Here is a 67,131-nt window from a genome sequence, read left to right on the forward strand (position 1 = left end):
ATGATGCCTAGAATTTTGGTGCGCTACATTGAGAATCAAGTATTCTTATCAAAAGCCCCTCTTCTCAGACGACATAGACAAGTGTAGACAATGCAGTCAGTGGCATAATCTGTAGACACTTGCACAGCTATCTAAATCCTTTTTATATCTTTCATTGTTCACTTCTGTTGGTGACTTAAATGGATGTCAATCAGTTCATGTGCAAGGAAATTTCTAAAAAATAAGATTTCAGTTTTTTTCGAGGATTGTAAGGATTCAACTATGATTTTTGTAGATATATGTGGTTTATAACAGTGTGAGTAGGTTAAAAATACATTGAAGATGTGACGGTAGGATTTTTATTCAAACAACAGTGTGCCCGGCTTTTGTCTCTATGAGTATGTTTTAGTAATTGAATAGCCAAACTATCAACATTTTATTTATCTGCTTTCTGTAATGGAGTAAGATAGAAGATGTAGCAGTATATTAGTCTCATGTGAGCTGGAAACAAACAGTATGATTAAAATGACCTCTGAGAGACAAAAGAACACGTGGGTTTCCTGAACAGAGGAATTGGGGGCTACATGTAATTCTGGGAGCCTGGGCACAAAACTACTAGAAAGAGAAAAGTTCACAAAATGTCCGGGGACCAGCAAGTCCTGAATTCCCATTGTTCAGCGGACTTTGAATGCTGAACCCTCGCTCCTCCCTGTCTGTCTATCTGAGAAATGTATTCATATTTTTCATACTACCTGCACACATGCACTACCTGCTCCAACAGGGCCATCATTTTTCCGATATATTTATGAGGAGGATTAATAAATCCTCTTCCTTTTCTGTCCGCTCATCCAGATTTTCAACTAGGCTCTGTGCCCTGCTGAGCTCTGTGGTTGATGAGTCACTGCATAGTAACATGGCTGTATATTGATCTCAATACGCAGCACTTGCAATCATTCACATCTACACTCACCTAAAGGATTATTAGGAACACCTATTAAATTTCACGTTAATGAAATTATCTAATCAACCAATCACATGGCAACTGCTTCAATGCATTTAGAGGTGTGGTCCAGGACTAGACAATCTCCTGAACTCCAAACTGAATGTCAGAAGGGGAAAGAAAGGTGATCTAAGCAATCTTTGAGCGTGGCATGGTTGTTGGTGCAAGACAGGCTGGTCTGAGTATTTCACAATCTGCTCAGTTACTGGGATTTTCATGCACAACCATTTCTAGGGTTTACAAAGAATGGTCTGAAACAGGAAAAACATCCAGTATGCTGCATTCCTGGGAGCGAAAATGCCTTGTTGATGCTAGAGGTCAGAGGAGAATGGGCCGACTGATTCCAGCTGATAGAAGATCAACTTTGACTCAAATAACCACTCGTTAAATCCGAGGTATGAGGCGGATGGGCTACACCAGAAAAAGACCCCACCGGGTACCACTCATCTCCACTAAAAATAGGAAAATGAGGTTACAATTTGCAGAAGCTCACCAAAATTGGACTGTTGAAAACTGGAAAAAGTTGCCTGTTCTGATGAGTCTCAATTTCTGTTGAGACATTCAAATGGTAGAGTCAGAATTTGGCATAAACAGAAAGAGAACATGAATCCATCATGCTTTGTTACCACTGGGCAAGCTGGTGGTGGTGGTGTAATGGTGTGGGGGATCCGCGGGGATTTCGCCTTCAGAACTGCCTTCATTCTTTGTGGCATTGATTCAACAAGGTGCTGGAAGCATTCTTTAGAAATCTTGGACAATATTGATAGGATAGGGTCAAACACGGTATTAGTATGGTGTTCCTAATAATCAGAGGTGTCAAAAGTATTCACATTCATTACTCAAGTAGAAGTACAGATACTAACTAGGGTTTGAAAAGACTTCTGTAGAAGTATCAAGTCAAGCTTTTTACTCAACTAAAAGTGTAAAAGTACTGGTTTTCAAAACTACTTAAAGTATAAAAGTAAAAGTAATGTAAGGGGAGAAAAATGCCATTAAGGACAAAAGCTTAGCCCGCCCCACAGGGGCCTAATAGTGCAACACCCCACCTCCACAAAAAAAGGAAGCACCTTGTCCAATTGTATTTGTCTGTTCAAAAATATAAAACAATAAAAAGTTGATCTAAAAGAATGGCTTGTGTATTGCTAAGGCCACAGGGTCAAAATTAAATGATTTATTAAAAATGTAATAACAATAACTTATAAAAATAACTTATTTCAGGCTGAGTCTGTGTTTTTCAGACAACGGCAGCTACAGTCTGGTGTTAGAATCCTCTCCAGTGAAATACAGACACACGTTACACCGTTCGGACTGGCAGCATGTAACCGAATGAAAACAAGCCAAACTGAAAGAGGAGTAACGAGGCTATTTTTAAAATGTAAGGAGTAGAAGTAAAAAGTCTGCTGTAAAATAATTACTCCAGTAAAGTATAAATACCCAAAATTTCTACTTAAGTAAGGTAACGAAGTATTTGTACTTCGTTACTTGACACCTCTGCTAATAATCCTTCAAGTGAGTATAATTTACACACACACTCACTTGTCTTGTTAAAGGATTTCAGACGCCCACACATTCCAGGCCAGCGGTTAATTTCAGCTACTGGAGGGACAGACTCCACACAGCAAATAACAATAACACACTATTCATCACAGGGTCAGGGCTGGCCCATGATATGAAAACAAGTAGATAACATGGTGAAGCGATGATGCCTGCTCAGCGTCAGCAGTGGGCTGCGATCATTAAGTCGTATTATGTCACACTGACTATGAGTCTGGACCTCTGTCGGCCTCGGGGCTCACTGCGTGGGACGCGGGGCTCACATGATGTCAGAAATAGAAAGAGCAGGCTAGGCCATCAGTGTTTGCGGGATGAGATATTGCAGGACATTGTGGTGCACATGGATTATACAATGTTTCTTCCATGAATATCAGATGGAATGGGGTAAGCTGTATTGTTTCACAGTCTCAGGGCCTATGGATATTAACTTATTAAAACAATTATCATTTATTTTGTTTATCACCATAGCTTTCACATTTAAAAGATTTGTTTAAACAATGTTTTACAAAGCAAAGTGGTGGAAATATTAACATTAAAAATAATTACACTTTATAACAGCTTGGGTCTTTTTCATTTCATCTATTTGGTCAAAGCAAGAAAAACCATGTTATGTGGAGATCAAACACCCAAAATTGGATGTCGGTTTACATCTGACTGCTCCACCTGATTTATTTTTAGATGTCTTGTAGATTGGTTGATTTTAACCAGACCAAGACAAAATGTATCACTTGTTGCCTTAATCTGTTTGGTGTTCTCTATCGTGTCGAGACTATCTCTCCATCATTACAAACTCCATATGTACGGGGAAGATCCCCCTGAGGTCAGGTACGTGAATACTTCTTTAAGACACACCGGCTTGCCCGGCTACGCCCTATGAAGCACCTGTGCTGGCATGGAATCACTGATTGTTTGATCTCCACCTGAGAGAAGGTTACATGACACCTGACTCGTAAAAGAGGAATTGGGTGCCAAAAGGTTCTGTAAGTTCTGGCATGAAGAATGAATGAAAAATAACACATTTTATGAGGGAGCAAGCAGAGAACCTGCAGCCACTGCTTATGCCGACAGCGGCTTTTCCGTGTTTTGCGCTATAGCGTAATATTAAGGCCGTGCAAGTTTATTTGTATAGCGCCAGTCACACACAATGCAATGGTACTGTAGCATCTCATCCATTCAATGTCGGCTTTTCTAGACTTAGAATGCCTCTGCACACACCCAGGGGGTGACCTGGTTCTGACCTTTACGTTGAAAACACATGAGTGGGTTCAAGTCCCATCCTCGTCGATCAAGGTTGTGTTCTACTGCAGTTATTACTTGTCAACAGCATGACTGGCTGCATTAAAACAACTCCCTTTGGAACAATGTGATTAAAGACAATAGTATAGTATGTTGAAAAAAGTGCTAAAAAAGCCATCGTATAGTATGTCGGAAAAAAAGTCATAGTATAGTATTTTGCAAAAGTCATAGTATTGACATTTTTTTTTTTATTATCGTTAAGTGTTTTCAACGGAGCCATAGCATAGTATGTTAAGACACAGTTGCCGGCAATTTCCACTGGATGCGGAACGTCTGCGGAACGTCTGCGGAACGTCTGCGGAACGTCGACGGAGTCATTAGGTTTCCATTAAAGTCAGTGTGTGTATTTCCACACACTGCGTAACGTCTGCGTCCCTACTCTGTCTGTCCCAGTTCCATCTGTCCGCAGCCCTCCGCAGCAGATACGCAGAGCTTCTATTTTTGACGGACGACGGAGAGCTCCGCAGCAATTCAGCACACGGCAGATAGTGCGGGACAGGAAGTCGAGCACAGAAACAAAATAAATATCCGGTTAATAAAACACACCTAGCTCACGGCGGATCATATTTCCCTGCACTACACCTTGAAAACACAGCAGAGAGTTGTTTCCCCTCTAGTCCTCTGAATGGAAACAAACCGTTGTTGGTTTTGTGGTTCTATTCTACATGAATTCGCGAGATCTCGTGGGTCCTCGTGACTACAGCTGTCAGTCACGGCCGCAGCCGTTCCGCAACAAATCCGGACCCTACAGAAGAAAAAGTGATAAAACGCCATAGTATATTATGTCGACAAAAGTGTTAAAAAAGCCATAGTATAGTATGTCGGAAAAAGTAAAAAAAAAAGCCATAGTATAGTATAAAACGCCATAGTAAAGTATGTCGAAAAAAGTAATTAAGTCATAGCATAGTATGTTAAGACACAGAAGAATCTAAATTGCTCTGGAGAATGCGAGCATCAATCCCGCTACCTCTCGCATGCTAAGCGAGCACTCTACCATTGAGCTGATTCCCCTAAAATTAGAAGAGTGTAGTTCCTCATCCATTCCATGTTGGCTTTTCTAGACTTAGAATGCCTATGCAAACACCCAGGGCAAGACCTGGTTCAGACCATTACTTTGAAAACACTTGCATGTAGAAGAGGTGGCTGAGTTGTTAAGGCGATGGACTGCTAATCCACGCTTGGGTTCGAATCCCATCCTTGTCGAGCCAGGTTAAGTTCTACTGAAGTTATTACTTTAACCATGTAACTGGCTGCATTAAAACAACTCCCTTTGGAGCAATGTTATCAGTTTCTGCCTGAGAAAAGCTCATTTCATAATTTTTTACTGTAGTATGTTGAAAAAAGTGTTGAAAAAGCAATAGTAATTCAAAACAAATTATGAAAAAGCAATAGTATAGTATGTCAAAAAAAGTGCTAAAAAAGCCATAATATAGTATGTTGAAAAAAGTGCTGAAAAAGCCATAGTATAGTATATCGAAAAAAATAATAAAAAAGTCATAGTATAGTATGTTGAAAAAAGTGCTGAAAAAGCCATAGCATAGTATGTTGAAAAAAGTGCTAAAAAAGCCATAGTGTAGTATGTTGAAAAAAGAGATAAAACGCCATAGTATAGTATGTCGGAAAAAGTGAAAAAAAGCCATAGTATAGTATAAAATGCCATAGTATAGTATGTCGAAAAAAGTGCTAAAAAAGCAATAGTATAGTATGTCAAAAAAATAATAAAAATAATAAAAGCAATAGTATAGTATGTCGAAAAAAGTGCTAAAAAAACCATAGTATAGTATGTTGAAAAAAGTGCTGAAAAAGCCATAGTATAGTATGTCGAAAAAAGTGATAAAAAGCCATAGTATAGTATGTTGAAAAAAATAATTAAGTCATAGCATAGTATGTTAAGACACAGAATAATCTAAATTGCTCTGGAGAATGCGGGCACCAATCCCGCTACCTCTCGAATGCTAAACTAGCGCTCTACCATTTGAGCTAATTCCCCTAAAATTAATCCATTCCATGTCGGCTTTTCTAGACTTAGAATGCCTATGCCAACACCTACGGCGAGACTTAGTTCGGACCATTACTTTGAAAACTCTTGCTTGTAGACGAGGTGGCCGAGTGGTTAAGGCGATGGGCTGCTAATCCATTGTACATCCTCGTCGAACCAGGTTGTGTTCTACTGCAGTTATTACTTGTTAGCCATGGAACTGGCTGCATTAAAACAACTCTCTTTGGAGAAGTGTTATCAGCTTCTGCCTGAGAAAAGCTCATTTCACAATTTAGTGTTCTGAAAAAGCCATTGTATGTCCAGAAATATAGTATGTCGAAAAAAATAATAAAAAAGCAATAGTAAAATAAAAACTGTGAGGCTCCACTCTATCCTTGCCTGACTGATCCCTCCGATAACCTTTTTTTTTTACCTCACGACTCTCGCGAGAGTATTCTATGCAATTAAAGGTGTATACGTTAAAAGTAAGAACTCAATATTTCCAAAATATCACCAATGTAATATAAATGCACTCTAAATTATCCACAAACATTTTAAATAATTAAACAATTCCTTGCATTACTGTAAATATTAACTAAAAAATATTACCCCCAATTTCCTCAAAATAAATGAACAATGAAATTACTATTTAACACATAAATTAAAATCATTTATCAGTTACCTGCATTTAGGCTACTACATCACCGGCCCCTAATTGTTATCAATGTCCTTGAAACAATTACTCAAAACTTAAATTAAAGGAGCCTACATGCTAACTAACTAAAGAAATCTTCTTGGTCTTCACCCTGTCCAAAATAGGGTATTTCCTTTGGAACAGTTTATACATTGTCCTCAGATCCTTGAAGAAGACATAGCTTTGTTATAGGGCGACAAAGCTCGTTGCTCTTAGTCTTGACTTTCACTTGACGAACGAAACCTTTCTTGTCAGGAAAAATCTCCACAATTCTTCCAAGTGGGCATGAATTTCTGTGCGATGTATCATCCACGATCAGCACTACATCGCCAACACAGAAATTTCTTCCAGGAGTGGACCATCGTTGACGTTCTTGGAGCTGCATAAGATATTCTTTACACCAGCGTTTCCAGAAGACATCCGCGAGGTACTGGACTTGCCTCCATCTGCGGTTAGCGTACTGGTCATCCTTGCTGAACACTCCAGGGGGTAACTCAGGCTTGACCTTGAGTAGCAACAGGTGGTTGGGCGTTAAGGCCTCCAAATCGTTGAGATCCGAAGATACCTGGGTGATTGGCCTGCTGTTTATGATGGCCTTAGCTTCACACAGCCAAGTATGGAGACCTTCTTCATCCAAAAGTTGTTCCTTCACTGTGTTCAGAATTTTTCTCACTGAACGGATCAGCCGCTCCCAGCTTCCTACATGGTGAGAACCTACTGGCGGATTAAAGTGCTACTGAACTCCCTTCTCTTGCAAGTTCTTTCTTATCTTGCTTGTGTTCCATTCTTTTATTGATTTCTTTAACTCACTGTCAGCCGACCTGAAGTTGGTTCCGTTATCAGAGTACATCTCTTTGACTTTTCCTCTTCTTGTAATAAATCTTCTAATTGCATTGAGGCATGCATCAGTGTCAAGTGAAGATGCGACTTCTAGATGTACGGCTCGTACCACGAGGCAGATACCATATTCGTCCCTCAGTTTGCTGATGTTCACCGCTATCCAGCTTCACTGCGTAGCCTTTCTTGAGGAGGTCATCCATAAATGCAGCGTATTCTGCATGAAACTTGACATCTCTGGAGAATCTTTTCCGTAAGTTCAGCGCACGTTGCTCTGCAACTGATCTGTTGTTTGGCATGTACAATGACTTGTTCTTCACCGGCAAGCAAACACTGTAATGACCATCCACAAGTTTTGAGGATTGAGGCACCATGTCCATAAACTGGTGATCATCTTTGGACATTTCAATGTCTTCGTTCTGTCCAGCATCAGGAAAGTCCTGCTTGAACTGCAGCTGCCAGAGCTCTTCTAGCTTGGCTACTGAGATACGATTGGTGGTGACTCCTGTCAATGTGTTTGTCTCCCTCATATCGCTTCCACCTCTGAGTGGCCCATTTACTGTCCAGCCTAAAATTGTTCTTACGGCATAAGGGCCGTCATCCACGCTCCTTACCACCTGCAGTGGCTCCATCACTTTGGGAACATTTGCTCCTATGAGTAATCCAACCTCTGCTTGGATAGTGGGGAGTTTCACCTCCTTCAGATGAGGCCAACTGTCAACATCCTCTTGGTGGGGAATATTGTCTTTGGTTACAGGTATGTTTTTCTGTGAAAACACCTCTGAAAGCTCAATAAAGTGGTTGCCATCCAAGCTACTGATTTCCATGCCATTCACAATGCAAGTGTTAACAATAGATTCATTCCCCATTGTTTGCAACAAAATGCTTGTATTGTGTCCATTCATGCTCAGTTGGTTTATTAATGACTCCGTAGCGAAAGTAGCTGAGCTACCTGGATCCAAAAATGCGTACGTTGTCACTACCTTGGTTCCCTTTTGTGCTTTGACACACACTGGAATGATCGAAAGAGCACAGTTTTCCTTACCGGCCCCGGTGACAGCAAAAGTTTCTTTCATGTGTACAAGGGCACTTGAAACAGATTGCTGCTCACAACGCTCACTTGCTGTTTCTTCTCGCAAGCCTTTAGTATTCATGTGGAGCAGTGTGGGATGCAATCGAGAGCGTTCTTGACATTGAGCCTTTTCTTTACAGCTGCTGCTCATATGACCATGTTTCAAACATGCAAAACACAGACCCTTGCTTCGCAGGAAGTCAATCTTTTCTTTGTGCGGCTTGCTTTTGAGTTTTTTGCAGACGATGAGACACTGTAAAAAATTATTTCCCCTTTTTGTTGTCTCAACTTCTGTTTTGGGGTCAAGTCAACTTTCAACTCAAAACTTTTCAATACTTTTGTTAAGATAACACACATATCTGTGTTTTGCTCAGAAATTCTAATGCACAGTTGACACAACTGAGTCATGCTTGTCTTCTCAAATGTAAGTTGAAGTTCACCCAGGGTTCACCACGCTACGTCATTTTGCACATGCGCAGAGCGGCAGACCACGTTAGTCAACGTCTCCTCCATTGAAGGACCGAGCGCGAGAAGCGAGCTGACCGTTGGCGTAAGTAAACTTTTAACTTTTTCTATGGTCTAATATTTCAGCATAGTTTGAGTTTTTTTTTTACTAAGCTAAAGTTTTTAACGAAATACTGTGAACTGACCATTCAAACCTACAGTATAACGTGCAAGCCCTTAGTTTCAAAAACTTAGCTAGCTAAGTGATATGTTAGGTGTGTGTGTGTGTGTGTGTGTGAGTGAGAGAGAGAGAGAATTACGGGAAAAGAACAAACATTGCTCATTAATTAGCTAGTAGTAGCTAGCTAGCTATGTAATGATTATGTGGAGAAATTCTGAACTTGCCTTCAACTAAGTTATGCAAGTAACGAACTAATCCTCTGAATGTTAGTTAAGTTAGTTAGCCCTTATGTTGACTAGCTAGCTGGTTTGTTCGATGAAGGCTGTATATCTATGGATGAAGGCATGCATGGGGAAATGTTGTTTTCTTTTGAATTTCTGTCATGGCTAAATATGCCTGAAGTGGTTTAATTTAGGCACGCTTGTCCGAACATGTTCTGATAACGTATCTTTTGCATATGGTCAGATGTGGCAAATGAGCTATGACGTTGAAACACGTTAACTAGTTTAAACAAGCAATATACTATTTTTTTTATCATGAATTGTGCGCACACTTTTGCTCTAGATTTAGCGACTTTTCAAACCCCTGTTTTTCACGAAAGCGACTAGCCACAAATCTGGCGACTTTCTGTTGAAAAGACGCCAGTATTGTCCGGCGAGCAGGCAAGGTATTTCTCTGTTGTGTCCGCCAAAACAGTCTTGTGACTGAGGAGCAGCCCCCCCCCCTCTGCTTTCTCCTCATCTGCAGCAGCACTGATCAGGCAGGTAGCTAGAAGGGGTCGGGGTAGGTAGGAGAGACAGCGGGACGGCAGAGGGAGCTACCTAAGTAATACTTAGAATGTAATATAAATTCACGTAGTGAGTTTGTGATTATTTTGGCTAAAGATTTATAGTCTCTCATATCCTCTTCCCCAACCGTCATTTTAATAACTAAATGAAGTGAAACGTAAACGTGAATATTATCAATAATAATAATATTGAAGAAGTGAACTATTTATAGTTCTCAATCTGAACTGAAATATTCATTACTCACGCTACCGTGTGTGTGTGTGTGTGTGCGCGTGCGTGCGCGCGCAATGAAGTGAGGGTTATCAGACTGACTTGCTTTGTTTTCTTTGGATAGATGTAGGCCTTAGTACACTAGGGAAAGGGCTGACCAATGCATTATTTTTGATTGGTATAAAATAGCCTTCCAACATAGGGCATAGTCCTTAAATTGCATTACATTTCATGAAATAACAAGCTTCTCTGACAACACACCTATGCTATTTGTTTGTATTTTCAGCCACGCTAATGCAGTATTTTTGTTTCTATTTCTTTCTTCAGAATCAACTGACCGAAGATTAATTCAGTGTCATGACTGATGCAGTTTTTCCTCAACAAATCAACGCAAAGTAATAAGGCATTACAAAGTTCAGCATGGATTCAATGGAACTACTTGCCCCTTTCCCTGCATATACAAAGTTGTGTACATTTTTTTTTTATTATTTATGAAGCACTGATGTCCTTTCTGGTCTGTATCCCTCTTCTGTTGTCCAGAACTAAAAGAGAGAGAGAGAGCAGTTGTTCTCCTTGGCCTGGCCCATTTCCAGAAAGAGGATCCCTCCCAATTCTTCAAGATTTGTAAGGTATGTGAGGAATCAATGCCACTCTGGAATCCATATCACTTGCTAATCTCAATCTTTTTGATCCAAATGAAGTCATGATCCTGTAGTTATAGGATATCTAGAAAATATGTCTTGTTATAAAAATCTAGACGTGGAAAGACATCTGCTTAAATGGAGAACAAGTGAATTGTTCAAAGTTGCAGTGACAGGATTCCTTGCTCAATTAATTTGACATTGTAATGTATTTGAATTTCTTCCATTTACATAGGTTTACATTAGTTTGCATCAGACATTTTCATACCCAAGTTTGCTATGCATCTTGAATTTTCATGTGTTGAGGAAATAATGCTGATTTGCAATCTATTCTTATTACTTTGTTGTGTCATTAGCCAAACGAAGAGAGTGAGGCAGTGAAAGGAATGAACGTAGGAATCTTGGTGTTTACAGAGGAGGATCCTCAACGCCCTGTCCCCAAGGAGATGATTGATATTGCACTGATTCTGGAGAAGCATATCGTTCTTCGGGACCTGAAGGATGTGCCCAACGCATTCGCCCTGCTGATGGGTCTGCTCTACGTCTTCAACATCCATTACCCAAAAGGGCTCAATTCAATTCAATTCAATTCAATTTTATTTATAGTATCAAATCATAACAAAAGTTATCTCGAGACACTTTACAGATAGAGTAGGTCTAGACCACACTCTATAAATTCCAAAACCCCAACAATTACAGTAATTCCCTCAAGAGCAAGCATTAGTAGTGGCTATTGCGACAGTGGCAAGAAAAAACTCCCTTTTAGGAAGAAACCTCGGCAGACCCAGACTCTTGGTAGGCAGTGTCTGACGGGCCGGTTGGGGGCGTGATGAACAGTGGTGATAACAGTCACATTAGAAGTCACATTGACTTCGAAGGTTATCGTGGAAGTTCATGTCATAGCAGGGCACATCGTGTCATACTGAGTAGTGCAGTCTCCTATACCGGATCCTGACTACTCTGTGCGTATGAACATCACAGCAGGGCGTTGCGGGATGTAACGTGGCGCTGCAGAGCACGGGTGGAGGCTGCGGATGCAGCAGGACCTAGCAGGATGCAGCCGGGAAATGCAGAGAATCGCAGAGCATAGCTCTGCGAAGAAGAAACATAAGGACTCCGGGGAGTAAACTCCCCAGAGCTAGATTAGTAACAAGCATTTCTGGGACAGGATGCATACAAAAGTAACAAGTAGAGATGAGAGAGCAGCTCAGTGTGTCTTAGGGAGGAACAGCCTCCCCGGCAGTCTAGAATTGTAATAGCATAACTTAAGAGAGGCAGGTTAAAGAGAGGTGCCTGGTCGGGCTAGAACTCCCCCCAACCGGCTCAAGTACATGTTCGAGGTAATACAAAAGGTGATAATGAACATTGGTGGAGACCTTTGCTGTTCAAGAGTTAATGGACTCCGGTCTCTGTGCGGCTGATGGACAGATGGACTAGACAGTCATAGCTGTTTTTTATATTACTCAAAAGTGCCACCCGTTATCTTGGCTACATAGTTGTCATGGTGTTACTGTTGTACTACCTCAAATAGTCTTGTTAAATTATCATGTTGCACACAGTTATGCAAATATTAGCTGTCAATGCTAAGGTGGACTAGAAGTCCTGAGAGTTGTTTTGCTCTGTCTCTCAAAATATGCTGTTTTTATTGCCTCTATAGTTGACATATGTGACTGTATATGTTCTCTTATTTTGCCACCACCTTGCACACTCAGGCTCTCTCACTCACTCATTCACTCATTCACTCACTCTCTGTCTCACACTCACTCACACAAACACTCACTCTCTGTCTCACTCACTCTGTCTCACACACTAACTCACACAAACACTCACTCTCTGTCTCACTTACTCTGTCTCACACACTCACTCACACAAACACTCACTCTCTGTCTCACTCTCTTGTCTCACACACTCACTCTGTCTCACTCACTCTGTCTCTCTCACTCACTCTGTCTCACACACACTCACTCACTGTCTGTCTCACTCACTCTCTGTCTCACACACACACACACACTCACTCTCTGTCTCGCTCACTCTGTTGCACTCACTCACTCTCTGTCGCACTCACTCACACAAACACTCACTCTCTGTCTCACTCACTCACACAAACACTCACTCTGTCTCACACACTCACACAAACACTCACTCTCTGTCTCACTCACACAAACACTCACTCTGTCTCACTCCCACTCACTCACTCTCTGTCTCACACTCACTCACACAAACACTCACTCTCTGTCTCGCTCACTCTGTCTCACTCACTCTCTGTCTCACTCACTCTGTCTCACACACACACTCACTCACACAAACACTCACTCTATGTCTCACTCACTGTCTCACTCACTCACACAAACACTCACTCTCTGTCTCACTCACTCTCTTGTCTCACACACTCACTCACTCACTCTGTTTCACTCACTCTCTGTCTGTCTCACTCACTCTGCCTCACACACTCACTCACTCTCTGTCTCACACACACAATCACTCTGTCACACTCACTCTGTCTCACTCACTCTCTGTCTCACACACTCACTCTGTCTCACACACACTCACTCACTCTCTGTCTCGCTCACTCTGTCTCACTCACTCTCTGTCTCACTCACTCTCTTGTCTCACACACTCACTCACTCACTCTGTTTCACTCACTCTCTGTCTGTCTCACTCACTCTGTCTCACACACTCACTCACTCTCTGTCTCACACACAATCACTCTGTCACACTCACTCTCTGTCTCACTCACTCTCTGTCTTACACACTCACTCTGTCTCACACACACTCACTCACTCTCTGTCTCGCTCACTCTGTCTCACTCACTCTCTGTCTCACTCACTCTCTGTCTCACTCACTCTGTCTCACACACACACTCACTCACACAAACACTCACTCTCTGTCTCACTCACTCTGTCTCACTCACTCACACAAACACTCACTCTCTGTCTCACTCTCTTGTCTCACACACTCACTCTGTCTCACTCACTCTCTGTCTCTCTCACTCACTCTGTCTCACACACACTCACTCACTGTCTGTCTCACACACACAATCACTCTCTGTCACACTCACTCTCTGTCTGTCTCACTCACTCTCTGTCTCACACACTCACTCTGTCTCACACACACACACACACACTCACTCTCTGTCTCGCTCACTCTGTTGCACTCACTCACTCTCTGTCTCACTCACTCTGTCTCACTCACTCTCTGTCTCATTCACTGTCTCACACACACACTCACTCACTCTCTGTCTCATACACTCACTCACTCTCTGTCGCACATTCACTCACTTTGTCTCACACACACACACTCACTGTCTCACACACATTCACTCTCTGTCTTACACACTCACTCTGTCTCACACACTCACTCACACTGTCTCATACACACACATTCTCTGTCTCACACACTCACTCACTCTCATACACATACACTCTCTGTCTTACACACTCACTCACTCTTTCTCACACACTCACTCACTCACTCACTCACTCTCTGTCTCATACACTCACTCACTCTCTGTCGCACATTCACTCACTCTGTCTCACACACAGACACTCTCTGTCTCACACACTCACTCACTCACACTGTCTCATACACACACACTCTCTGTCTCACACACTCACTCACTCTGTCTCACACACTCACACAAACATTCACTCTCTGTCTCAAACTCACTCACACAAACACTCATTCGCTGTCTCACTCTGTCTCACACACTCACTCACACAAACACTCACTCTCTGTCTCACTCACTCACTCTGTCTCACTCATTTTCTGTCTCACACACACTCACTCACACAAACACTCACTCTCTTTCTCACTCACTCTCTTGTCTCACACACTCACCCACTCTGTCTTACTCACTCTCTGTCTCTCTCACTCACTCTGTCTCACACACACTCACTCACTCTCTGTCTCACACACAATCACTCTGTCACACTCATTCTCTGTCTCACTCACTCTCTGTCTCACACACTCACTCTGTCTCACACAAACACACTCACTCTCTGTCTCGCTCACTCTGTCGCACTCACTCACTCTCTGTCTCACTCACTCTCTGTCTCACACACTCACTCACTCACTCACACAAACACTCACTCTGTCTCACTCACACAAACACTCACTCTGTCTCACTCACTCTCTTGTCTCCCACACTCACTCACTATGTCTCACTCACTCTGTCTCTCTCACTCACTCTCTCACACACACTCACTCACTCTCTGTCTCACACACACAATCACTCTATGTCACACTCACTCTGTCTCACACTCACTCACACAAACACTCACTTTCTGTCTCACACACACTCACTCACACAAACACTCACTCTCTGTCTCACTCACTCACTCTGTCTCACACACACTCACTCACTCTCTGTCTCACACACACAATAATTCTGTCTCACTCACTCTGTCTCACACACTCAATCTCTCACACACACTCACTCACTCTCTCGCTCACTCTGTCGCACTCACTCACTCTCTGTCTCACTCACTCTGTTGCACACTCACTCTGTCTCACACACACACTCACTCAGTCTCACTCACTCTGTCGCACTCACTTTCTCTCTGTCTCATACACTCACTCACTCTCTGTCGCACATTCACTCACTCTGTCTCACACACACACACACACTCACTGTCTCACACACATTCACTCTCTGTCTTACACACTCACTCTGTCTCACACACTCACTCACTCACACTGTCTCATACACACATCACTCTCTGTCTTACACACTCACTCACTCTCTGTCTTACACACTCACTCTCTGTCTCACACACTCACTCACTCACTTACACACTCAATCTCTGTCTCACACACTCACTCACTCACTTACACACACACTCTCTCACACACACACACACACACACACACAGTAACAGTAAGGCTTATGATTTGTAATGGCAGAAAAAGGCAGATAGATATTTAACAGAGTGGATAAGGAAAAAAATGTTGATGCTGTGTCTTACCATTGTTTTATATTGTATGAAACACTTGAATGTGTGAAATAAATGTTTTTGTTAATCTTGACTCACATTCTTGTGTTGTGTAAACTTAAAAAAAAAAAGTTGGTAGAACTTAGATTTTCAAGGCAACCGAGTCAACTTACTTGATATGTTAATACAACACACATAATAAAGTCAACACAAATACAAAGCTTAGTCAAGACAACTTGAAAATGCACATTAGCCCCACTACATAAAGTTGTTGAATTGATGTAGATTGGAGTTGACTCCACACAATCATTAGTTCATATAATGCATAATTAGAAGTTGGATCCACTAAATTGAATGTTGTGTTTACAAATAAACCTTAGTTGACTGAACATGTTATTAGTACAGTGAACTTGCAACATTAAGTTGAGAGAACTGAATAGCCTCTTTGTGCCAACTTAATATCTGATTTCCAATCAACTTATAATTTCAAGGCAACCAGGTTACACATATTTTTAAGTTGAGTCAACAATTTTTTTTTTACAGTGATGCTCTCCCTTGCAATAAACACAAGGCTTGCTGTTTGCATCCACAGGTACATTTTGTGTTTTTGGCATTGGTTGTCATTTTCAGTCTTAAATTTGTTTTCAGTTTGGGAAAACTCTCTTTGGTTTGAATGTGTCTGCGTACTGTTGATTTGATTTCTGTTGTACTGGATGTTTTGTCCTGGTGGTGGTTTCTTGTATGTTCCCATAAAGTGGATGTAGTATATATCTATCTTGCTTGTTGACAAATTCGACAAAATCCTTGAACTTAACCCTCTTTCTTGTTTTTTCTTCTAGATCGCATGCAGACTTTCTCCAAGCTTCTTTGAGTTTGTACAGCAGCTTTTTAGCTAGTGCCTTTATGTTAGCTGTGTTGTCCAAGTCTTCCATGTAGCTTATATCAGTCATTGTGTTGCAACAGCCTGTGAGGAACAATGCAAAAGACTGCAGTGCAGCACCATCTTCAGGCTTGATTTTCTGCCAATCCAAAGCCTCCTTCATGTATGCTTCTGCTATCTTGTAATCATTACTGAAAAACTCCTTCAACATTTCTTTCGCTTTAGTATAACCTGCTGAGGGTTCCATGTGAATGCAGCTTTTTACCAACTCATGTGGTTGTCCACTTTTGTACTGCAACAAGAACTGTAGGCGATCACGACTGTCACCAGTTCGACCTTCTACTCCATGTTCAATAGATCTGATAAAGGATTTATACTCAAGCGGATCACCCTTGAATGTTGGAATACTGAGCTCAGGGAGTAATGTGGCTTTGTGATTTTTCACAAGGTACTCAGTGACGTCGACTTGCTGAGAGATAGCCTTGCATACACTATCAAGCACTGGTCCATCATTGAGGTCCATGTTTGATGCAGGCAGGGCTCTTTGTGGTCGTGCTAGCTGAACCTTGGTCTCGAATCCCATCCTCGTCGAACCAGGTTGCGTATTACTGCAGTTATTACTTGTTAACCATGTAACTGGCTGCATTAAAACAACTCCCTCTGGAGCAATGTTATCAGTTTCTGCCTGAGAAGAGCTCATTTCATAATTTTTGACTGTAGTATGTTGAAAAAAGTGCAGAAAAAGCAATAGTAATTCAAAACAAATTATAAAAAAGCCATAGTATTGTAGGTTGAAAAAAGTGCTGAAAAAGCCATGGCATAATATGTCAAAAAAAATAATCAAAAAGCCATAGCATAGTATGAAGAATGTAGCTCCTCATCCATTCCATGTCGGCTTTTCTAGACTTAGAATGCCTATGCAAAAACCCAGGGCGAGACCTGATTTGGACGATTACACATAAAAAAGCAATAGTATAGTATGTCGAAAAAATAATAAAAAGGCCATAGCATAGTATGCTGAAAAAATAATTAAGTCATAGCATAGTATGTTAAGACACAGTTGAAACACAAAAGAATCTAAATTGCTCTGGAGAATGCGGGCATCGATCCCTCTACCTCTTGCATGCTAAGCGAGCGCTCTACCATTTGTGCTAATTCCCCTAAAATTAGAAGAGTATATTATGTCGGAAAAATTGCTAAAAAAGCTATAGTACAGTATGTTGAAAAAGGTGCTGAAAAAGCGATAGCACAGTATGTCGAAAAAAGTGATAAAACGCCATAGTAATTCAAAACAAATTATAAAAAAGCAATAGTATAGTATGTCGAAAAAATAATAAAAGCAATAGTATAGTATGTCGAAAAAATGCTAAAGCCATAGTATGTCGAAAAAAGTGCTGAAAAAGCCATAGCATAGTATAGTATGTCGAAAAAATAATCAAAAAGCCATAGTATAGTATGTCGAAAAAAATAATAAAAAAGCCATAGTATAGTATGTTGAAAAAAGTGCTGAAAAAGCCATAGCATACTATGTCGAAAAAAGTGATAAAATGCCATAGTATAGTATGTCGGAAAAAGTGATAAAACACCATAGTATAGTATGTTGGAAAAAGTGATAAAACGCCATAGTATATTATGTCGGAAAAAGTGAAAAAAAGCCACAGTATGTTGAAAAAAGTGCTGAAAAAGCAATAGCATAGTATGAAGAATGTAGCTCCTCATCCATTCCATGTCGGCTTTTCAAGACTTAGAATGCCTATGCAAAAACCCAGGGCGAGACCTGATTTGGACCATTACACATAAAAAAGCAATAGTATAGTATGTCGAAAAAATAATAAAAAGGCCATAGTATAGTATGCTGAAAAAAATAATTAAGTCATAGCATAGTATGTTAAGACACAGTTGAAACACAAAAGAATCTAAATTTCTCTGGAGAATACGGGCATCGATCCCGCTACCTCTCGCATGCTCTCTACCATTTGAGCTAATTCCCCTAAAATTAGAAGAGTGTAGCTCCTCTTCTATTCCATTTCGGCTTTCCTAGACTTAGAATGCCTATGCCAACACCTAGGGCAACACCTGGTTAAGGCGATGAACTGTTAATCCATTGTGCTTTGCACGCGTGGGTTCGAATCCCATTCTCGTCGAACCAGGTTGCATTATACTGCAGTTATTACTTGTTAACCATGTAACTGGCTGCATTAAAACAACTCCCTTTGGAGCAATGTTATCAGTTTCTGCCTGAGAAGAGCTCATTTCATAATTTTTTACTGTAATATGTTGAAAAAAGTGCTGAAAAAGCAATAGCATACTATGTCGAAAAAAGTGATAAAACGCCATAGTATAGTATGTTGAAAAAAGTGCTAAAAAAGCCATAGTATAGTATGTTGAAAAATATAATTAGGTGATAGCATTGTATGTTAAGACACAGTTGAAACACAAAAGAATCTACATTTCTCTGGAGAATGCGGGCATCGATCCCGCTACCTCTCGCATGCTAAGCGAGCGCTCTACCATTTGAGCTAATTCCCCTAAAATTAGAAGAGTGTAGCTCCTCTTCTATTCCATTTCGGCTTTCCTAGACTTAGAATGCCTATGCCAACACCTAGGGCAACACCTGGTTAAGGCGATGGACTGCTAATCCATTGTGCTTTGCACGAGTGGGTTCGAATCCCATTCTCGTCGAACCAGGTTGCATTATACTGCAGTTATTACTTGTTAACCATGTAACTGGCTGCATTAAAACAACTCCCTTTGGAGCAATGTTATCAGTTTCTGCCTGAGAAGAGCTCATTTCATAGTTTTTTACTGTAATATGTTGAATGTTAAAAAAGTGCTGAAAACGAAAAAAGTGATAAAACGCCATAGTAATTCAAAACAAATTATAAAAAAGCAATAGTATAGTATGTCGAAAAATTTATAAAAACAATAGTATAGTATGTCGAAAAAAGTGCTAAAAAAGCCACAGTATGTCGAAAAAAGTACTGAAAAAGCCATAGCATAGTATGTCGAAAAAAATAATCAAAAAGCCATTGTATAGTATGTCGAAAAAAATAAAAAAGCCACAGTATATTATGTCGGAAAAAGTGATAAAACGCCATAGTATATTATGTCGAAAAAATTGCTAAAAAAGCTATAGTACAGTATGTTGAAAAAGGTGCTGAAAAAGCCATAGCACAGTATGTCGAAAAAAGTGATAAAACGCCATAGTAATTCAAAACAAATTATAAAAAAGCAATAGTATAGTATGTCGAAAAAATAATAAAAGCCATAGCATAGTATGTCGAAAAAAATAATCAAAAAGCCATAGTATAGTATGTCGAAAAAAATAATAAAAAAGCCATAGTATAGTATGTTGAAAAAAGTGCTGAAAAAGCCATAGCATACTATGTCGAAAAAAAAGTGATAAAAAAGCCATAGTATAGTATGTCGAAAAAAATGATAAAAAGCCATAGTATAGTATGTTGGAAAAAGTGATAAAACGCCATAGTATATTATGTCGGAAAAAGTGAAAAAAAGCCACAGTATGTTGAAAAAAGTGCTGAAAAAGCAATAGCATAGTATGAAGAATGTAGCTACTCATCCATTCCATGTCGGCTTTTCTACACTTAGAATGCCTATGCAAAAACCCAGGGCGAGACCTGATTTGGACCATTACACATAAAAAAGCAATAGTATAGTATGTTGAAAAAAATAATTAAGTCATAGCATAGTATGTTAAGACACAGTTGAAACACAAAAGAATCTAAATTGCTCTGGAGAATGCGGGCATCGATCCCGCTACCTCGCGCATGCTAAGCGAGCGCTCTACCATTTGAGCTAATTCCCCTAAAATTAGAAGAGTGTAGCTCCTCTTTTATTCCATTTCGGCTTTCCTAGACTTAGAATGCCTATGCCAACACCTAGGGCAACACCTGGTTAAGGCGATGGACTGCTAATCCATTGTGCTTTGCACGCGTGGGTTCGAATCCCATTCTCGTCGAACCAGGTTGCATTATACTGCAGTTATTACTTGTTAACCATGTAACTGGCTGCATTAAAACAACTCCCTTTGGAGCAATGTTATCAGTTTCTGCCTGAGAAGAGCTCATTTCATAATTTTTTACTGTAATATGTTGAAAAAAGTGCTGAAAAAGCAATAGCATACTATGTCGAAAAAAGTGATAAAACGCCATAGTATAGTATGTTGAAAAAAGTGCTAAAAAAGCCATAGTATAGTATGTTGAAAAAAACTAATTAGGTCATAGCATTGTATGTTAAGACACAGTTGAAACACAGAAGAATCTAAATTGCTCTGGAGAATGCGGGCATCGATCTTGCATGCTAAGCGAGTGCTCTACCATTTGAGATAATTTCCCTAAAACTAGAAGAGTGTAGCTCCTCATCTATTCCATTTCGGCTTTTCTAGACTTAGAATGCCTATGCCAACACCTAGGGCGACACCTGGTCCGGACCATTACTTTGAGTACACTTGCATGTAGACGAGGTGGCCGAGTGGTTAAGGCGATGGACTGCTAATCCATTGTGCTTTGCACGCGTGGGTTCGAATCCCATCCTCGTCGAACCAGGTTGTGTATTACTGCAGTTATTACTTGTTAACCATGTAACTGGCTGCATTAAAACAACTCCCTCTGGAGCAATGTTATCAGTTTCTGCCTGAGAAAAGCTCATTTCATAATTTTTGACTGTAGTATGTTGAAAAAAGTGCTGAAAAAGCCATAGCATAGTATGACGAAAAAAGTGATAAAACGCCATAGTAAATCAAAACAAATTATAAAAAAGCAATAGTATAGTATGTCGAAAAATGTTATAAAAACAATAGTATAGTATGTCGAAAAAAGTGCTAAAAAAGCCACAGTATGTCGAAAAAAGTACTGAAAAAGCCATAGCATAGTATGTCGAAAAAAATAATCAAAAAGCCATTGTATAGTATGTCGAAAAAAATAAAAAAGCCACAGTATATTATGTCGGAAAAAGTGATAAAACGCCATAGTATATTATGTCGAAAAAATTGCTAAAAAAGCTATAGTACAGTATGTTGAAAAAGGTGCTGAAAAAGCCATAGCACAGTATGTCGAAAAAAGTGATAAAACGCCATAGTAATTCAAAACAAATTATAAAAAAGCAATAGTATAGTATGTCGAAAAAAAATAATAAAAGCAATAGTATAGTATGTCGAAAAAAAAATGCTAAAGCCATAGTATGTCGAAAAAAGTGCTGAAAAAGCCATAGCATAGTATGTTGAAAAAAATAATCAAAAAGCCATAGTATAGTATGTCGAAAAAAATAATAAAAAAGTCATAGTATAGTATGTTGAAAAAAGTGCTGAAAAAGCCATAGCATACTATGTCGAAAAAAGTGATAAAACGCCATAGTATAGTATGTCGGAAAAAGTGATAAAACGCCATAGTATAGTATGTTGGAAAAAGTGATAAAACGCCATAGTATATTATGTCGGAAAAAGTGAAAAAAAGCCACAGTATGTTGAAAAAAGTGCTGAAAAAGCAATAGCATAGTATGAAGAATGTAGCTACTCATCCATTCCATGTCGGCTTTTCTAGACTTAGAATGCCTATGCAAAAACCCAGGGCGAGACCTGATTTGGACCATTACACATAAAAAAGCAATAGTATAGTATGTTGAAAAAAATAATTAAGTCATAGCATAGTATGTTAAGACACAGTTGAAACACAAAATAATCTAAATTGCTCTGGAGAATGCGGGCATCGATCCTGCTACCTCTCGCATGCTAAGCGAGCGCTCTACCATTTGAGCTAATTCCCCTAAAATTAGAAGAGTGTAGCTCCTCTTTTATTCCATTTCGGCTTTCCTAGACTTAGAATGCCTATGCCAACACCTAGGGCAACACCTGGTTAAGGCGATGGACTGCTAATCCATTGTGCTTTGCACGCGTGGGTTCGAATCCCATTCTCGTCGAACCAGGTTGCATTATACTGCAGTTCTTACTTGTTAACCATGTAACTGGCTGCATTAAAACAACTCCCTTTGGAGCAATGTTATCAGTTTCTGCCTGAGAAGAGCTCATTTCATAGTTTTTTACTGTAATATGTTGAATGTTAAAAAAGTGCTGAAAACGAAAAAAGTGATAAAACGCCAGAAGTAATTCAAAACAAATTATAAAAAAGCAATAGTATAGTATGTCGAAGAATTTATAAAAACAATAGTATAGTATGTCGAAAAAAGTGCTAAAAAGCCACAGTATGTCGAAAAAAAGTACTGAAAAAGCCATAGCATAGTATGTCGAAAAAAAATAATCAAAAAGCCATTGTATAGTATGTCGAAAAAATAAAAAGCCACAGTATATTATGTCGGAAAAAAGTGATAAAACGCCATAGTATATTATTATGTCGAAAAAATTGCTAAAAAGCTATAGTACAGTATGTTGAAAAGGTGCTGAAAAAGCCATAGCACAGTATGTCGAAAAAAAAGTGATAAAACGCCATAATAATTCAAAACAAATTATAAAAAGCAATAGTATAGTATGTCGAAAAAATAATAAAAAAGCCATAGTATAGTATGTCGAAAAAAATAATCAAAAAGCCATAGCATAGTATGTCGAAAAAAATAATAAAAAAAGCCATAGTATAGTATGTTGAAAAAAAATAATCAAAAAGCCATAGTATAGTATGTCGAAAAAAAAAATAAAAAGCCAAAAGTATAGTATAGTATGTCGAAAAAAGTGATAAAACCATAGCCATAGTATAGTATGTTGGAAAAATAGTGATAAAAAAAGTGATAAAACGTATAGTATTATTATCGGGAAAAAGTGAAAAAAAACCACAGTATGTTGAAAAAAGTGCTGAAAAAGCAATAGCATAGTATGAAGAATGTAGCTACTCATCCATTCCATGTCGGCTTTTCTACTTAGAATGCCTATGCAAAAACCCAGGGCGAGACCTGATTTGGACCATTACACATAAAAAAGCAATAGTATAGTATGTTGAAAAAAAATAATTATGTCATAGCATAGTATGTTAAGACACAGTTGAAACACAAAAAATAATCTAAATTCCTCTGGAGAATGCGGGCATCGATCCCGCTACCTCTCGCATGCTAAGCGAAAAAAGTGCTAATTCCCCTAAAATTAGAAGAGTGTAGCTCCTCTTTTATTCCATTTCGGCTTTCCTAGACTTAGAATGCCTATGCCAACACCTAGGGCAACACCTGGTTAAGGCGATGGACTGCTAATCCATTGTGCTTTGCACGCGTGGGTTCGAATCCCATTCTCGTCGAACCAGGTTGCATTATACTGCAGTTATTACTTGTTAACCATGTAACTGGCTGCATTAAAACAACTCCCTTTGGAGCAATGTTATCAGTTTCTGCCTGAGAAGAGCTCATTTCATAATTTTTTACTGTAATATGTTGAAAAAAGTGCTGAAAAAGCAATAGCATACTATGTCGAAAAAAGTGATAAAACGCCATAGTATAGTATGTTGAAAAAATGCTAAAAAGCCATAGTATAGTATGTTGAAAAAAAAAAATTAGGTCATAGCATTGTATGTTAAGACACAGTTGAAACACAGAAGAATCTAAATTGCTCTGGAGAATGCGGGCATCGATCTTGCATGCTAAGCGAGTGCTCTACCATTTGAGATAATTTCCCTAAAACTAGAAGAGTGTAGCTCCTCATCTATTCCATTTCGGCTTTTCTAGACTTAGAATGCCTATGCCAACACCTAGGGCGACACCTGGTCAACCATTACCTTTGTTACACTTGCATGTAGACGAAAAGGTGGCCGACTGGTTAAGGCGATGGACTGCTAATCCATTGTGCTTTGCACGCGTGGGTTCGAATCCCATTCTCGTCGAACCAGGTTGCATTATACTGCAGTTATTACTTGTTAACCATGTAACTGGCTGCATTAAAACAACTCCCTCTGGAGCAATGTTATCAGTTTCTGCCTGAGAAAAGCTCATTTCATAATTTTTGACTGTAGTATGTTGAAAAAAGTGCTGAAAAAGCCATAGTAATTCAAAGTGATAAAACGCCATAGTAATTCAAAACAAATTATAAAAAAGCAATAGTATAGTATGTCGAAAAATTTATAAAAGCAATAGTATAGTATGTCGAAAAAAGTGCTAAAAAAGCCACAGTATGTCGAAAAAAGTACTGAAAAAGCCATAGCATAGTATGTCGAAAAAAATAATCAAAAAGCCATTGTATAGTATGTCGAAAAAAATAAAAAAGCCACAGTATATTATGTCGGAAAAAGTGATAAAACGCCATAGTATATTATGTCGAAAAAATTGCTAAAAAGCTATAGTACAGTATGTTGAAAAAGGTGCTGAAAAAGCCATAGCACAGTATGTCGAAAAAAGTGATAAAACGCCATAGTAATTCAAAACAAATTATAAAAAAGCAATAGTATAGTATGTCGAAAAAATAATAAAAGCAATAGTATAGTATGTCGAAAAAATGCTAAAGCCATAGTATGTCGAAAAAAGTGCTGAAAAAGCCATAGCATAGTATGTTGAAAAAAAAATAATCAAAAAGCCATAGTATAGTATGTCGAAAAAAATAATAAAAAAGCCATAGTATAGTATGTTGAAAAAAGTGCTGAAAAAAACCATAGCATACTATGTCGAAAAAAAAAGTGATAAAACGCCATAGTATAGTATGTCGGAAAAAGTGATAAAACGCCATAGTATAGTATGTTGGAAAAAGTGATAAAACGCCATAGTATATTATGTCGGAAAAAGTGAAAAAAAAACAGTATGTTGAAAAAAGTGCTGAAAAAGCAATAGCATAGTATGAAGAATGTAGCTACTCATCCATTCCATGTCGGCTTTTCTAGACTTAGAATGCCTATGCAAAACCCAGGGCGAGACCTGATTTGGACCATTACACATAAAAAGCAATAGTATAGTATGTTGAAAAAAATAATTAAGTCATAGCATAGTATGTTAAGACACAGTTGAAACACAAAAAGAATCTAAATTGCTCTTGGAGAATGCGGGCATCGATCCTGCTACCTCTCGCATGCTAAGCGAGCGCTCTACCATTTGAGCTAATTCCCCTAAAATTAGAAGAGTGTAGCTCCTCTTTTATTCCATTTCGGCTTTCCTAGACTTAGAATGCCTATGCCAACACCTAGGGCAACACCTGGTTAAGGCGATGGACTGCTAATCCATTGTGCTTTGCACGCGTGGGTTCGAATCCCATTCTCGTCGAACCAGGTTGCATTATACTGCAGTTATTACTTGTTAACCATGTAACTGGCTGCATTAAAACAACTCCCTTTGGAGCAATGTTATCAGTTTCTGCCTGAGAAAAGCTCATTTCATAATTTTTTACTGTAATATGTTGAAAAAAGTGCTGAAAAAGTGCATAGTAAACGAAAAAAGTGATAAAACGCCATAGTAATTCAAAACAAATTATAAAAAGCAATAGTATAGTATGTCGAAAATTTATAAAAAAAACAATAGTATAGTATGTCGAAAAAGTGCTAAAAAAGCCACAGTATGTCGAAAAAAGTACTGAAAAAGCCATAGCATAGTATGTCGAAAAAAATAATCAAAAAGCCATTGTATAGTATGTCGAAAAAAATAAAAAAGCCACAGTATATTATGTCGGAAAAAGTGATAAAACGCCATAGTATATTATGTCGAAAAAATTGCTAAAAAAGCTATAGTACAGTATGTTGAAAAAGATGCTGAAAAAGCCATAGCACAGTATGTCGAAAAAAAAAATAAAAAGCCATAGTAATTCAAAACAAATTATAAAAAAGCAATAGTAGTATGTCGAAAAAAAATAATAAAAGCAATAAAAAGTATGTCGTAGTATAGTATGTGTCGAAAAAAATAATAAAAAACCATAGTATAGTATGTCGAAAAAAAATAATCTGGAAAAGCCATAGTATAGTATGTCGAAAAAAATAATAAAAAAGCCATAGTATAGTATGTTGAAAAAAGTGCTGAAAAAGCCATAGCATACTATGTCGAAAAAAAGTGATAAAAAATAGTATAGTATAGTATGTCGGAAAAAAGTGATAAAAAGCCATAGTATAGTATGTTGGAAAAAGTGATAAAACGCCATAGTATATTATGTCGGAAAAAGTGAAAAAAAGCCACAGTATGTTGAAAAAAGTGCTGAAAAAGCAATAGCATAGTATGAAGAATGTAGCTACTCATCCATTCCATGTCGGCTTTTCTAGACTTAGAATGCCTATGCAAAAAAACCCAGGGCGAGACCTGATTTGGACCATTACACATAAAAAAAGCAATAGTATAGTATGTTGAAAAAAAAAAAGCTATTAAGTCATAGCATAGTATGTTAAGACACAGTTGAAACACAAAAGAATCTAAATTTTCTGGAGAATGCGGGCATCGATCCCGCTACCTCTCGCATGCTAAGCGAAAAAAACCTACCATTTGAGCTAATTCCCCTAAAATTAGAAGAGTGTAGCTCCTCTTTATTCCATTTCGGTTCCCTAGACTTAGAATGCCTATGCCAACACCTAGGGCAACACCTGGTTAAGGCGATGGACTGCTAATCCATTGTGCTTTGCACGCGTGGGTTCGAATCCCATTCTCGCCGAACCAGGTTGCATTATACTGCAGTTATTACTTGTTAACCATGTAACTGGCTGCATTAAAACAACTCCCTTGGAGCAATGTTATCAGTTTCTGCCTGAGAAAAGCTCATTTCATAATTTTTGACTGTAGTATGTTGAAAAAAAGTGCTGAAAAAGCCATAGCATACTATGTCGAAAAAAGTGATAAAACGCCATAGTAATTATGTCGAAAAAAATTATAAAAAGCAATAGTATAGTATGTTGAAAAAAAACTAAAAAGCAATAGTATAGTATGTCGAAAAAAAGCTGAAAAAGCCACAGTGTCGAAAAAGTAAAAAGTGATAAAAAGTAGTATAGTTTTCTAAAAAGTAAAAAAAGCTCCTGTTTATTCCATTTCGAAAAAAATTGTATAGTATGCCTAAAAAAATAAAAAGCGGTGTTATGTCGGAAAAAAAAAAGCCATTGTATAAAAATAAAAAAAGCTAAAAAAAAAGCTGAAAAATCCATTGTATAGTATGTCGAAAAATTCTAATAAAACAGCATTATAGTATAGTATAGTATGTTAACCATGAAAAAATTGCATTAAAACAACTGAAAAAGCCCTAGAAAAGCATTTCATAATTTTTTACTGTATATGTTGAAAAAAAAGTGAAAAGCCATAGCATAGTAAAACGAAAAAAGTGATAAAACGCCATAGTAATTCAAAACAAATTATAAAAAAAAAGCAATAGTATAGTATGTCGAAAAAAATTATAAAAAGCAATAGTATAGTATGTCGAAAAAAAAAAGTGCTAAAAAAGCCATAGTATGTCGAAAAAAAGTGCTGAAAAAGCCATAGCATAGTATGTCGAAAAAAATAATCAAAAAGCCATTGTATAGTATGTCGAAAAAATAAAAAAAGCCATAGTATATTATGTTGAAAAAAGTGATAAAAAAGCCATAGTATATTATGTCGAAAAAATTGCTAAAAAAAAGCTATAGTACAGTATGTTGAAAAAGGTGATAAAAAGCCATAGCATAGTATGTTGAAAAAAGTGATAAAACGCCATAGTAATTCAAAACAAATTATAAAAAGCAATAGTAAAGTATGCCACAAAATGTTAAAAAATAGTATAGTATGAAAAAAAATGCAAAGCCATAGTATGAAAAATGTAAAAACTCATCCATTCCATGTCGGCTTTTCAAAACTTAGAATGCCTGTCGAAAAAAAATAAAAAAAAAGGCATAGTATAGTTTGGAAAATTACACAAAAAAGCAATAGTATAGTATGTTGAAAAAAATAATAAAACGTCATAGCATAGTATGTTAAAAAAGTGATAAAACATAGTATAGTATGTTGAAAAAAATAAAAATAGCATTGGAGTATGTTATGCGGAAAAAGTGAAAAAAAATTACCTGTTGAAAAAGTGCTGAAAAAGCAATAGCATAGCTATACCATTTGAGCTAATTTCCCTAAAATTAGAAGAGTGTAGCTCCTCATCTATTCCATTTCGGCTTTTCTAGACTTAGAATGCCTATGCCAACACCTAGGGCAACACCTGGTTAAGGCGATGGACTGCTAATCCATTGTGCTTTGCAATCCATTGCTTTGTGGGTTCGATCCCATCCTCGTCGAACCAGGTTGCATTATACTGCAGTTATTACTTGTTAACCATGTAACTGGCTGCATTAAAACAACTCCCTCTGGAGCAATGTTATCAGTTTCTGCCTGAGAAAAGCTCATTTCATAATTTTTGACTGTAGTATGTTGAAAAAAGTGCTGAAAACGAAAAAAGTGATAAAACGCCATAGTAATTCAAAACAAATTATAAAAAAGCAATAGTATAGTATGTCGAAAAAATATAAAAAGCAATAGTATAGTATGTCGAAAAAAAAAAAGCTAAAAAGCCACAGTATGTCGAAAAAAAGTACTGAAAAAAAAGCAATAGCATAGTATGTCGAAAAAAAATAATCAAAAAGCCATTGTATAGTATGTCGAAAAAAATAAAAAAGCCACAGTATATTATGTCGGAAAAAGTGATAAAACGCCATAGTATATTATGTCGAAAAAATTGCTAAAAAAGCTATAGTACAGTATGTTGAAAAAGGTGCTGAAAAAGCCATAGCACAGTATGTCGAAAAAAGTGATAAAACGCCATAGTAATTCAAAACAAATTATAAAAAAGCAATAGTATAGTATGTCGAAAAAATAATAAAAGCAATAGTATAGTATGTCGAAAAAAAATGCTAAAGCCATAGTATGTCGAAAAAAGTGCTGAAAAAGCCATAGCATAGTATGTCGAAAAAAATAATCAAAAAGCCATAGTATAGTATGTCGAAAAAAATAATAAAAAAGCCATAGTATAGTATGTTGAAAAAAGTGCTGAAAAAGCCATAGCATACTATGTCGAAAAAAGTGATAAAACGCCATAGTATAGTATGTCGGAAAAAGTGATAAAACGCCATAGTATAGTATGTTGGAAAAAGTGATAAAACGCCATAGTATATTATGTCGGAAAAAGTGAAAAAAAGCCACAGTATGTTGAAAAAAGTGCTGAAAAAGCAATAGCATAGTATGAAGAATGTAGCTACTCATCCATTCCATGTCGGCTTTTCTAGACTTAGAATGCCTATGCAAAAACCCAGGGCGAGACCTGATTTGGACCATTACACATAAAAAAGCAATAGTATAGTATGTTGAAAAAAATAATTAAGTCATAGCATAGTATGTTAAGACACAGTTGAAACACAAAAGAATCTAAATTTCTCTGGAGAATGCGGGCATCGATCCCACTACCTCTCGCATGCTAAGCGAGCGCTCTACCATTTGAGCTAATTCCCCTAAAATTAGAAGAGTGTAGCTCCTCTTTATTCCATTTCGGCTTTCCTAGACTTAGAATGCCTATGCCAACACCTAGGGCAACACCTGGTTAAGGCGATGGACTGCTAATCCATTGTGCTTTGCACGCGTGGGTTCGAATCCCATTCTCGTCGAACCAGGTTGCATTATACTGCAGTTATTACTTGTTAACCATGTAACTGGCTGCATTAAAACAACTCCCTCTGGAGCAATGTTATCAGTTTCTGCCTGAGAAAAGCTCATTTCATAATTTTTGACTGTAGTATGTTGAAAAAAGTGCTGAAAAAACGAAAAAGTGATAAAACGCCATAGTAATTCAAAACAAATTATAAAAAAGCAATAGTATGTCGAAAAATTTATAAAAGCAATAGTATAGTATGTCGAAAAAAGTGCTAAAAAAGCCACAGTATGTCGAAAAAAGTACTGAAAAAGCCATAGCATAGTATGTCGAAAAAAATAATCAAAAAGCCATTGTATAGTATGTCGAAAAAAATAAAAAAGCCACAGTATATTATGTCGGAAAAAGTGATAAAACGCCATAGTATATTATGTCGAAAAAATTGCTAAAAAAGCTATAGTACAGTATGTTGAAAAAGGTGCTGAAAAAGCCATAGCACAGTATGTCGAAAAAAGTGATAAAACGCCATAGTAATTCAAAACAAATTATAAAAAAAAGCAATAGTATAGTATGTCGAAAAAATAATAAAAGCAATAGTATAGTATGTCGAAAAAATGCTAAAGCCATAGTATGTCGAAAAAAGTGCTGAAAAAGCCATAGCATAGTATGTCGAAAAAAATAATCAAAAAGCCATAGTATAGTATGTCGAAAAAAATAATAAAAAAGCCATAGTATAGTATGTTGAAAAAAGTGCTGAAAAAGCCATAGCATACTATGTCGAAAAAAGTGATAAAACGCCATAGTATAGTATGTCGGAAAAAGTGATAAAACGCCATAGTATAGTATGTTGGAAAAAGTGATAAAACGCCATAGTATATTATGTCGGAAAAAGTGAAAAAAAGCCACAGTATGTTGAAAAAAGTGCTGAAAAAGCAATAGCATAGTATGAAGAATGTAGCTACTCATCCATTCCATGTCGGCTTTTCTAGACTTAGAATGCCTATGCAAAAACCCAGGGCGAGACCTGATTTGGACCATTACACATAAAAAAGCAATAGTATAGTATGTTGAAAAAAATAATTAAGTCATAGCATAGTATGTTAAGACACAGTTGAAACACAAAAGAATCTAAATTGCTCTGGAGAATGCGGGCATCGATCCTGCTACCTCTCGCATGCTAAGCGAGCGCTCTACCATTTGAGCTAATTCCCCTAAAGTTAGAAGAGTGTAGCTCCTCTTCTATTCCATTTCGGCTTTCCTAGACTTAGAATGCCTATGCCAACACCTAGGGCAACACCTGGTTAAGGCGATGGACTGCTAATCCATTGTGCTTTGCACGCGTGGGTTCGAATCCCATTCTCGTCGAACCAGGTTGCATTATACTGCAGTTATTACTTGTTAACCATGTAACTGGCTGCATTAAAACAACTCCCTCTGGAGCAATGTTATCAGTTTCTGCCTGAGAAAAGCTCATTTCATAATTTTTGACTGTAGTATGTTGAAAAAAGTGCTGAAAACGAAAAAAGTGATAAAACGCCATAGTAATTCAAAACAAATTATAAAAAATAGTATAGTATTGAAAAAAATAGTGCTGAAAAAAAAAGCAATAGCATAGTATGTCGTCGAAAAAAATAATCAAAAAGCCATTGTATAAAAAAAAATAAAAAAAGCCACAGTATATTATGTCGGAAAAAGTGATAAAAAGCCATAGTATATTATGTCGAAAAAATTGCTAAAAAGCTATAGTACAGTATGTTGAAAAAGGTGCTGAAAAAGCCATAGCACAGTATGTCGAAAAAGTGATAAAAAAATAGTAATAGTAATTCAAAACAAATTATAAAAAAAGCAATAGTATAGTATGTCGAAAAAATAATAAAAAAAGCAATAGTATAGTATGTCGAAAAAATGCTAAAGCCATAGTATGTCGAAAAAAAGCTGAAAAAAGCCATAGCATAGTATGTCGAAAAAAAAATCAAAAAGCCATAGTATAGTATGTCGAAAAAAAATAAAAAAAGCCATAGTATAGTATGTTGAAAAAAAGTGCTGAAAAAAGCCATAGCATACTATGTCGAAAAAAAAAGTGATAAAACGCCATAGTATAGTATGTCGGAAAAAAGTGATAAAACGCCATAGTATAGTATGTTGGAAAAAAATGATAAAAAAGCCATAGTATATTATGTCGGAAAAAAGTGAAAAAAGTATGTATGTTGAAAAAAGTGCTGAAAAAGCAATAGCATAGTATGAAGAATGTAGCTACTCATCCATTCCATGTCGGCTTTTCTAGACTTAGAATGCCTATGCAAAAACCAGGGCGAGACCTGATTTGGACCATTACACATAAAAAATAGCAATAGTATAGTATGTTGAAAAAATGGTTAAGGCGATATACTGCTAATCCATTTGAAACACAAAAGAATTCTAAATTGTTCTGAAAAAGAATGTCGAACCAGGTTGCGTTATACTGCAGTTATTACTTGTTAACCATGTAACTGGCTGCATTAAAACAACTCCCTCTGGAGCAATGTTAACAGTTTCTGCCTGAGAAAAGCTTTTCATAATTTTTTGTACTATATGTTGAAAAAGTGGTTAAAAAGCCATAGCATAGTATGATAAAACCATAGTAATTAAAACAAATTAAAAAAAATAAAAAGCAATAGTATAGTATGTTAAAAATGTATAAAAGCAATAGTATAGTATGTCGAAAAAAAGTGCTAAAAAGCCACAGTATGTCGAAAAAACCTGAAAAAGCCATAGCATAAGTGATAAAAAAATATAGTATAGTAAAAAAAAAGTGATAATCCAGCTACCATGCATGCTAATTCACCATTTGAGCTAATTCCCCTAAAATTAGAAGAGTGTAGCTCCTCTTTTATTCCATTTCGTTTCCTAGACTTAGATGCCTATGCCAACACCTAGGGCAACACCTGGTTAAGGCGATGGACTGCTAATCCATTGTGCTTTGCATAGCGTGTTCGAAAAAATTCTCGTCGAACCAGGTTGCATTATACTGCATGTTAAAATTGTTAACCATGTAACTGGCTGCATTAAAACAACTCCCTCTGGAAAAAGCAATGTTATCAGTTTCTGCCTGAGAAAAGCTCATTTCATAAAGCTTACTGTACAGTATGTTGAAAAAGTGCTGAAAAAGCCATAGCAAGTATGTCGAAAAAGTGATAAAACGCCATAGTAATTCAAAACAAATTATAAAAAAGCAATAGTATAGTATGTCGAAAAAAATAATAAAAGCAATAGTATAGTATGTCGAAAAAAATGCTAAAAAAGCCATAGTATGTCGAAAAAAAAACTGAAAAAAAAGCCATAGCATAGTATGTCGAAAAAAAATAATCAAAAAGCCATAGTATAGTATGTCGAAAAAAAATAAAAAAAAAGCCATAGTATATAGTATGTTGAAAAAAAAGTGCTGAAAAAGCCATAGCATACTATGTCGAAAAAAAAGTGATAAAACCATAGTATAGTATGTCGGAAAAAAGTGATAAAACGCCATAGTATAGTATGTTGGAAAAGTGATAAAACGCCATAGTATATTATGTCGGAAAAAGTGAAAAAAAGCCACAGTATGTTGAAAAAAAAAAGCTGAAAAAGCAATAGCATAGTATGAAGAATGTAGCTACTCATCCATTCCATGTCGGCTTTTCTAGACTTAGAATGCCTATGCAAAAACCCAGGGCGAGACCTGATTTGGACCATTACACATAAAAAAGCAATAGTATAGTATGTTGAAAAAAAAAATAATTAAGTCATAGCATAGTATGTTAAGACACAGTTGAAACACAAAAAATCTAAATTGCTCTGGAGAATGCGGGCATCGATCCCGCTACCTCATGCTAAGCGAGCGCTCTACCATTTGAGCTAATTCCCTAAAATTAGAAGAGTGTAGCTCCTCTTCTATTCCATTTCGGCTTTCCTAGACTTAGAATGCCTATGCCAACACCTAGGGCAACACCTGGTTAAGGCGATGGACTGCTAATCCATTGTGCTTTGCACGCGTGGTTCGAATCCCATCCTCGTCGAACCAGGTTGCATTATACTGCAGTTATTACTTGTTAACCATGTAACTGGCTGCATTAAAACAACTCCCTCTGAGCAATGTTATCAGTTTCTGCCTGAGAAAAGCTCATTTCATAATTTTTGACTGTAGTATGTTGAAAAAAAAAAGCGAAAAAAAATGATAAAAGCAATAGTATAGTAATTCAAAACAAATTATAAAAAAGCAATAGTATAGTATGTCGAAAAAATTTATAAAAAAAGCCATTGTATAGTATGTCGAAAAAAATAAAAAAGCCCAGTGTATTATGTCGGAAAAAGTGATAAAACGCCATAGTATATTATGTCGAAAAAATTGCTAAAAAAGCTATAGTACAGTATGTTGAAAAAATGCTGAAAAAGCCATAGCACAGTATGTCGAAAAAGTGATAAAACGCCATAGTAATTCAAAACAAATTATAAAAAGCAATAGTATAGTATGTCGAAAAAAAATAATAAAAGCAATAGTATAGTATGTCGAAAAAAATGCTAAAGCCATAGTATGTCGAAAAAAAAAATGCTGAAAAAGCCATAGCATAGTATGTCGAAAAAATAATAAAAAGCCATAGTATAGTATGTCGAAAAAAAATAAAAAAAGCCATAGTATAGTATGTTTTAAAAAAGTGCTGAAAAAGCCATAGCATACTATGTCGAAAAAAAGTGATAAAAAAGCCATAGTATAGTATGTCGGAAAAAGTGATAAAACGCCATAGTATAGTATGTTGGAAAAAATGATAAAAAAAAGCCATAGTATATTATGTCGGAAAAAGTGAAAAAAAAAGCCACAGTATGTTGAAAAAAGTGCTGAAAAAGCAATAGCATAGTATGAAGAATGTAGCCACTCATCCATTCCATCGGCTTTTCTAGACTTAGTCGGCTTTTCTAGACTTAGAATGCCTAAAAAAAAAAATCTAAATTTCATAGTATAGGGGCGAGACCTGGTCCGAACCATTAGCTTTGAAAACGCTTGCATGTAGACCTGAAAAAAAAGGCGATGGACTGCTAAAAGCATGGATGTCCATTGTGCTTTGCACGCTGGGGTTCAATCCCATCCTCGAACCAGGTTGCGACATACTGCAGTTATTACTTGTTAACCATGTAACTGGTTGCATTAAAACAACTCCCTCTGGAAATGTTAACAGTTTCTGCCTGAGAAAAGCTCATTTCATAATTTTTGACTGTAGTATGTTGAAAAAAGTGCTGAAAAAGCCATAGCATAGTATGAGTGATAAAACGTTAGTAAAAAAACAAATTATAAAAAGCAATAGTATAGTATGTCGAAAATGATAAAAAGCAATAGTATAGTATGTCGAAAAAGTGCTAAAAAGCCACAGTATGTCGAAAAAGTACTGAAAAAGCCAATAGCAAATATAAAACGCCATAGTATAGTATGTCGGAAAAAATGATAATCCAGCTACCTCATGCATGCTAAGCGAGCTGAACCATTTGAGCTAATTCCCCTAAAATTAGAAGAGTGTAGCTCCTCTTTATTCCATTTCGGCTTTCCTAGACTTAGAATGCCTATGCCAACACCTAAACACCTGGTTAAGGCGATGGACTGCTAATCCATTGTGCTTTGCACGCGGGGTTCGAATCCCATTCTCGTCGAACCAGGTTGCATATACTGCAGTTATTACTTGTTAACCATGTAACTGGCTGCATTAAAACAACTCCCTTTGGAGCAATGTTATCAGTTTCTGCCTGAGAAAAGCTCATTTCATAATTTTTTACTGTAGTATGTTGAAAAAAAAAGTGCTGAAAAAAGCCATAGCATAAATGAGTGTAAAAGTGAAAAAAAAATTCCATAAAGCAATTATGTCGAAAAAATTATAAAATGCCTATAGTAACACCTAAAAGGCATGGTCCGGAAAGTTATGTCTGAAAAAGCCCACAGTATATACGAAAAAAGCTGAAAAAAAAATACTGCTCCCAGTATGTTTGCAAAAAATAATCAAAAAGCCATTGTATAGTATGTTGAAAAAAAATAAAAAGCCACAACCATGTAACTAAAAACAAATGATAAAAAGCTGGAGTAATATTATGTTTCTGCCTGAGAAAAAAGCTATTTCATAGTTTTTTGTAAAATGTTGAATGTTAAAAAGTGCACAGTAAACGTCGAAAAAGTGATAAAACGCCATAGTAATTCAAAACAAATTATAAAAAAAAAGCAATAGTATAGTAGTATGTCGAAAAAAAATAATAAAAAGCCATAGTATAGTATGTCGAAAAAATGCTAAAATAGTATGTCGAAAAAAGTGCTGAAAAAAGCCATAGCATAGTATGTCGAAAAAATAAAAAAAAGCCATAGTATAGTATGTCGAAAAAAAAAAAAAAAAAAAAGCCATAGTATAGTATGTTGAAAAAAAAAATTGCCAAAAAGCCATAGTATAAAACGCCATATATAGTCGTGAAAAAAAGTGAAAAAAGCCATAGTATATTATGTTGAAAAAAGTGCTGAAAAAGCCATAGTATGTTGAAAAAAGTGCTGAAAAAGCAATATATAGTATGTCGGCTAAAAATCCATAAAACGCCATAGACTTATTGCCTATGCAAAAACCCAATTATAAAAAAGCTAGTATTTGGACCATTAAAAATAAAAAAGCAATAGTATAGTATGTTGAAAAAAATAAAAAGCCAAGTCATGTCGAAAAAGTATGTTAAGACACAGTTGAAACACAAAAGAATCTAATATTGTCTGAGAAAGTGATAATCCCGCTACCTCTCGCATGCTAAGCGAAGCGCTCTACCATTTGAGCTAATTCCCCTAAAATTAGAAGAGTGTAGCTCCTCTTTATTCCATTTCGGCTTTCCTAGACTTAGAATGCCTATGCCAACACCTAGGGCAACACCTGGTTAAGGCGATGGACTGCTAATCCATTGTGCTTTGCACGCGGGGTTCGAATCCCATTCTCGTCCGAACCAGGTTGCATTATACTGCAGTTATTACTTGTTAACCATGTAACTGGCTGCATTAAAACAACTCCTCTGGAGCAATGTTATCAGTTTCTGCCTGAGAAAAGCTCATTTCATAATTTTTGACTGTAGTATGTTGAAAAAAAAGTGCTGAAAAAACGAAAAAGTGATAAAACGCCATAGTAATTCAAAACAAATTATAAAAAAAATAGCATAGTATGTCGAAAAATTTATAAAAGCAATAGTATAGTATGTCGAAAAAAGTGCTAAAAAAGCCACAGTATGTCGAAAAAAGTACTGAAAAAGCCATAGCATAGTATGTCGAAAAAAATAATCAAAAAGCCATTGTATAGTATGTCGAAAAAAATAAAAAAGCCACAGTATATTATGTCGGAAAAAGTGATAAAACGCCATAGTATATTATGTCGAAAAAATTGCTAAAAAAGCTATAGTACAGTATGTTGAAAAAGGTGCTGAAAAAGCCATAGCACAGTATGTCGAAAAAAGTGATAAAACGCCATAGTAATTCAAAACAAATTATAAAAAAGCAATAGTATAGTATGTCGAAAAAATAATAAAAGCAATAGTATAGTATGTCGAAAAAATGCTAAAGCCATAGTATGTCGAAAAAAGTGCTGAAAAAGCCATAGCATAGTATGTCGAAAAAAATAATCAAAAAGCCATAGTATAGTATGTCGAAAAAAATAATAAAAAAGCCATAGTATAGTATGTTGAAAAAAGTGCTGAAAAAGCCATAGCATACTATGTCGAAAAAAGTGATAAAACGCCATAGTATAGTATGTCGGAAAAAGTGATAAAACGCCATAGTATAGTATGTTGGAAAAAGTGATAAAACGCCATAGTATATTATGTCGGAAAAAGTGAAAAAAAGCCACAGTATGTTGAAAAAAGTGCTGAAAAAGCAATAGCATAGTATGAAGAATGTAGCTACTCATCCATTCCATGTCGGCTTTTCTAGACTTAGAATGCCTATGCAAAAACCCAGGGCGAGACCTGATTTGGACCATTACACATAAAAAAGCAATAGTATAGTATGTTGAAAAAAATAATTAAGTCATAGCATAGTATGTTAAGACACAGTTGAAACACAAAAGAATCTAAATTGCTCTGGAGAATGCGGGCATCGATCCCGCTACCTCTCGCATGCTAAGCGAGAGCTCTACCATTTGAGCTAATTCCCCTAAAATTAGAAGAGTGTAGCTCCTCTTTTATTCCATTTCGGCTTTCCTAGACTTAGAATGCCTATGCCAACACCTAGGGCAACACCTGGTTAAGGCGATGGACTGCTAATCCATTGTGCTTTGCACGCGTGGGTTCGAATCCCATTCTCGTCGAACCAGGTTGCATTATACTGCAGTTATTACTTGTTAACCATGTAACTGGCTGCATTAAAACAACTCCCTTTGGAGCAATGTTATCAGTTTCTGCCTGAGAAGAGCTCATTTCATAATTTTTTACTGTAATATGTTGAAAAAAGTGCTGAAAAAGCAATAGCATACTATGTCGAAAAAAGTGATAAAACGCCATAGTATATTATGTCGAAAAAATTGCTAAAAAAGCTATAGTACAGTATGTTGAAAAAGGTGCTGAAAAAGCCATAGCACAGTATGTCGAAAAAAGTGATAAAACGCCATAGTAATTCAAAACAAATTATAAAAAAAAATAATAGTATAGTATGTCGAAAAAATAATAAAAAAGCAATAGTATAGTATGTCGAAAAAAATGCTAAAAAGCCATAGTATGTCGAAAAAATAAAACGTGCTGAAAAAGCCATAGCATAGTATGTATGTCGAAAAAAAATAATCAAAAAGCCATAGTATAGTATGTCGAAAAAAAAAATAAAAAAAGCCATAGTATAGTATGTTGAAAAAAATGCTGAAAAAACCATAGCATACTATGTCGAAAAAAATAATGAAAAACGCCATAGTATAGTATGTCGGAAAAAAACGCCATAGCATAGTATAGTATGTCGGAAAAAGTGATAAAAAACCATAGTATAGTATGTTGGAAAAAGTGATAAAACGCCATAGTATTATGTCGAAAAAAAAAAAAAAGCCACAGTATGTTGAAAAAAGTGCTGAAAAAGCAATAGCATAGTATGAAGAATGTAGCTACTCATCCATTCCATGTCGGCTTTTCTAGACTTAGAATGCCTATGCAAAAACCCAGGGCGAGACCTGATTTGGACCATTACACATAAAAAAGCAATAGTATAGTATGTTGAAAAAAATAATTAAGTCATAGCATAGTATGTTAAGACACAGTTGAAACACAAAAGAATCTAAATTGCTCTGGAGAATGCGGGCATCGATCCCGCTACCTCTCGCATGCTGAGCGCCTACCATTTGAGCTAATTCCCCTAAAATTAGAAGAGTGTAGCTCCTCTTTTATTCCATTTCGGCTTTCCTAGACTTAGAATGCCTATGCCAACACCTAGGGCAACACCTGGTTAAGGCGATGGACTGCTAATCCATTGTGCTTTGCACGCGTGGGTTCGAATCCCATTCTCGTCGAACCAGGTTGCATTATACTGCAGTTATTACTTGTTAACCATGTAACTGGCTGCATTAAAACAACTCCCTTTGGAGCAATGTTATCAGTTTCTGCCTGAGAAGAGCTCATTTCATAATTTTTTACTGTAATATGTTGAAAAAAAAAAAAAAAAAAGCAATAGCATACTATGTCGAAAAAAGTGATAAAACGCCATAGTATATTATGTCGAAAAAATTGCTAAAAAAGCTATAGTACAGTATGTTGAAAAAGGTGCTGAAAAAGCCATAGCACAGTATGTCGAAAAAAGTGATAAAAAGCCATAGTAATTCAAAACAAATTATAAAAAAGCAATAGTATAGTATGTCGAAAAAATAATAAAAGCAATAGTATAGTATGTCGAAAAAATGCTAAAGCCATAGTATGTCGAAAAAAGTGCTGAAAAAGCCATAGCATAGTATGTCGAAAAAAATAATCAAAAAGCCATAGTATAGTATAGTATGTCGAAAAAAAATAAAAAAAAGCCATAGTATAGTATGTGTGTTGAAAAGTGCTGAAAAAGCCATAGCATACTATGTCGAAAATAGTGATAAAACGCCATAGTATAGTATGTCGGAAAAAGTGATAAAACGCCATAGTATAGTATGTCGGAAAAAGTGATAAAACGCCATAGTATAGTATGTTGGAAAAAGTGATAAAACGCCATAGTATATTATGTCGGAAAAAGTGAAAAAAAGCCACAGTATGTTGAAAAAAGTGCTGAAAAAGCAATAGCATAGTATGAAGAATGTAGCTACTCATCCATTCCATGTCGGCTTTTCTAGACTTAGAATGCCTATGCAAAAACCCAGGGCGAGACCTGATTTGGACCATTACACATAAAAAATGCAATAGTATAGTATGTTGAAAAAAATAATTAAGTCATAGCATAGTATGTTAAGACACAGTTGAAACACAAAAGAATCTAAATTTTTCTGGAGAATGCGGGCATCGATCCCGCTACCTCTCGCATGCTAAGCGAGCGCTCTACCATTTGAGCTAATTCCCTAAAATTAAAAGAGTGTAGCTCCTCTTTTATTCCATTTCGGCTTTCCTAGACTTAGAATGCCTATGCCAACACCTAGGGCAACACCTGGTTAAGGCGATGGACTGCTAATCCATTGTGCTTTGCACGTGTGGGTTCGAATCCCATTCTCGTCGAACCAGGTTGCATTATACTGCAGTTATTACTTGTTAACCATGTAACTGGCTGCATTAAAACAACTCCCTTTGGAGCAATGTTATCAGTTTCTGCCTGAGAAGAGCTCATTTCATAATTTTTTACTGTAATATGTTGAAAAAAGTGCTGAAAAAGCAATAGCATACTATGTCGAAAAAAGTGATAAAACGCCATAGTATATTATGTCGAAAAAATTGCTAAAAAAGCTATAGTACAGTATGTTGAAAAAGGTGCTGAAAAAGCCATAGCACAGTATGTCGAAAAAAGTGATAAAAAGCCATAGTAATTCAAAAACAAAATTATAAAAAAGCAATAGTATAGTATGTCGAAAAAAATAATAAAAGCAATAGTATAGTATGTCGAAAAAAAAAAAGCTAAAGCCATAGTATGTCGAAAAAAGTGCTGAAAAAGCCATAGCATAGTATGTCGAAAAAAATAATCAAAAAGCCATAGTATAGTATGTCGAAAAAAATAATAAAAAAGCCATAGTATAGTATGTTGAAAAAGTGTCGAAAAAAAACCATAGCATACTATGTCGAAAAAATTATAAAAAAAGCGCCATAGTATAGTATGTCGGAAAAATAATAAAACGCCATAGTATATTATGTCGGAAAAAGTGAAAAAAAAGCCACAGTATGTTGAAAAAAAGTGCTGAAAAAGCAATAGCATAGTATGAAGAAAAAGCTAATCATCCATTCCATGTCGGCTTTTCTAGACTTAGAATGCCTATGCAAAAACCCAGGGTAGACCTGGTTGACCATTAGTTTGAAAACACTTGCATGTAGATACTATGTGGCCGAAAGTGGTTAAGGCGATGGACTATAATCCATTGTGCTTTGCACGTTCGAAATCCCATCCTTGTATAACCAGGTTGCGAAAGCAGTTATTAAACGTTAACCATGTAACTGGCTGCATTAAAAAACTCCACAGCAATGTTAAAAAAGTCTGCCTGAGAAAAGCAATTTCATAATTTTTGACTGTAGTATGTTGAAAAAAGTGCTGAAAATCCATTCCATAGTATGACGAAAAAAGTGATAAAATGCCTAGTAATTCAAAACCCATTATAAAAACCAATAGTATTTGGACCAAAACACATAAAAAGCAATAGTATAGTATGTTGAAAAAAAAAAAATAAAAAAGTCATAGCATAGTATGTTAAAACACAGTTGAAAAACAAAAAGAATCTAAATTTCTCTAGAGAATGTCGGGCAAAGTGATCCCAGCTACCTCTCGCATGCTAAGCGAGCGCCTACCATTTGAGCTAATTCCCCAAAATTAGAAGAGTGTAGCTCCTCTTTATTCCATTTCGGCTTTCCTAGACTTAGAATGCCTATGCCAACACCTAGGGCAACACCTGGTTAAGGCGATGGACTGCTAATCCATTGTGCTTTGCACGCGTGGGTTCGAATCCCATTCTCGTCGAACCAGGTTGCATTATACTGATGTTATTACTTGTTAACCATGTAACTGGCTGCATTAAAACAACTCCCTTTGAGCAATGTTATCAGTTTCTGCCTGAGAAAGCCTCATTTCATAATTTTTTACTGTAATATGTTGAAAAAAAAAGTGCTGAAAAGTGCTGAAAAAAAAAAAGTGATAAAACGCCATAGTAATTCAAAACAAATTATAAAAAAGCAATAGTATGTCGAAAAATTTATAAAAGCCATAGTATAGTATGTCGAAAAAAGTGCTAAAAAAGCCACAGTATGTCGAAAAAAGTACTGAAAAAGCCATAGCATAGTATGTCGAAAAAAATAATCAAAAAGCCATTGTATAGTATGTCGAAAAAAATAAAAAAGCCACAGTATATTATGTCGAAAAAAATAATAAAAAAGCCATAGTATATTATGTCGAAAAAATTGCTAAAAAAGCTATAGTACAGTATGTTGAAAAAGGTGCTGAAAAAGCCATAGCACAGTATGTCGAAAAAAGTGATAAAACGCCATAGTAATTCAAAACAAATTATAAAAAAGCAATAGTATAGTATGTCGAAAAAATAATAAAAGCAATAGTATAGTATGTCGAAAAAAATGCTAAAAGCCATAGTATGTCGAAAAAAAGCTGAAAAAGCCATAGCATAGTATGTCGAAAAAATAATAATCAAAAAGCCATAGTATAGTATGTCGAAAAAATAATAAAAAGCCATAGTATAGTATGTTGAAAAAGTGCTGAAAAAACGCCATAGCATACTATGTCGAAAAAAAGTGATAAAAAGCCATAGTATAGTATGTCGGAAAAAAAGTGATAAAACGCCATAGTATAGTATGTTGAAAAAGTGATAAAACGCCATAGTATATTATGTCGGAAAAAAAAGAAAAAAAAGCCACAGTATGTTGAAAAAAAGTGCTGAAAAAGCAATAGCATAGTATGAAGAATGTAGCTACTCATCCATTCCATGTCGGCTTTTCTAGACTTAGAATGCCTATGCAAAACCCAGGGCGAGACCTGATTTGGACCATTACACATAAAAAGCAATAGTATAGTATGTTGAAAAAAAAAACAATTAAGTCATAGCATAGTATGTTAAGACACAGTTGAAACACAAAAAAAGAATCTAAATTTCTCTGGAGAATGCGGGCATCGATCCCGCTACCTCTCCATGCTAAGCGAAAGCCTACCATTTGAGCTAATTCCCCTAAAATTAGAAGAGTGTAGCCCTCTTTATTCCATTTCGCTTTTCCTAGACTTAGAATGCCTATGCCAACACCTAGGGCAACACCTGGTTAAGGCGATGGACTGCTAATCCATTGTGCTTTGCACGCGTGGGTTCGAATCCCATTCTCGTCGAACCAGGTTGCATTATACTGCAGTTATTACTTGTTAACCATGTAACTGGCTGCATTAAAACAACTCCCTTTGGAGCAATGTTATCAGTTTCTGCCTGAGAAAAGCTCATTTCATAATTTTTGACTGTAGTATGTTGATAAAAGTGCTGAAAAAAGTGATAAAACGCCATAGTAATTCAAAACAAATTATAAAAAAGCAATAGTATAGTATGTCGAAAAATTTATAAAAGCAATAGTATAGTATGTCGAAAAAAGTGCTAAAAAAGCCACAGTATGTCGAAAAAAGTACTGAAAAAGCCATAGCATAGTATGTCGAAAAAAATAATCAAAAAGCCATTGTATAGTATGTCGAAAAAAAAAAAAAAAACCACAGTATATTATGTCGGAAAAGTGATAAAACGCCATAGTATATTATGTCGAAAAAATTGCTAAAAAAGCTATAGTACAGTATGTTGAAAAAAATGCTGAAAAAGCCATAGCACAGTATGTCGAAAAAAGTGATAAAAAGCCATAGTAATTCAAAACAAATTATAAAAAAGCAATAGTATAGTATGTCGAAAAAAATAATAAAAGCAATAGTATAGTATGTCGAAAAAAATGCTAAAGCCATAGTATGTCGAAAAAAGTGCTGAAAAAGCCATAGCATAGTATGTCGAAAAAAATAATCAAAAAGCCATAGTATAGTATGTCGAAAAAAATAATAAAAAGCCATAGTATAGTATGTTGAAAAAAGTGCTGAAAAAGCCATAGCATACTATGTCGAAAAAAGTGATAAAACGCCATAGTATAGTATGTCGGAAAAAGTGATAAAACGCCATAGTATAGTATGTTGGAAAAAGTGATAAAACGCCATAGTATATTATGTCGGAAAAAGTGAAAAAAAAGCCACAGTATGTTGAAAAAAGTGCTGAAAAAGCAATAGCATAGTATGAAGAATGTAGCTACTCATCCATTCCATGTCGGCTTTTCTAGACTTAGAATGCCTATGCAAAAACCCAGGGCGAGACCTGATTTGGACCATTACACATAAAAAAGCAATAGTATAGTATGTTGAAAAAAATAATTAAGTCATAGCATAGTATGTTAAGACACAGTTGAAACACAAAAGAATCTAAATTTCTCTGGAGAATGCGGGCATCGATCCCGCTGAAAACCTCTCACATGCTAAGCGAAAGCCTACCATTTGAGCTAATTCCCCTAAAATTAGAAGAGTGTAGCTCCTCTTTTATTCCATTTCGGCTTTCCTAGACTTAGAATGCCTATGCCAACACCTAGGGCAACACCTGGTTAAGGCGATGGACTGCTAATCCATTGTGCTTTTGCACGCTGTTCGAATCCCATTCTCGTCGAACCAGGTTGCATTATACTGCAGTTATTACTTGTTAACCATGTAACTGGCTGCATTAAAACAACTCCCTTTGGAGCAATGTTATCAGTTTCTGCCTGAGAAAAGCTCATTTCATAATTTTTGACTGTAGTATGTTGATAAAAGTGCTGAAAAAAGTGATAAAACGCCATAGTAATTCAAAACAAATTATAAAAAAGCAATAGTATAGTATGTCGAAAAATTTATAAAAGCAATAGTATAGTATGTCGAAAAAAGTGCTAAAAAAGCCACAGTATGTCGAAAAAAGTACTGAAAAAGCCATAGCATAGTATGTCGAAAAAAATAATCAAAAAGCCATTGTATAGTATGTCGAAAAAAATAAAAAAGCCACAGTATATTATGTCGGAAAAAGTGATAAAACGCCATAGTATATTATGTCGAAAAAATTGCTAAAAAAGCTATAGTACAGTATGTTGAAAAAGGTGCTGAAAAAGCCATAGCACAGTATGTCGAAAAAAGTGATAAAACGCCATAGTAATTCAAAACAAATTATAAAAAAGCAATAGTATAGTATGTCGAAAAAAAATAAAAAAGCAATAGTATAGTATGTCGAAAAAATGCTAAAGCCATAGTATGTCGAAAAAAGTGCTGAAAAAGCCATAGCATAGTATGTCGAAAAAAATAATCAAAAAGCCATAGTATAGTATGTCGAAAAAAATAATAAAAAAGCCATAGTATAGTATGTTGAAAAAAGTGCTGAAAAAGCCATAGCATACTATGTCGAAAAAAGTGATAAAACGCCATAGTATAGTATGTCGGAAAAAGTGATAAAACGCCATAGTATAGTATGTTGGAAAAAGTGATAAAACGCCATAGTATATTATGTCGGAAAAAGTGAAAAAAAGCCACAGTATGTTGAAAAAAGTGCTGAAAAAGCAATAGCATAGTATGAAGAATGTAGCTACTCATCCATTCCATGTCGGCTTTTCTAGACTTAGAATGCCTATGCAAAAACCCAGGGCGAGACCTGGTCCGGACCATTACTTTGAGAACACTTGCGTGTAGACGAGGTGGCCGAGTGGTTAAGGCGATGGACTGCTAATCCATTGTGCTTTGCACGCGTGGGTTCGAATCCCATCCTTGTCGAACCAGGTTGCGTATTACTGCAGTTATTACTTGTTAACCATGTAACTGGCTGCATTAAAACAACTCCCTCTGGAGCAATGTTATCAGTTTCTGCCTGAGAAAAGATCAGTTCATAATTTTTGACTGTAGTATGTTGATAAAAGTGCTGAAAAAAGTGATAAAACGCCATAGTAATTCAAAACAAATTATAAAAAAGCAATAGTATAGTATGTCGAAAAATTTATAAAAGCAATAGTATAGTATGTCGAAAAAAGTGCTAAAAAAGCCACAGTATGTCGAAAAAAGTACTGAAAAAGCCATAGCAAAGTGATAAAACGCCATAGTATAGTATGTCGGAAAAAGTGATAATCCCGCTACCTCTCGCATGCTAAGCGAGCGCTCTACCATTTGAGCTAATTCCCCTAAAATTAGAAGAGTGTAGCTCCTCTTTTATTCCATTTCGGCTTTCCTAGACTTAGAATGCCTATGCCAACACCTAGGGCAACACCTGGTTAAGGCGATGGACTGCTAATCCATTGTGCTTTGCACGCGTGGGTTCGAATCCCATTCTCGTCGAACCAGGTTGCATTATACTGCAGTTATTACTTGTTAACCATGTAACTGGCTGCATTAAAACAACTCCCTTTGGAGCAATGTTATCAGTTTCTGCCTGAGAAGAGCTCATTTCATAGTTTTTTACTGTAATATGTTGAATGTTAAAAAAGTGCTGAAAACGAAAAAAGTGATAAAACGCCATAGTAATTCAAAACAAATTATAAAAAAGCAATAGTATGTCGAAAAATTTATAAAAGCCATAGTATAGTATGTCGAAAAAAGTGCTAAAAAAGCCACAGTATGTCGAAAAAAGTACTGAAAAAGCCATAGCATAGTATGTCGAAAAAAAATCAAAAAAAGCCATTGTATAGTATGTCAAAAAAAAAATAAAAAGCCACAGTATATTATGTCGGAAAAAGTGATAAAACGCCATAGTATATTATGTCGAAAAAATTGCTAAAAAAGCTATAGTACAGTATGTTGAAAAAGGTGCTGAAAAAGCCATAGCACAGTATGTCGAAAAAAGTGATAAAACGCCATAGTAATTCAAAACAAATTATAAAAAAGCAATAGTATAGTATGTCGAAAAAAATAATAAAAGCAATAGTATAGTATGTCGAAAAAATGCTAAAGCCATAGTATGTCGAAAAAAGTGCTGAAAAAGCCATAGCATAGTATGTCGAAAAAAATAATCAAAAAGCCATAGTATAGTATGTCGAAAAAAAATAATAAAAAAGCCATAGTATAGTATGTTGAAAAAAGTGCTGAAAACGCCATAGCATACTATGTCGAAAAAAGTGATAAAACGCCATAGTATAGTATGTCGGAAAAAGTGATAAAACGCCATAGTATAGTATGTTGGAAAAAGTGATAAAACGCCATAGTATATTATGTCGGAAAAAGTGAAAAAAAGCCACAGTATGTTGAAAAAAGTGCTGAAAAAGCAATAGCATAGTATGAAGAATGTAGCTACTCATCCATTCCATGTCGGCTTTTCTAGACTTAGAATGCCTATGCAAAAACCCAGGGCGAGACCTGATTTGGACCATTACACATAAAAAAGCAATAGTATAGTATGTTGAAAAAAATAATTAAGTCATAGCATAGTATGTTAAGACACAGTTGAAACACAAAAGAATCTAAATTGCTCTGGAGAACGCGGGTATCGATCCCGCTACCTCTCGCATGCTAAGCGAGCGCTCTACCATTTGAGCTAATTCCCCTAAAATTAGAAGAGTGTAGCTCCTCTTTTATTCCATTTCGGCTTTCCTAGACTTAGAATGCCTATGCCAACACCTAGGGCAACACCTGGTTAAGGCGATGGACTGCTAATCCATTGTGCTTTGCACGCGTGGGTTCGAATCCCATTCTCGTCGAACCAGGTTGCATTATACTGCAGTTATTACTTGTTAACCATGTAACTGGCTGCATTAAAACAACTCCCTTTGGAGCAATGTTATCAGTTTCTGCCTGAGAAGAGCTCATTTCATAATTTTTTACTGTAATATGTTGAAAAAAGTGCTGAAAAAGCAATAGCATACTATGTCGAAAAAAATAATTAGGTCATAGCATTGTATGTTAAGACACAGTTGAAACACAGAAGAATCTAAATTGCTCTGGAGAATGCGGGCATCGATCTTGCATGCTAAGCGAGTGCTCTACCATTTGAGATAATTTCCCTAAAACTAGAAGAGTGTAGCTCCTCATCTATTCCATTTCGGCTTTTCTAGACTTAGAATGCCTATGCCAACACCTAGGGCGAGACCTGGTCCGGACCATTACTTTGAAAACACTTGCGTGTAGACGAGGTGGCCGAGTGGTTAAGGTGATGGACTGCTAATCTATTGTGCTTTGCACGCGTGGGTTCGAATCCCATCCTCGTCGAACCAGGTTGCATATTACTGCAGTTATTACTTGTTAACCATGTAACTGGCTGCATTAAAACAACCCCCTCTGGAGCAATGTTATCAGTTTCTGCCTGAGAAAAGCTCATTTCATAATTATTGACTGTAGTATGTTGAAAAAAGTGCTGAAAAAGCAATAGTAATTCAAAACAGATTATAAAAAAGCAATAGTATGTCAAAAAAATAATTGAAATAGTGTGTCGAAAAAAGTGCCAAAAAAGCCATAGTATGTTGAAAAATGTGCTGAAAAAGCCATAGCATAGTATGACGAAAAAAGTGATAAAACGCCATAGTAATTCAAAAAAAATTATAAAAAAGCAATAGTATGTCGAAAAAAATAATAAAACCAATAGTATAGTATGTCGAAAAAAGTGCTGAAAAAGCCATAGCATACTATGTCGAAAAAAGTGATAAAACGCCATAGTATATTATGTCGGAAAAAGTGAAAAAAAGCCACAGTATGTTGAAAAAAGTGCTGAAAAAGCAATAGCATAGTATGAAGAATGTAGCTCCTCATCCATTCCATGTCAGCTTTCCTAGACTTAGAATGCCTATGCCAACACCTAGGGCAACACCTGGTTAAGGCGATGGACTGCTAATCCATTGTGCTTTGCACGCGTGGGTTCGAATCCCATTCTTGTCGAACCCGGTTGCATTATACTGCAGTTATTACTTGTTAACCATGTAACTGGCTGCATTAAAACAACTCCCTTTGGAGCAATGTTATCAGTTTCTGCCTGAGAAGAGCTCATTTCATAATTTTTTACTGTAGTATGTTGAAAAAAGTGCTGAAAAAGCAATAGCATACTATGTCGAAAAAAGTGATAAAACGCCATAGTATATTATGTCGGAAAAAGTGAAAAAAAGCCACAGTATGTTGAAAAAAGTGCTGAAAAAGCAATAGCATAGTATGAAGAATGTAGCTCCTCATCCATTCCATGTCGGCTTTTCTAGACTTAGAATGCCTATGCCAACACCTAGGGCGAGACCTGGTTCGGACCATTACTTTGAAAACACTTGCGTGTAGACGAGGTGGCCGAGTGGTCAAGGCGATGGACTGCTAATCCATTGTGCTTTGCATGCGTGGGTTCACGTCCCATCCTCGTCGAACCAGGCTGCGTATTACTGCAGATATTACTTGTTAACCATATAACTGGCTGCATTAAAGCAACTCCCTATGGAGGAATGTTATCAGTTTCTGCCTGAGAAAAGCTCATTTCATAATTTTTGACTGTAGTATGTTGAAAAAAGTGCTAAAAAAGCAATAGTATGTCGAAAAAATAATAAAAATAATAAAAGCAATAGTATAGTATGTCGAAAAAAGTGCTAAAAAAGCCATAGTATGTTGAAAAAAGTGCTGAAAAAGCCATAGCATAGTATGACGAAAAAAGTGATAAAACGCCATAGTAATTCAAAACAAATTATAAAAAAGCAATAGTATAGTATGTCGAAAAATTAATAAAAGCAATAGTATAGTATGTCGAAAAAAGTGCTAAAAAAACCATAGTATGTCGAAAAAAGTGCAGAAAAAGCCATAGCATAATATGTCGAAAAAAATAATCAAAAAACCATAGTATAGTATGTCGAAAAAAATAATAAAAAAGCCATAGTATAGTATGTTTAAAAAAGTGCTAAAAAAGCCATAGTATAGTATGTTGAAAAAATAACAAAAAAGCCATAGTATAATATGTCAAAAGAAATAATAAAAAAGCCATAGTATAGTATGTCTGAAAAAGTGATAAAACGCCATAGTATAGTATGTCGACAAAAGTGCTAAAAAAGCCATAGTATAGTATAAAACTCCATAGATAAAACGCCATAGTATATGTTGAAAAAAGTGCTAAAAAAGCCATAGTATAGTATGTCAAAAAAAATAATAAAAAAGCCATAGTATAGTATATCTGAAAAAGTGATAAAACGCCATAGTATAGTATGTCGAAAAAAATAATAAAAAAGCCGTAGTATAGTATGTCGAACAAAATAATACAAAAGCCATAGTATAGTATGTTGAAAAAAGTGCTAAAAAAAGCCGTAGTATAGAATGTCGAAAAAAATACTAAAAAAGACATAGTATAGTATGTTGTATAAATTGCTAAAAAGACATAGTATTGTTAGTCAAAAATAGCTATTAAAAGGCCATATTATATTCTGTTGAAAAAAGTGATAAAAAGCCATAGTATATTATGTTGGAAAAAGTGCTATAAATGCCATAGTATAGTATGTTGAAAAAAGTAATAAAAAGCCATAGTATAGTATCTCGGAAAAAGTTTTATAAAAGCCATAGTATAGTATGTTGAAAAGAATTCATAGTATAGTATTTCGCAAAAGTCATAGTATTGAATTTTTTTGAAAAAGTATTGTATAGTGTTTTCGAAGAAGTCACAGCATAGTATGTTAAGACACAGTTGCAGATTTCTGTCTAATTGCTGGTACTGGAATAAGGAAACATAGAAGAATCTAAATTGCTCTTGAGAATGCGGGCATCGGTCCCGCTACCTATCGGAGCGCTCTACCATTTGAGTTAAGAGTTAGCATGTCATAAAAGTGATAAAACGCCATAGTATAGTATGTCGGAAAAAGTAATAAAAATGACATAGTATAGTATGTCAGAAAAAGTGATAAAAAAGTCATAGTATTGTATTTTGAAAAAAGTGATAAAAAAACCACAGTATAGTATATCGAAATAAAACATGTACAGTATGTCTTTTTTTGCTGACTCCCTGGGGCCTTGGGCTACAGTTTTGAATTTAATAAACCGTTAATTGTAGTAATAATAGTTATTTTGTGCAGTAGAGTGGTTGAAATATTGAAACACTACAAAGCTATTCATTTTGTATGTAACAGTTTTGGTCAACTAACTATTAATACTCTCATTTGACTTCACATGGCCCAGTTTGTGGTACAGAGGAGTCATCGGAACATCAATGTAAACCTCCACTGTACATTTTCAAACACGTTCTCTCCTTCCCCCTCTCCATCTTCTATTCCCCACTGCATTAGGAACATGTGCTTGTTGAGGGCCTAATTTTCAAGGCACTGCTTTATTTAAAGAACCTTCCTTAATATTTAATGTGATTAAGTGTGTCCGATAAACTACTTAGTAGTAGCATGTAAAGCCGCACAGTCCTCACCATGTAGGGAGACATCAAAAGACTAGTGTTGTGTCAGTTTTTGCTGAATACTAAAAGCTAAGCTGTTCTTTCCACTTGCACACAGTCATTGTACTGTATGCATAAGCTACTGGTCTTGTATTGGCAGGAATTCTTGCCAAAGATTTTGAGTTAGTAATTCTAATTACTGTTTAACAATATGGGCTTTTTTTGCCTCTGCAAAATAGCCTCAGGAGGAACTTGTTTTGGTGGAACGTATACGTTCAAAAGTTGTTTTAGTCGTGCAACAGAAAACTCAGATTGGACAGATAGTCAAGCTTGTTGTCTGGATTTACCCTGCAGAGATCTGAGGAGCAGTTAACCATAGTCCTCATAAATCCACCCATGGGCGATTTTAGACCCTTTTTAGGGGGGCTCAAGCAATACATTTTTGGTTTTAATTGTTGTTTTCATAAATAAATGCTTTTTGTCACCCTTTACAGCTGTCACGAGGAAATTTCATCTGACTGTCGAAGGTAAATATCTCAATATAATGTTGTCAAATTAGCCTTTTTTCCATTTCCTGAAAAGCAACGGTTTTGGACATAAGGTTTTTGCCCGACAGTGACCCGACGATATGTACTTTGACCAAAATGTGAATGTATGTATTTGAAAAAATAAATAACACTACCAGGAAGCTATAAATGATATTAAAACCTCAAATAAATAAAAAAACAAAACAATATACAGTACAGGCCAAAAGTTTGGACACACCTTCTCATTCAATGTGTTTCTTTATTTTCATGACTATTTACATTGTAGATTCTCACTGAAGGCATCAAAACTATGAATGAACACATATGGAATTATGTACTTAACAAAAAAGTGTGAAATAACTGAAAACATGTCTTATATTTTAGATTCCTCAAAGTAGCCACCCTTTGCTTTTTTTGATAACTCTGCAAACCCTTGGTGTTCTCTCAATGAGCTTCATGAGGTAGTCACCTGAAATGGTTTTCACTTCACAGGTGTGCCTTGTCAGGGTTAATTAGTGCAATTGTTTCCCTTATTTATAAAAAAAGCAACGGGTAGCTACTTTGAAGAATCTAAAATATAAGACATGTTTTTTTTATAAAACCGTTTATATGACGTTTTTTTTAAACGCCGCCACCCTAGCCATCTCCCGAGCCCACTCCTGGATTGACGGCAGCCCTTCATTTTTCCGTCCTCTTAAAATAATCTGTCTGGCTTTCATTAAACTAGTCTGGACCCAGCTTCTTATGTCTATACTCATCCCACTCTGCACTCTCACATAGGTTATCATGTACCCCCTCCCCCCACATCGCATGACATAGTTTTAATATTAATGTTCCTTATTTGAAGAAACACGTTTGATACTATTTTATTTGACTGCAGCCAAAAGCACAAGACTACAATCTGTAGTGAATGATCATTAGTTATTTCAAGGCATGTCCATTACATTCAAGGGCGGGTCCATTATTTATTTATGTATTTATATACAGTACAGGCCAAAAGTTTGGACACACCTTCTCATTCAATGTGTTTCCTTTTTATTTTCATGACTATTTACATTGTAGATTCTCACTGAAGGCATCAAAACTATGAATGAACACATATGGAATTATGTACTTAACAAAAAAGTGTGAAATAACTGAAAACATGTCTTATATTTTAGATTCTTCAAAGTAGCCACCCGTTGCTTTTTTTATAAATAAGGGAAACAATTGCACTAATTAACCCTGACAAAGCACACCTGTGAAGTGAAAACCATTTCAGGTGACTACCTCATGAAGCTCATTGAGAGAACACCAAGGGTTTGCAGAGTTATCAAAAAAAGCAAAGGGTGGCTACTTTGAGGAATCTAAAATATAAGACATGTTTTCAGTTATTTCACACTTTTTTGTTAAGTACATAATTCCATATGTGTTCATTCATAGTTTTGATGCCTTCAGTGAGAATCTACAATGTAAATAGTCATGAAAATAAAAAGGAAACACATTGAATGAGAAGGTGTGTCCAAACTTTTGGCCTGTACTGTATATAAATACATAAATAAATAATGGACCCGCCCTTGAATGTAATGGACATGCCTTGAAATAACTAATGATCATTCACTACAGATTGTAGTCTTGTGCTTTTGGCTGCAGTCAAATAAAATAGTATCAAACGTGTTTCTTCAAATAAGGAACATTAATATTAAAACTATGTCATGCGATGTGGGGGGAGGGGGTACATGATAACCTATGTGAGAGTGCAGAGTGGGATGAGTATAGACATAAGAAGCTGGGTCCAGACTAGTTTAATGAAAGCCAGACAGATTATTTTAAGAGGACGGAAAAATGAAGGGCTGCCGTCAATCCAGGAGTGGGCTCGGGAGATGGCTAGGGTGGCGGCGTTTAAAAAAAACGTCATATAAACGGTTTGCCAGATTGGATGTCTAGAAAATGGGGAAAGGACTTTAGCTTTCTGGAGGGGATCCTATGAAGTCTTGCGCTGGGGAGAGACGTGTATGATGGGCTTATGGTGTTGTCATTTATTAAGATGTTTATTTGGTCTATAATTTATTCTCTATTTTGTTATTATTTTGTTGTATGGTCTTGAATATTGTAGTTACTGTGTGACCTTTTGTTATATGTTATATGTTCATGTTGCAAATTGTTTAGTGTGTTGTTTCAAAATAAATATAAATTGTTAATCAGAAAAAAGAAAATGAGGAACATTTGCTTTTGCCCAATATGCATTTAATTTGACTTACATGCAAATAATTGTTGCCTCTGACAAATTTCCATGATGTCAACTGATACTGAGCTCCTGTAAGCCGTTTGTTGGAAATGAACCATATCAGCAGCTGTCAGTCTGAAGTCAAAGATTAAGAAGAACTGAGAGCAAACAAGATGGACAAAGTTCTGCTTCTCATCATGGCTGCATCAGGCAAGTGTTTATTATAGTTTTATAAATGTTTATATTGTCCTATTACAGTACATTGATACATCATTGTGGCTATCAGAACACTATTGGGATGCAAATCACTTTTATTATAGTTGATTTACAGACGAATGCAAACTGAATACAGTTTTTATTTTATGTTGATGACATCCATATATGGCTGGATAAAGACCTCCAGGACCGGGGCCTCAGGTTCTGAGGGCCACGACACCTTCACCATGTTGAAATATTTTTTGCTAATTTCTATTTTTCCAGTCCAGCTTGATGGAAGTCATTTACAAACCCTCACAGAGTCCCCCAATCTTTGTTGCCAAACTGACTTTAAAAAAAAATAAAAATAAGCAGGAACTAATCACAGCTCTCACTTTTTCTTACAAATTCAATTAAGGATAAATCAAGCAGAATCTGTGTTTTGCACAGTATAATAATATTATTAATAATAATAATAATGATTATAGACCTGATTGTGATAGTGGATCTTGGCTTTCATATACATTTGAAGGAATTGGACTTATTGGTGGAAGAGGTACTCAGATAAATTACTTAAGAAAGAATAAATTAATGTACAAATACTTTACATTACAAGTAAACGTCCTGACTTTAAAATGTTACTTAAAGGAAAATTTCACAGTTTTAAAGTCTGTCTTAAACAATAGTCAGGTTGTTTTAACATTAGAAGTTAATCTGTTAATGTCCAGTCTGAACAGGAGTAATAATTACAGCAAGAAAAACATATGTATATGTACATATGGGCATGTGAGCATTTTTTTAAGACATAGTTGATGTACTTAAATGTACTTCAAGTACCAGCAGTAAAAGTACTTATTGTGCAATTGTGTAAATCTAATCAATCTGCATGTCTGTCACCACAGGGCTGAGTGCTGTCTCATCACAAGCTGGACAGCAGTACTATTTTTTCTATGAGCCGAAGAACATGACTGAAGCAAAAATGTACTGCAGAGAGAAATACACAGACCTGGCCACTATAGACAGCATGGAGGATGTGAAGACCCTGAACAACATGGCAAATTCAAGCAAAACAGTCTACTCAGGATACCCAACATACTACTACAACTATGTAAGTTCACTTGTCTCTCTCTACTACTCAGAATACTACAGCTATGTGAGTTCCTGTTTCTCTCTCTTTCATTTCAAAGTCTTTTTTGACAATGATGTCAGTGACAGGTGGTATGAAACAAACAACTAAATGTGGTGCAGTAAAAAGTACAATATTCCCTTTTAAATTGTGGTAGAGTAGAAGTCTAAAGTTTTTTAGTGTAAACTTCCCTCGTGTTTCAGCAGACAGTGTTTCCTGTTGAGGTGCAACAGAGGTAACAAATGGAGGGCATTTTGTAGTAGAACGACTGTAACTTTGGAAGATATCCACAGACAGCTGAAGTCTCATATTAACTTCAAATAAATGTTTCAGTATATTTTTTACACAGAACAAGGGCTATGAATTTTGTTTCCCATAACTTAGATTTAAGTGCATCACAAAGGGATCTCTTAATGTCCAGTATGAACAGCAGAAATGATTACAGAGAGCAAAACCTGTTTCAATGCTTGTTTTGTCCTTTAAGAGTTTTACAAAATGAAACTGTTGTGAAAGTTGAGCCAAATCAATTGTAAAACCATCTAATAACATAGCAGATCAACTGATAGTATCAACATTTTAACTGGAAAGTTTGTGTAAAAATATGGCGTTACAAAAGCTAGAGTCTAATTCTTTATATGACAATCAAATGTTGCTTTCAGCGAGCCTGGATAGGATTGTACGATGACGTGAACAGCTGGAGGTGGTCACTGACAAACACAAGTTTCTACGAACCCGGGGAGACGGAGTTCAGACGATGGCGGAATGGGGAACCGAATAATATGTTCAGTAAAGAACACTGCACACAGATGGGTGTTGATGGGAAATGGAATGACGCCAATTGTGAAAGCTCCATGAAGGCAGTTTGCGTACAGGTCACAGGTGAGAATATTATCTAGTGACCTTTTCCTTCTCTGCTCCTCATTGCCTTTGATTTTATTATTTGGGTCTAGGTAGTTAGGTTAGAGCCGTTCAAAGTGCTTTAACGGTGCCTGACAGGTAGGAATGAGTGTATGTTCATATGCACACAGCTTAAAATATAAATAGAACATGTGTGTGTTCAACACAGACTATAGCAATAGTGGACTTACCATCCATGACGTCACCCTTTGGTTTGTGGACTGCCCTTTTGAAGCCTGGAGTGTGGCGATATGGGCGTCGGCATCTTGGATTTTTGCATCTGGATGTGACGATTTTTGATTAAAGGGTGGGGAGCTGGAAAGAACTGGGGCGGATGACACAGCCAAGCCAGTGGTGTTTATGTTTGCCTTTTATCACAATGAACAGCAGAACAGAAAATCTGCAAACCTTCCCTTAAGTTACCAGCTAACTTGATTGGCAGAACACTGAACAAGACATTTTTAGGCTAATAAAATGTATCAATTCACTTTGCTAAAGTGAAAACACAGTGAGAAAGTCAAAGTTCAAGATGAAAGCACGCACACCACACAAAAACAAATTCCGGTCTATTTTAATGTCCACAGTGTTAGCATGGTTAGCATTGCTAAGCCTCCGTCCTGATTGACAGGTCCTAAAGCATCCCCTGCTTTATCCTCAAATTTAACATAACCATCATTTACTAGATGAACATCATGCTGTATTGAAGGCCATGAAATCATTCATAAATAACCTCATTATGAAAATGTTTACTGAGGTATATTGAAGCGAGAAGTAGGGTCATTTTCTCACAGACTTCTATAGACCTTTTTAATGGAATTGTTAGGCAACAGCCTGGACCCTTGTTAACTTTCTGTTATATGATGTCATTCACATACACTGCCATAGATTAATACGTAGATACCACATTGGCTGCTGCTGTTCATTGGAGCGATACCTCAATGCGGCCGCAATTTTGGGACGGTTTAAAAATTCAAATCATAATTTCTCGCTAAATTTCCAACTGATTTCCAAGAGGTTTGCTTTGCTACAAATGCCAGACATGTATTTATGATACAGGGTACTTGGTTAAATAAAAGAATGTGTTTTCATCCAAAAATACCTTATCTTGTGTAGATAGGAACAGTACGTGGCTTTAAGCCTTAATATAATTTAAACAGGTGAGTTATATAAAAATTCACCCACTGTACAGTTGTCATGAAGGGTCAAATTAGCTATAGAGACCAACACTTTTGTACCAGGCTGTAAACATGCTATGAAGTTTGGATTTTTTAACATGGCGATCTATGGGGATTGAATCAAGAAACTGTAGTTCAGGCCGGAGCTGCCACTTCAATAACACACAATTGACAAACATCATTTTCATAATAATACTTACTAATTAAATTAAAAAAACACTTTAGCTGATGCAAGCTAGCATATTCAGTATCAGGACAGTCACTTAACTTTATGTTAGCGTAAAAGAAGGAGTAGTATCGTTACCTCTTGTGACATTACATTCAACCATGATGACAAAAAAACACGTCATTATCATCATTGCCATATACTTGTTAAATATGATCTACTTAGTTTTGATAATTTAATAAAACACTCAAATATGTCTTTGTTACATAGAATCATATACAATGCTACTGCTCCCCCTCGGAAAAAGTTTGTAACACTCTGCTCCGAAATAACAAGCGTTACAAGTGTGTAGCATCCCACAACGTAAAACCCAATTTGGGAGTTCCTCTTTCTCATGTGTTGCCATGAGGCAGTGGAATGCCCTTCCCACGGAATATATTTTATGTACAAATTCTCACACCTTCTCATGCCTAACAAAGAGTTGGTTGTTGAGTAAACAAGTTTGCTCACATCTATAAGATACTGTATTTATGTGTGTGTGTGTGTGTGTGTGTGTGTGTGTGTGTGTGTGTGTGTGTGTGTGTGAGAGAGAGGGAATGTGTGAGTCTGTGTGTGTATTGGGCTGATGGCGCCCCTGTTTTTACTAAACTTTGTTCTTAAAGGTGCAATATGTAATATTGTGTGTAATACTGGCAGCTAGCGGTTAAAATAGTTACTGCACTACCAATTCAAAATACTGGAGAGTCGTTTCCCCCGCCCCCTCCTGCCCAGACTCGAAGTTCACGGGGGTGGCCAGGCTGAGACCGCAGCATTCACAACAATGTTGCTAGACGCTTTTCTCACATAGCCAGACGTTACTCCACAGCACAGCGGAGTAGCTAACGGTAGATGCTAGTCTCACATAGCCAGACATTACTCCACAGCACAGTGGAGTAGCTAACGGTAGATGCTAGTCTCACATAGCCAGACATTACTCCACAGCACAGTGGAGTAGCTAACGGTAGATGCTAGTCTCACATAGCCAGACATTACTCCACAGCACAGCGGAGTAGCTAACGGTAGATGCTGGCTATATTGACAGTCATAAAAGCCCGTGCTTACGCGGAGCTCTGTAACCAACTGACAGACACACTTTTTCGGCTTAAAATTACAGTATGAACCGCTAAAAACACAACAACCTCACTGTCCTCTCCACACGCCAGTCAGGCACACTTCCTCGGCTTAGAATTACAATACGAAACGCTAAAAATACGGCAACAATTGCTAAACACACTGCAAACTCACAGTCCTCTCTTTCCGATTTACAGCCCCCCTCTCGTGGTTTAAAATAACTCACCGTTGTCAGCTCCAGCCGCTGAAGAGGCTACACGCTGTAAACAGCCATGGGCTGCTTGCCTGGTCCTCCCGGTAACGTTAACAGTTAGCAGGGTTAGCATGGCGGCGTTAGCCAGGACCAGCCGGGATCACTTTACTGGCTATGTCTCAATTGTTTTTGCGAGTAACCAACTTGGTTACTCTAGCTATATAATTCAATGTGAGTACACAAATGTTGAAATGACAAAAAATGCCCATCCCTAGTAGCTGTGATAAATTAGCCTGAAGCTAATGCTTACCTGTTCAGGAGAAAATAAGCCAACTCTGCGTTCTTTTGGGATCTAAGCTGTCTCCATCTTTCAAATACATCTCCAATATTTACCAGGGGGTTGTTACGTCTCTGGTCACGCAACTGTTAGAAACATGCTGTTTTCTTTTTTTATGTCATGTAGAATCTATCTCCGTTGATCCTGTTCGTTTGTTTGCTGCTTTCATGGCTGTACTACCGTTACAGCTGTAGCGCGCTGGGTTTATGTTTTTACAGGTATATCTGGCAACCCGGCCTGCCTGTCAAACTGGGCCTTTGATAACAACACACAGATCAAAACATAAACATAAATTCCGTCACGGAATGTAAATTTCAATAAGAAAAAATACTGAAATTAGCATTGTTGTCAGAAAAGATAGTATTTCAGTTTAACATGTTTCCTTAATATCTGATGAGGCATTGGTGTCATTTTTGGATTCATTACAGTACAAATATTACATATTGGACCTTTAATTACTATGCACATCATGTCGTTAATATATAGTTTTGTGATATTGCTATTTAAAATTGTAATTTGTTTTGTTTTTTAAATTTGTTGTACCTGCCCAGGGACTACAAGTGGAAATTAGCAATTGTTGCTATAACCTGGCCCAAGACATATTGTTTTGTTTAACAAGTTTAATGTTTATTTGTGCATTGTCCCTGTTTCAAATAAATCAATTTCCAATTCCAACCGTCCGTCCCAAAATGGTATTGGCAGAGATGCATCTCAGAAGCCTGGACGCGGAATCTCCGCATATTTATGCTTACACTGCAACAGGAAACCAACTTGGGCACATTTAGAAGGTCTGTGTTTACCACTGTGAAATGGCATATAGTGAAAGTGGAGGGAGCGGTGTCGAAATGTAGTTCTAACACAAAAACAACTACCAAAATGGCTACTCCTGTGAGCTGCACAAAACTATTTTGCCTCAAGAGGGCTGTAGTGGTCCTGGGTGCACGAGGAGGGGTTAAAAGGCGGAGGGGGTTGGTAGGCAACGCGCACGCTTAGCCCGTGTGGTAGTTCCTGTGTTAGCTCTGTACAAACGTAAGTCGATTCCACGTGGTTAAGCTAGCAGCGCTAGCTCAGGAGCTACGTGGCTAGCTTGTGTCCGTGTGTGTGTGTGTGTGTGTGTGTGTGTGTGTGTGTATAATTAGTAAAAGAACAGTAGAGAAGAAGTGTAAAGAAAAGAGGCACTCTGATCTTAGTTATCGATAATGACCAGCCCCCCTCAGCCCCTCAGGTCTGGACCACACGTGTAGTTGGGACAGACTCTGAGACTTTTGTATTACTGAGGGAAAACGGTCACTAACCACTCCAGTGGCTAACAGCTGATTTCTGCGATTATCTCGCAGACAGTAACTAAACTCCGTGAAAGGAGTGATTTAGCAGGTAGCGATTACAGTTTACCAAACTACTTAACACAACATAATCAACAGTATCGTGATCAATGATACATTCACAGAAACAGATTAATAACCATATATAGACCAGTACATGATTACAATCAGATCACATTAATGGCAACAATGGCAGCGATAACCTTTGCTCATTAATGAAACAAACCAAACACACCAATTCTATAATCTGCCCAGAACTGTGTAAAAGCCTCCTTACTGTGGTTGTTTGTCAGTTAATCTCTCCCCAGAGTTTAACGATCCATTTTGTCCAGAGCAGTGGACGACATGCAATCCCGGTCGACAACGCAAGAAACGGAACGTAGTCCTTTCTTGAATCCGGGCTGATTAAACCCGCTGCAGATAGAGGAAATACTGGGCCAGTAGGCTATTCCTCGGGTCCCCTTTGTATATCAGAAAGATATAAAATGTCCCAGCTCAATCTTGACCAGCGAGGTGACCTGGCTAAGCTAGTCCGGACTGCCTGCACCTCCTGTCGGTAAAATGAATTACCGTGGAAAGCAAGGAAAGCTTTTATTCTTCCTCCGCCTCCTAGTGGCGGGGTGTGTGCATTCAAAGACCCGACAGCCAATGTGAAAAACACAACTTTGTCACAAGTGTGAAGCAGTTCTTTGTCTCACCACCAGTCTGCCTTGTTCCCCTCGTGTTGAATGTAGATTCTCCATTTTGCGAAGAGGCGGCCTGTAGGAGTTTGGTTAAACCGGCTTTGGGATTCACATGTAGGCCAAAATCCTTTGTCTTTCCTGTGTCCTTTGTCTCTGCAGTCAGCTCAATCTGAGCCATTTTTGGTTAAAATCAGTGTTTAACCCCCTGCTTGGTCCCAACAACACCCTGTGACATAACAACAAAAACACGTTGCTCGTGTGCACCGAAATCATGGCCGACGTTCATCTTCCATGACAGCAGAAACTGGCATATTAGGAAAGTTTTGTCTCTAAAGTTTATAACAATTGAATAGTGGAAAATGGATACTACAGTTGCGCTTTCTGTTTTCAGTGAAAGCATACAACCGTTAGTTTGTTAGTTAGTACTATAGACAGTATATAAGAATGGACCAACAGATCCCGTTGCTCTGGACGGAGACCAGTGAAGGACATTAGAAGCACTTTTCTGGTGAGTGCTGAGCAGCCTCCAACTGAGAGAGACAAAGTAAATGTGAGGTGAGCAACCTGTCTGAAAGTGTGAAGTCTTCTGGTAGCTGTGCCGAGAGAAATCTCAATCATTCCCAATCTTGCAGAGACGGAGAGCGTAGGTATATGTAAGGAGATAACATAGACACAGGCTAATTATTGCTAACTAAAATGCTAGTTAACATGAGTAATTAAACTTATTTTTATTTTAATTAAACAGCTCATGTAAGTCGAAACTGCCTGCGAGCTTCTCCTGTACTATACGGTAATTGCTCTACTGTGTGACAGTAAGTCTCGTGGTTATGACACAATTGTTAGCCTATTTTTACAAAAACGTCATAACGTGAGGTACAAGGTAATGGAGCCTTGTATACATTGTCGTGTTTCTTTAGAAATAAACAACGGACAAATAGAGTCTTTAAACGCTTCAGATGGAAAGTTATTCGCTGTCAAAGTGACGTCAAAATGAATGCTAGTCAGCGGAATGCTAACGGGAGGTGATCGCTTTGTAGCATCAAAATGGCGCCATAGGAGGTTCGAGTTCTGAAGCGAAGCTTACCCCCTTGGTTAGTACCTATTTTTTGTATACAGTATGGTTACCTAGCAACCGAGACTTGGAGACACCAAGTGGTAAACAGTTTTACAACATTCTGTAAGAACTGCCAGGTGAGTGGTAAGAACACTGAGCTTTGGTCTGGGAGTCTGGAGTTTTATTCCCTGGTGAGGTGATGTTGTGTTTTTCATTTTGGATTGGATAATTTGCATGCCATTGCACAAGTCAGGGCCCGCAATCACACTTTTTTTTTTGCAGGGTGGTAGGGGAAGACTCCCTGAATGGCTAGTACTTGTTGCCTGCTCTGGTTGGGTTGGTTAGGTTTAGGCAAGAGGAGTGGGATTGGTTGTGGTTAGGGTAAGAATGTCAGGGCGAGCCAATCAGTGATGAGTTCCCTAATGAATATTCATGAATCTTCCCCTACCACCCTGTAAAAAACAATATCGCAGCCCACGTAAGTATACTGAAGTAAAAATACTGGACACCACAACGATAATATTCCAAAAAGGTGTAATACATGAGTAGTATGGATAACTGTCTGTAAATATATGCCAAGGTACTGTAAATGCACAGGGGTGCAAATAGCATACATTGATATTTGTACCAGACGGGGTATTAATAGAACACATTGCTGTGTGCACCAGCGGGGTACGAATAGCATTCATTTCTAATTGCACCAGGGTACGAATAGCATACACTGCTAATTGTACCAGGGGTGCAAATAGCCTCACCTTTCTTATTATTGTGGAGAAATTTACATTTTGGATTTATGGATGTGGTTCCTTTTGCAGTATCTTAGGGAATTAATAATCATATATTATAAAGGCATGAATCCTGCCACAGATGTGGCATGGATGGGAGGCCTCTACTCTTCTCTGTGCTTTGTTTTCAGGGCCAGATGTGACTTTTATCTTCATTAACATCTCCATGACGTGGCCTGTGGCCCAGAACTACTGCAGAACACAGTACACAGACCTGGCCAGTGTGAGAAACAGCACAGAGAACCAGAAGGTGCAGGAGCTGATACCTACTGGAGGATCAGTCTGGATCGGCCTTTTCAGAGACTCCTGGAAGTGGTCGGATGGAAGTACTTCCTCATTCAGGTACTGGAGTACTGGGGAGCCCAACAACGTAGGCGGGAACGAGACTTGTGCGGCTGCAGTTTTCAATCAATCTGGACAATGGGAAGACTGGAGCTGTGACATCAAGAGAGCATTCATTTGCTTCGGTCCAGGTGAGTGCTAACCTGTGATTCACATCAGATTCAGGGTTACTTCGTGTTGGATGGGAATAAAACAATAACAAAACAAATCATCATGCTCTGGATAATACATTAAAACACTCATGATGAGGATCATTTTTATTAAAGTGTTTGGAAAGTTAGCATGCAGTGAACTACCACTTCTTCATCTGCCATTGTTTAAACTGATGATGAGGAATGCCAATGTTACATGAGCAGGATGCTGATTGTCATGCAGAAATGTTATTTCTGATAAGAGTTTGATTTTTTTTCAAAGTGCCTGCTTTAAAGCATGTGATAAGACTGAGTTTGGAGAAGAAGAACTCCCTGGATCTGAACAGCCCCGCTGTGATGGAGGCCATGTTGAAGCAGGTACATCATGTTTAATACTTTGATGCAAAAACAGAACAGAGAATAAGACAAGACTTTCTTGACCCTCAGAGCAAAAATTCAAATTCCAGCAGAACAAGGAAGAGTCTGAGGAGGAAACAGATGAAGAGCTATTTAAAATAATAAATACAGCTAAATAAGAGCATTCAAAAGCTATTACATTATACACATTACAATACTACGGCCACATACACGACATGTGCAGAAGTAAAGAGTCTAGTCGTGGCACTCTGCAGGCCTTATTGAGGGAGAATAAGGACTCATTATGAATCAACACTCGGGCTGGAATAATGTACAAGAGAAGAAAGTCACAAGCTCTACTATACAGTATGTAGTATATTTAGAGAGCTTCCAGATAAGTCCAATCTAAATAACAGCTCAGGATGGGATCTGTGTCTCTGTGAGGGATGATGTTGAGGAGTTGTGTGTCTCAGCTCCAACAGAAGCTGAAGGCCCGGGGGCTGGACGACAACATCAAACTGAGCTGGAGGAAGCAGGCCGATGGAAAAGTCTTCCACAAGAAGAAGAAGGATGAGTTGGAATGATCGCTTCGTCTGTTTTCATCAGAGAAAAGTGTGTTTCTTTCCTTAGAGTCCTAATGGGCCAGAATAGAGATGTGACAATCAGCGGATTAATTGATTCAAGTCCCAACTATTGTAATAATCACTTCATCCTTTTAGTCATTGGCGATTATGCTAAATATTTACCGCTTCTAGCTTCTCAATAATTAAGTTTTGATTCTTTTCTTCATCATGTATGATCATGAACTTAATATCTCTGGGCTGTAGACTGTTGGATGATTGAAACAAGACTTTTGAATGTATCTGCTTCAGCTGCGGGTAAATATAACAGACATGTTTCAATAGTTTCTGACATTTTGTAGAACAGATACTTTAAGATTAGAAAAGATTTGATAGGTTTATGTTTACCTGGCAGGCATTTTACAAACTTGTCCATGGTTTGCTAGCAGTGCAGCAGAACCATGCACTATTTATTTACAGTTAAATCACTCGCTCCACGGACCCAAGGAAGCGCATTTACAAGTTTGAAGTTGTTTGATAGCGCGGTTCTCCAGATTGCTGCAAGCAGCAACACCGGAGGCCATAGACGCGTTTAAAACGGGCACTGCACTTGTGCTTCTTTAACACAAGTCTAGTTACATAAATAACATCAAGGAGTCTGTGATATCAGACTCCGGAGAGAAACTGCTGAATCACTGCTTTCAGCAGTTTCTCTCTGGAGTCTGATATCACATTCAAATCACCCTGTGTTTGCATAGAAAGTCAAACCAGTGGCGGAGGAAGTATTTACATTCTGTAGTAGAAATTAACTGGTTTCTAAACAAGGTTCAATGCATCGCTTCTCTTTGTTAGAGGTGAATGTTTTTTTCTGTACATGGTCCCTGAATATGTAATGCAACAAACTAAAGTAATTGTACCAATCCCAAAGTAAAGTAAAAGTCCTGCAATGAAACTGTAATAAAGGTATTTAAAGAGGCGATATTATGTACATTTTCAGGTTCATAATTGTAATTAGAGATTGTACCAGAATAGGTTTACGTGGTTTAATTTTCAAAAAACACCATATTTTGGTTGTACTGCACATTGCTGCAGGTCCTCTTTTCACCCTGTGTTCAGGTCTGTGCTTTAGCTACAGAGTGAGACATCTCACTTCTGTACCATCTTTGTTGCCAGTTGCGCATGCTCAGTAGCTAGGTAAGGATAACATGAGCTAGCTAGCTGTTTCTCCAACTTCGGCCTGTACAAGGCAGGATTAGCTGGGAGAATTCTTCTAAACGAGTGTGCACTTCCAACTTTGCGTGGAATACCTGCAGAACAGGGACATGTAAGTAGTTCTATACAATTTATTTAGTAGATTAGGGTGAATTCATGTGTGTTGTAGCAGTGTTTTGCTATTGAGAACGAGCTAGCATGCTAACGGTTAGCCCCTTAGGCCCCTCGTTTCGGCGAGTGATGTAGAAAGCCGTGCAGATTTTGACCAGCTCACCCGGAGACTGAAGGCAGGACACATTCAGAAACCGTATCTCACTCAAAACAGCATGGATGGATTTATTTTTGAAGTTTGTATTGTATGTGTGTGGAAGCAGAGACACAAAATAACAACCCAAATCCCAGAAAAAGTGATTTTTTCATAATATGGTTTGCTTCGTTCTCCAGGGAGATTGGAGGGAATGAATTAGAAACATAAGGACTCCGGGGAGTAAACTCCCCAGAGCTAGGTTAGTAACAAGCATTTCTGGGACAGGATGCATACAAAAGGAAATAAGTGAAAACAGAGATGAGCAGAGAGCAGCTCAGTGTGTCATAGGAAGGAAGGAACTTCCCCGGCAGTCTAGAATTATAATCAATCAATCAATCAATCAATCAATCAAATTTATTTATAAAGCACTTTAAAAGCAACCAACGTTGCACAAGGTGCTGTACAGAAAATAATATAAGAAATTTACAACATCTAACATTTAAAACATAAAACAGTATCACAGTAAAAATAATTGCACAAAAATGTCAGCCTCTGCTGGGAAATGCCAGGGAAAAAAAGTGAGTTTTAAGAAGAGATTTAAAAGTAGACAGTGAAGAAGCCTGTCTAATAGGCGGAGGTAGCTCATTCCATATTTTTGGAGCTGCCACAGCAATAACAATAGTAGCAATAAGTAGCAATAATAGCATAACTAAGAGAGGCAGGTTAGCTTAGAGAGAGGTGCCGGATCGGGCATGAACTCTCCCCTGCCGGATCGGGCTGTACTGGCCTGCCTCCCTCTACTCTCACTATATTATTGATTATATGATAAATAAATCTGATGACTACGAAGAGAAGCAGGTGGGCCTGGTTAGGCGGACGCTGCAACTCCTCATTCCCTAACTTGACGATTATGAAGAGAAGCAGGTGGGCCTTGGTTATTGGGATGGATCCCATCCCTGCTGAACAGGGAGCCACATTTCCAAAACAGATTACAATTGTCAATAAAACCTAACTTGTCAATGCTGCATGTAAGCTGGAGCCAGGTGT

General features: G+C 37.1%; 1 long non-coding RNA gene and 14 other non-coding genes across 15 annotated transcripts; 6 read left to right on the forward strand and 9 right to left on the reverse strand.

The window, feature by feature from the left end:
* The first annotated feature begins 10,548 nt into the window (after nt 1-10,548).
* Nucleotides 10,549-11,240, forward strand: LOC114549493 (uncharacterized). The gene is made up of 2 exons (XR_003691556.1): nt 10,549-10,662; nt 11,031-11,240. It is a non-coding gene; the product is annotated as an uncharacterized LOC114549493 (long non-coding RNA).
* Nucleotides 11,241-18,941: 7,701 nt separating this feature from the next.
* On the reverse strand, nt 18,942-19,014 carry trnaa-agc (transfer RNA alanine (anticodon AGC)). The gene has a single exon. It is a non-coding gene; the product is annotated as a tRNA-Ala (tRNA).
* A 1,224-nt stretch (nt 19,015-20,238) lies between these two features.
* Nucleotides 20,239-20,311, reverse strand: trnaa-agc (transfer RNA alanine (anticodon AGC)). The gene has a single exon. It is a non-coding gene; the product is annotated as a tRNA-Ala (tRNA).
* A 651-nt stretch (nt 20,312-20,962) lies between these two features.
* On the forward strand, nt 20,963-21,044 carry trnas-gcu (transfer RNA serine (anticodon GCU)). The gene has a single exon. It is a non-coding gene; the product is annotated as a tRNA-Ser (tRNA).
* A 1,149-nt stretch (nt 21,045-22,193) lies between these two features.
* On the reverse strand, nt 22,194-22,266 carry trnaa-agc (transfer RNA alanine (anticodon AGC)). The gene has a single exon. It is a non-coding gene; the product is annotated as a tRNA-Ala (tRNA).
* A 1,966-nt stretch (nt 22,267-24,232) lies between these two features.
* On the forward strand, nt 24,233-24,314 carry trnas-gcu (transfer RNA serine (anticodon GCU)). The gene has a single exon. It is a non-coding gene; the product is annotated as a tRNA-Ser (tRNA).
* Nucleotides 24,315-25,451: 1,137 nt separating this feature from the next.
* On the reverse strand, nt 25,452-25,524 carry trnaa-agc (transfer RNA alanine (anticodon AGC)). The gene has a single exon. It is a non-coding gene; the product is annotated as a tRNA-Ala (tRNA).
* Nucleotides 25,525-29,768: 4,244 nt separating this feature from the next.
* On the reverse strand, nt 29,769-29,841 carry trnaa-agc (transfer RNA alanine (anticodon AGC)). The gene has a single exon. It is a non-coding gene; the product is annotated as a tRNA-Ala (tRNA).
* A 1,275-nt stretch (nt 29,842-31,116) lies between these two features.
* Nucleotides 31,117-31,189, reverse strand: trnaa-agc (transfer RNA alanine (anticodon AGC)). Its single transcript has one exon. It is a non-coding gene; the product is annotated as a tRNA-Ala (tRNA).
* Nucleotides 31,190-38,063: 6,874 nt separating this feature from the next.
* Nucleotides 38,064-38,136, reverse strand: trnaa-agc (transfer RNA alanine (anticodon AGC)). Its single transcript has one exon. It is a non-coding gene; the product is annotated as a tRNA-Ala (tRNA).
* A 2,284-nt stretch (nt 38,137-40,420) lies between these two features.
* On the reverse strand, nt 40,421-40,493 carry trnaa-agc (transfer RNA alanine (anticodon AGC)). Its single transcript has one exon. It is a non-coding gene; the product is annotated as a tRNA-Ala (tRNA).
* Nucleotides 40,494-45,841: 5,348 nt separating this feature from the next.
* trnas-gcu (transfer RNA serine (anticodon GCU)) lies at nt 45,842-45,923 on the forward strand. The gene has a single exon. It is a non-coding gene; the product is annotated as a tRNA-Ser (tRNA).
* A 1,684-nt stretch (nt 45,924-47,607) lies between these two features.
* On the reverse strand, nt 47,608-47,680 carry trnaa-agc (transfer RNA alanine (anticodon AGC)). The gene has a single exon. It is a non-coding gene; the product is annotated as a tRNA-Ala (tRNA).
* Nucleotides 47,681-48,259: 579 nt separating this feature from the next.
* Nucleotides 48,260-48,341, forward strand: trnas-gcu (transfer RNA serine (anticodon GCU)). The gene has a single exon. It is a non-coding gene; the product is annotated as a tRNA-Ser (tRNA).
* Nucleotides 48,342-49,387: 1,046 nt separating this feature from the next.
* trnas-gcu (transfer RNA serine (anticodon GCU)) lies at nt 49,388-49,469 on the forward strand. The gene has a single exon. It is a non-coding gene; the product is annotated as a tRNA-Ser (tRNA).
* The last annotated feature ends 17,662 nt before the right edge of the window (nt 49,470-67,131 follow it).

Source organism: Perca flavescens, chromosome 22 (assembly GCF_004354835.1).
Source record: "Perca flavescens isolate YP-PL-M2 chromosome 22, PFLA_1.0, whole genome shotgun sequence".
Classification (NCBI taxonomy): domain Eukaryota; kingdom Metazoa; phylum Chordata; class Actinopteri; order Perciformes; family Percidae; genus Perca; species Perca flavescens.